Source organism: Scomber scombrus, chromosome 13, assembly GCF_963691925.1.
Source record: "Scomber scombrus chromosome 13, fScoSco1.1, whole genome shotgun sequence".
NCBI lineage: Eukaryota > Metazoa > Chordata > Actinopteri > Scombriformes > Scombridae > Scomber > Scomber scombrus.
Window position 1 is genome coordinate 26,712,025 of NC_084982.1, and position 63,664 is coordinate 26,775,688.

The 63,664-nt window shown below is 37.3% G+C and overlaps 1 protein-coding gene across 1 annotated transcript; it reads left to right on the top strand.

Annotated features, from left to right (window-relative positions):
• Nucleotides 1-4,166: 4,166 nt before the first annotated feature.
• On the top strand, nucleotides 4,167-60,747 carry LOC133992652 (inactive dipeptidyl peptidase 10-like). Its single transcript, XM_062431337.1, has 26 exons — nucleotides 4,167-4,235; nucleotides 12,216-12,327; nucleotides 14,376-14,471; nucleotides 19,478-19,572; nucleotides 20,019-20,093; nucleotides 37,808-37,860; nucleotides 38,222-38,303; nucleotides 39,787-39,907; nucleotides 40,628-40,782; nucleotides 43,811-43,908; nucleotides 44,004-44,127; nucleotides 44,605-44,643; nucleotides 45,677-45,784; nucleotides 46,263-46,354; nucleotides 46,988-47,035; nucleotides 48,903-49,024; nucleotides 50,226-50,273; nucleotides 50,910-51,008; nucleotides 53,488-53,557; nucleotides 55,357-55,551; nucleotides 56,039-56,093; nucleotides 56,176-56,275; nucleotides 56,553-56,611; nucleotides 58,690-58,762; nucleotides 59,245-59,318; nucleotides 60,598-60,747. The coding sequence occupies exons 1-26, from the start codon at nucleotides 4,167-4,169 to the stop codon at nucleotides 60,745-60,747; spliced, it is 2,412 nt and encodes an 803-aa protein (XP_062287321.1).
• The last annotated feature ends 2,917 nt before the right edge of the window (nucleotides 60,748-63,664 follow it).

Sequence of the window (63,664 nt, forward strand, 5' to 3'; positions counted from 1 at the left end):
CTTATGGTGTGTTCAGACAGCAATCAAAGAAAACGTTCTCCTCACATCATTACATGCAATCGTGCCCCCTCTTAAAAATGTGCTTTGCCTTCTGTCAGAACACATGATTAGATGTTGTGATGAACAAATCAAATATCGTTGGGCTTTGGATGTTAAACAGAGTAAGACACCCAAAGACATCATCATGGGTTGTGAGAAGCTACAACATGCATTCCTTACTACATGTTAACATCCTGTGGACCAAACCAATTGTAAAAGTAATCAGCAGAGTAATTGAGCATGAAAACATGTATTAGCTGCAACCCTAAACTTAATTATAAAGGTACTAACCATGCATCAATATAGATTTCATTTGATTTAATTTTGTGACATGGGTTTCCACTGGATGATTGGTTTATCCCTTAGTAAGTCCAAACTTCCACCTAGACTAAGACTGTTTGCCAGGTTTCACTATCAATATTTCTTTGTACCAATGTGAGTAAAATTGGGGATTTTTCTTTATTCTGCTGACCAAACAAACACAGTCTTACTTATACAACAAGTTTTGTCATCACATTGTAGCGTGCAGTGGTGAAATCCCAGCTTAAATACAACAGAAACATGAATTTTAAATTAAATTCAATATGGAAGATGGCACCAAGTATATTTCTTGACTTGAGCATTGTATTGACCCATTCCTCCTAATGCGATTAAACTCTAATATCCCTCTTCCACTGCCCAGTATGTTTTAAGTATTTCATTAATTTAACATTGGAAAATAAACTTTATTCTTGACTTTGGAAACAGCATTTGACAAAACAATCTTTACTCAAGGTCCATTTATTGTTTTGTGAAAAATAAACATCCATTCATACAGTTCTAGTCTAAAGTTAGGACACGTTCTCATTCACAAGCATTTGACTGGTACTGTGTATGTATTTATACATATGACCCATGAAGTCAATTTGTCTGTGATCATACTGTATGTCTGGGAGAATATATATGCAGTTTGAAGACAGGAACATTTGGTTACCTCATTGTTAATACTCACTGTCGATGTAGTTTAAAAAAATATGTTTTTGGTTGATTTGAGAAGAAATTTTCCATCAAATGTCCTCAAAAAAATCCTCCAAGGCCTAAACTGTTGAGTTCCTTAAGGTTATGATGACAGTTCAGCAGTTTGCAAGCTTGAAAAATTGATAATAATGAAATAGATTTTCAAAGTCAAGACCTGAATGTCTCTATGGTAATAACAACCCTTTGCAACATCTGGAGCAAGGACATGAACCAGGTTATGTTCTCAGAGGTTACTGGAACAGTTGGGAGACATTAGTAGTTTGACTCCAAAATGCTGAATTTTCACTGTAAAAAAAACACAAATAAAGATCTCAGCTCACGAGAAATAAATTCAATATGACAACAGACAAGGATTTTTATATATTGGGAGACAGTGTAAAATGAAATATAATAGCTCATGCTTCCTCATACAGTAAATAAACATTCTGGACTGTTTCCATTCAGATATTTCTTCGTGTGGTCTTATGGAGTGAGATACATCCAACACATTTTCCTGAAAACATTAAATACTGTGTCAGTGTTTCTCCCAATGAACAACATAAAGAAATAATTATGCATCACTTAGTTGTGACCACACATTACAGTGATAAAGACACTCCATGAGAGTTTAAGATCGCAGTTTAGTACTATTACCCGATTACATAGTATTATTGAGTTATCCTTATATTTATAACAGGTGCATTTGTTAAACATTTCCTGTTGTCTAAGAGAAATGGATATGGATTAACAGGCCAAATGATAATCAAACAATAGAGGAAAGCTTAAGATGATGAGCTAAAGGCTTAGTAACAGTGTGGACAAGTTGACTGAACAGAGTTTAGATGCTGTAATTGTCAGCATTACACCAGAATGAACAAATAACACCGGGTCATGGAAAAGGTTTAAAATGATCAATGCAAGGATCAATATGTATGTATCAAAATTAATTTGAACTTTCAGGTTTGGTTTAGGTTGATTTGGTTTGGTTTAGGTCCCTCAAGTTTATGTTGTACCCCACAAGGCATGTATTGACATAATACACATTGCAGCAGTAGCATTATCTCATAACACATTATTCATTTTGTTAAAGGGTAATTTTGGTTCTTTACAGCTATAGGAGCTCATTGTTGTGTGTTTGGCCAGCAGTACGGATAACAGTGCACTCACCAAAGTTAATGATAAGACAGCATCATCACTAAAGAAAAGTCAGATAGGGAAAGAAAGACGAGCAGTCGTAAAGTCGTAAACAGGCTACTAATTCACAGATAAGGATGTAAACAATAAAGCTTTGAAAAAATGTATTCAGCATGTTTCGAAGTGCTAAAGGAAGCACAGAAGGCATTTTGGTGGGAATCACTAGACGGAAAAATAACTATGTGTTTAAAAGGTAACTCCACAAGATACATTTAATAATTTGAAGCTAATTATGGCTCTGCTTACTGACAGAAAAAAAACAACCCAAATCTTGCAGAAACTTCTGGACTTATTTTAAAACTCATTATCCTGCAAGAGGAAGAATTCTAACATTTATCTGCCTCACTTTACCAAAGCTGTACAGAAACAGCAAAAAGAAATCTGCAAGCAATAAATTAATCCAACTGCCTGTCAAAATCCTCCTTACTGATAAAATGGCTGACCTTATTTTCATAAAACAAATTCTACTTAATTGTTAGTGCAGATAAATCAATTGATTGATTTTCATTAAAATGGCAGTCCTTTCCTGTCTCAGCAAGTATCCAGGATGGGAAGACTACCTTTAACTGACTTTTCTTTCTTTTAATTAAAAAGCTCATTGAAAGAAGATGAATTGGCTGATAACAACACTACCTTTTTCCTGACCTCAATTTGGCTCTGCTCACCTCTGCAAATGAGCCTGGAGAACCTGTCTGCGCATGAAAACTCACTTTGTTATAACCTGTCAGATTAATTCATTAAATCTGGCTGAGAGTTTTCCTTCCTTAATGGTCTGAATTATTCAAGGTGGAGCCTGGAGTGCACTGACAGTGGTCAGTGTAGGCTAATGGACATGGGCTTTGGTGAGTGATAAAAGTGATGAAAGCTGATATGTAAAAGCAGATATTACAGTTATGGACACTGAGGTGTTGCAGGTAAAGGTAGATACATAGTATTAATGTAAAAAAAATGATTTATGCTTTCTACATGCATTGTAATTTATAGGAGCACTTGAAATCCTTAATTTGTATTAGCACATTACAGCATGGATACAGAAATTGGCATTTTAATTGTAAACTGCAAAAACACAGGCTTTATGAATTTTTGGGTCATTTTCTACAAATTCTAAACACCACAAACACAAAATGCCAAATATGCAAATCTCTAGGAAAAGCAAGCACTGGATGCAATAAAATGACACACACATGCCATCATATGAATAGATTGTTCTACTAGCCAACACTGCATAGAGGTGCTCAACACAAAACACTATTACGAGTATCTTATCAGTATTTATCAGTAGGTTGTAAAATATTGTTATTTATTATTATTATTATTTTTTCCCAAATTGCAATATTTTGGAACACTTGTGTGTTGTTATGTAACAATTATATTCCTAATAGGAGAAAACCATGAAAAACAGTGGGTAAGATAAAGGGTTTTCTCTATACATATATATATAAAAATGTATAATGTAATAAATAAATAAATGTGGCTCCCTTTTTCAAAACTCTAAACACAAAAATAAATGCACATTTTTTAGAAAAAAGAAACTAGGCTGCCCTCTGCCTCCTATTTTGGTCCGGCCACAGTACCTCATCTACATCACAAGCGATGTTCACCCTAGTTAAACAGCGGGGAAAAGATTTAAACCGAAACCTTCACCTCAATGTCACCACATGCATTCTCCATTGCCTGGAAAAGACACATGCATTTGAGGAGATAGCGGTCATACACCTTCCATCACCATGCTGAAAACAAACAAACAAAAAAACCCTCTTTATTTGGATTTAGGAATCGGGAATATAAGGGGAGGCAAAGAACAATACATTGTGATTGGTCAAAGAATCATTTGTGGAGCAAGGACAATATATCTCGGCTACTTTAGTGCCCTCCTCTGCTCGGCTGGATTGTGATGTGATGAGAAGGTCTGTGTTATAGGGACTAAAGTTGGCATGATGATGGAGGACTCCTTGCTGGCTAAGAGCTTCACATATGGTTATATTCCCTCCACGTTGCCTGCCCAGGTACATTCACAACGGCACGGTGGCCAGTACATTAAAGAGTCCCTTAACACCCTCTACCATAGCAGAGGAAGAGCAGGAGTGTGGAAAATAGTCTTCACCCTTGCTGTATTACTGTGATGAACTTTAGCTCCTCGCCCTACTTCCCATATGGTCCTCCTCACACATACACTGCCCAACACTAACACCCACCAGCTTACAAAACAGGCAAACTGCACTTGCTCGATAACACACTCAAAAACATAGAAAGCAAGCAGCTCATTAACCGTGCTCCTAACTTTGAACTTGTTATCTAAACTGTAGAATACTTGGATCGAGTTTATTACTATAACAAAATGTTTTGGATACTATAAGAAAGGTGAAACAGGCTGAGGTTCCCACCTAAACATGATCCTGCAACCCCCAGTGTTTATCATGTACAGTAGCCTTCATAGATCTGTGATATGTTTTATAAAAATTCTACATTTTACTGTAGTTGCAGAGGCTCGTCACACTCAGCTAGGGAGGTTGATTGGGTTCATCCACTCAACAAGTCCAATGGCACTTAATTTTATTACAACGATAAATCACATAATAACTCACATTCTCTTCACCAGTTCTGACCGTTGCATTTCCACTACATACCAACAATAGTGAGGTGAAACAACACTGGATGCACTGGTTTGAATGAGCAAAAACAAACAAAAAACAAAAAATCTGGGATTTTATCCTTAGAGTATTAAAATCTGTCAATAAATCTAATAAAAAGACCAAAACCACTCGACTTATTTGGGAAAAGTTATGGGGACTATTTTCAGCTGTGGATTTAAACACATTATATGTATGTGTTTAAATTATACAGTAGGTGTGATATTGCATATTGACGACAGCAGAATGGTGCATTGCATGTGGATGCAGTACATGCATCCTTGTTGTTCAGTTTTTGATTTCTTTTTATTGATTGCTGGACAACAGTGGAGGTGTGAAACAGAGGAATACATTATATTAGGATGTGAGTACACAAGTACCTACTGCTCATGATGAGTTAGCAGGTACAGTAGCAATCAGTCTCTGCATTAGCCACAGCAGAACGCTGTGACTTGTTAGGGTCTCTGAAATCAGGCTACTACAGTATGTGACCTGGACAATTGTGATAATAATGTGGCAAGCTAGGGTTTGCAGGTAGGAAGCACTCAATGGGGAGCAGATTTCAACTTGAACATTGACTCTTTTCAGAACAGCTAAAGAACCGACTATGCATTTATATTTGGAAAAACGTCATCAGTCATAACAGTCGCAGTCTGACCACATTCATTGGGAACAACTAATTGTATAACAGTAATGGTGTTGTAGGAAGAGTAGAAACATAATGGAGCATAATGTAGGACACAATAAAGAACCAGCACATCATGGCATTTAGATTTAATAATTATAATACAACCGTGGACTTAGAACATTATGTTGCGTCTCTAAGTTTAAGCATGAGATCACCCTGTTCCTGTCTAAAAATGAATCTGTAACCTACAATGACCTATTGTTGTCCCATCTTTACCGACTGCTTAATCTCCCCTGATTTGTTTGCAAAGATTACAGTGCTCATAGAGAAACCTTACAAGCCTCTCCATGCAACCAAAGGACATCTCCCACTCCTGCTTCCTCTTAATATTCAGTGTCCTGAATAACCGCTGAAGCACAGCATTCCTCCCTGCTTTTATATGACAGAAATGTCAAGTGGTCCCGGCTCCACACTCAACGCTAGGTGATATATTATCTCTCAAATTCAGCCTTTGGGATATTTATTAGAATATTTCGGCCTGCCAATTCATCATATAAATGTTGTTCCTATCTGCCAAAGTCCTCAGTAAAATATTGAATTGAGGCAGAATATGAACTCCTTTTCTTGTCAGCAGAGCCAACAATGATCTCAATTTACTAACAAGTATTGTGTGTGTGTATTCAAAGTCTGATATATCAGACCTTTTTGTCCAAAAATGATTAAACCCATGTCAATGAGTCTGCACCAGGTGACAAGTTTCTCGTCCATGACGACAGTGATTACTGCAGTTTATTTAGAAATGGCTCCAAAGAGGCACAACCTCTTAACTTTGCACTGAACTCTCCGGAGATTGAAAATGTGATCAGTTATAACACTCTGGAGCTATTTAAGAACAACCTAACATGCCCAAACTCTTCATATTGAAGGAACATGTCATATAGCTTAAAAGCTTTAAGCCATTAATAGCTTTGAATGACAACAGAGGTCTACGGCATCGAGAAATAAGATATATCAGGCTTTGGATAAACACACAATACTTGTAAGTAGAATGTGTTCATTGTTAGTTTGGCTCTGCAAATGAAATGTATTTACAATGAGAAAAATAAAGAAAAATCGCCATCCACATACTTCAGGATTGGAAATCAAGCAGAGCTGGCCCCAGATTTTGACAGGATACATCAGACTCACATCGAATGGGTAGTAAATAGGGGGAAATAAATTTAACATGAGAGCAAACTCAGATTTCTCTTCAGAGCTCACATTGACTTGGACAACATAGTGAAAACATTTCAATGTCAATGCATCAATAATACATTTTTAATAAAGCACAACTTTCAGCCTCTCCTGAATGCACTTCATATATACGGTATACAACCTTATATTGTATACTTACAGTATTGCTCTGTCAATGCTGCCTGTATTCACCATTCCAGTTTCTACCTCTTACAATGCTGCCATGTGTCAAGTAGTAGCAAAAACATTTTCATAGTAACAAAGTCAGACTTTTTTTCTTCCCTGCTGCAAAGTGTGACTTTAGTTTTCATGGTTGTCACTATTTTATAACTGAAGAGGATGATTGTGTGTCTTACAATATGTCTTTCTTGTTGCTGGTTGGCCTGAGTTTGCATCATCAGGAGAAGGATATAATAGAGTCTTTTTAAGATACTGAGACACCAAAGTACAATGAAGTCAAGTCAAGTTATTTAAGTTCAGTACTTAAGATATTGTACTGTATAAGATATTGTGTAAGACAGGGATAACTTGAATTCTTCGAAGATGCACACAGTGTCAGCAAAAGGATGCACACTATATATTCTACAGCATATTAGTAGATATATACTCTATATACCACAGTGTACACTAGCAGAGTTGTCAATAAGAGTAGACTTTTTTTCACTTACCTCACAATTCTGGTCAGAAGACTGAATGCTCTCATTGAAGCATGCAGTATATAGCAGTGCTGCTTTTCTCAAACTCTGCACCATTGGAGATCAAAATATAATATGTTTCCGAAGCTCACACACAATCAATCAGTCAGCATCAGTCATGATGCATGCAGGGGAAGTTGTTGATATCTGGCTTGTAGTTCGCATTTGACTTTGAACTCCCCTGTACTCAGACAGTTTTCTTTTAAAGAAATCTGCAGACTTTTCCCCAGATGACTGGTGTCTGGTGCTTAGTAGGCTGTTTGGCAAGAAAACAGAGTGGATCAGCATCAGTTGAAGTAAATCCGAACATGATGTAATCCTCTTAATATTGCCTCTTGTTGCTCTCTGTCTTGGTTTTCTTCTTCAGAGTCTGTTTGACCAGATGGTAATTTGTTCAGTTTTAACCATTTCTCCAGATTGCTAATGCTATGGTGAAAAACTAATTTTAACCCATACAATAATCTTTTCTAAACATGGCTACGACTCAGAGGTAGAGTGGGTTGTCCGCTAATCAGAAATTTGTCAGTTCGATACCTTTGTCCACCAGTCCACATGTTGAAGTGTACCCCACTTCGAACCCCAAATTGTTCCGGATGAAGCAGTTGCATAGTATAGCTCTTTGAGTAGTCAGAAGAAATGCAGTCCATTTACCAAGTGTTTCTTGTGGATGTGGGTCATTTTGCATCTGTGTGTTTGTGTACCATAAAGTTGTATGTCTTAATTCATGTACTGACCCAAAAACACCATCTTCAAACCTCATTTAAGCCACAGAGGAATGCTGTTATTATATTGATGTGACTGGATCAGCTTTTTAGCTGCATTTGTTTTTCTTCCAATTATTTTCCATGCTAAATTGGCACCTTACAGTTCAGCCATGTGGCAAATTATTGTTTAGAGTAACCGTGAACAGTTACTCTAAACAACAAGAACAAGTCAACTGCACAATATATAAAAACTATGCAGGCAGGTCAAGAAGTGGCTTAATTGGGCATACAAGACCTTCACCAAATCACAGTGTAGAGTAGCAACAAAGGGACACTGAGTGCAGATAATTGTACTAACATTACAACTAAATGCACTGTTCCTCAAACTAGGACACAACTACTTCTCCACAATGGCCCCATGTGATGGGTTTATATGGCCAGGAAACCAGCAGGTTTTAAAGCTCAAACCCTAAAACCTGAAGGACTTGCATGAACTCACAATTACATAAACATGAATCCTGTTGGAAGTTTATTCAGTTTCAGTGCTTCTGTCTCCCAGCTGGTTTGGATCTTCTCTTGTTTTTCTATGAGTGTGTTATCCAGAGCATACTTTGTGAATATTCCTGCTGAATCCCACTGATCTGCCAACTGGACAGCATTGGACTGTCAGGATACTGTACACTGGTCCCACCCTTGAAGCATCCTAAGCAAACAGTGGGAATGGATTCTTCATTTCAAATAAAGATTCTGACAGAGATTAACTACTCCATAACACAGTACACTCTGCCACCTATTGCCCCCTTTTCTGTGCAGCTCAATTTTCTGCCACGGTATATCTTCAAAACAGCACCTGGCATGATGCTGCAGATAGTGGGGTGCATTTCACCAAGAGTAAAATCACATGGGTCACAAAAGAAGTGTCAGATATCATGTGCACTTCAGCTTCTGGGAAGTCGTAGACTTGTCTGACAGGTTAGCAGGTGAGATACAGTATCATTATGTTTGGTATCTGTTGTATTTATAGTGCTGCTTTGTAAGCCCGGTCGCATGGTGCTGACAAACAGAAAGACCAAGATTTCTGAAAGGCCAGCAGGAGTTGTCATTCCTCTAGTGTACCCAGAAAATCCCCTCTACATTTGGTCCTGGAGTACTGACAGGGGTGGATTTAGTGATTTGGGGCCTCAGGCATGGGGCCTCAGGCATGTCATGCTTTACTTTCAGTATTTCGAGATAAAGTATTTTTACTTAAAGGCACAATGAAATAAAAATATATTTCTCAGTTCTAATCCTTTGTCCCTGTGTTAACTGTTCTGTTACCTCTTGTTACTTGCAAAATATGTGTTTTTGAGTATTTATATATAAAAATGTTCTTTTTCTTTACAATGTTTTTATATGTTTGACGACTCATCTTGAACTCAGGTGTGTATTCAAAATGGTATCCAATCAAATGTGAATATGTGAATGCTCTGTTTACAACTTGTCCTGCTGACCCCAAGAGGTAAAAATCAGTTAATGCAACTTTGAAACCACCAAAGTAGCCTGTGTGTCAACTGAAAAATATGTCATTTGCCACTGTTTGGTTATGATATCAGAGGCGGCTGTTGGTCATGAGGTAGAGAGGGTTGTTGTTTCCCGGCTCTTCCAGTCCACATGTCAAAATATCCTCGGGCAAGATACCGAACCCCAAATTACTCCTGATGGCTGCGCCAGTGGTGTGTGAATGGTTAGTTCCTCCTGATGAGCAGTTTGGCCCCCTGCGCGTCAGCCTCTGCCATCAGCGTATTAATGTGTGTGTGAATTTGTGAGTGTGACTACTAGTATAAAAGCACTATGAGTGGTTAGTGATTTTTGGTCGATGGTTGTTGTTTTAGGTGTCTGGTGATCTCTGACTTCTCCTCTTTGAGGTTGGCAATTCTGCTTTTGGCATTTGTTTGATCTAGTGCACGTATCTGGTCAACATTTTAATTTGTCCATTATTCATTTGGTTCATCCCCAAATAAAATGCAAAATGAGTGAAGGTCCTATTGGCCTAGTGCTAATTAGCAACTGTTTTTATACTACATACTAGACCAAATTGGTAAATGTGATGAAAGTAATGCAGCATGGTAGGCTGTGGCTCAGGAGGTAGAGCGGTCATCCACCAATTGGAAGATTGGCGGTTCGATTCCCGGCTCCTCCAGTCCACATGTCGATGTGTCCTTGGGCAAGACACTTAACCCCAAATTGCTCCCGTTGCTGTGCCAACGGTGTATGAATGTGTATGAATGATTAGTTTCTGATGTGCAGGTTGGCACCCTGCGTGGTAGCTCCTGCCATCAGTGTATGAATGTGTGTGAATGGGGTGAATGAAATGTATTGTAAAGCGCTTTGAGTGGTCGAAAAGACTAGAAAGGCGCTATATAAGTACAGGCCATTTACCATTTACCATGGTAGCATTGTCATTGTGTTACCATGCTAGCATTTGCATTTAGCACAAAGACCAACCCTGCCTAAGTACAGTAACTCCTCCTAAAGGGCTGTACTAGGGAAATAAAAAAATGACTTGAATTGAATCAAAATGTTGTATCTTAAAATAAATAAATGTATCTTTAATATCCTCTATTGTTTTTTTAACAGATATTTTAATGCAGGATTCTTTCAAATGGATACATAGCGGTTTGAACAACTATTCGTAGCACATTTTCACAGCAGGAGATGAGATTCACTGAATTCCAGCAAATGAAAATGTTCACCATCAAGAAGATAACGGCCTGACGGCTCTGTGTATCATTGGAAGTCTATGAATAATGATATGATGGAGAAATCACAATGGCAAATAATTTCCCCTGACGTGTAATGAGGGTTGCTCCAGTTAATGAGGCTAAAGAAAACAGAGAAAAACAATGACAACACAAACAAAATGATGTTGAATCTAGACTGGAGGAAAAGTCTTTACTGTGGAAAATTACTTTTCTCTTGTGACTGATCCAGAATTTTAATATCCAGAAGCCACAGAGACTAACGCTAAAGCTGTAGAGACGAACTAGGAAGTTGGCAAGGCTCCAGGATATTTATCTTTGAATCATGCTCCCAATTAAAAGACTTGAAAAGCAAATAGATCCATAAATACGCAGACGGATTTTTAGATTGCTTGGGGCTCTGTGAGCGAGATAGATTTATTTATAACAGTGCTCTGTCATTGGAAATGAAATAAGGCTATATAATTGATGTCAGGAAGATAAAGAGTTTGAGATACATCTAAAAATGGGCCTGGTCTTCAGAGTATTGTTCTGTCTCGTTTACAGAGTGAAGCTTTCATCAAGTTCAACACAGTAATAGCAGCTCAACCCGTTGGGTTTGTTCCAAGAGGCGGATTTACTTAGGCTGGCATCACCAGACCAATTCGCAAATGCGATTTACTCTGGAACCTCTCTGTTTATTTTCGATTTCCAGGGGGCATTATCAATTTTTTTTTTTTTTCATCTGTCTGTTCATGTTCCAATTTTTACTAAGTTCCAGTTTACTTTGCAAAGGACTACAAATAATATAGCTTTTTGGAACAGTGAAGAGCATTTTCTAATCTGGTGTTCCTATCAGCAGTAATCAGCAGGACATTATTTATCTGTCCTTTCTGGAGGACAGTCTCTGTAAAACATAAAATAAATATTTTTCTCTTTGCATAAGGTAAACAAATCAATAAATATGTATCAATGCATGCTGTACATACCATATAAAACAAGATATTTCCTTATTTAGTGTTTCCTTTGTTTTCTAAGTTGCAGTGCATTGAGCTCTCTGTGAGTTATAGGGGCAAACACTGTTTTGCTATACCAACTTAAATTCAACATACCTACAAAGCACAGTTGATGCTTTTAGTTTTATATACATTATTAAACCCAAAATGGGACATTTCTCCTAGAGCCATCGCATTTATGCACAGGAGCAGCCAACTCCTGCAAAGCCTCCTGTGCACAAATGGCTCAAATATTCCATCTTGTTCAAGGTCACTTCAGCGAATTGCTGCTATGAGGGAAGACACTCACTGTGCATTGCTATCTTGGGATATTATTTACCTTATTCATACATATTTACATGATTTGTTTCCCTTGTGTTGTAGGACATAGGGCCTATTGGACCAGACAGGAACTGGAAGGGCATTGGCATCTCTATCCTGGTTATTGCACTGGTGCTTTCCCTGATTGGACTGTCAATTGTTCTTCTGTCAAAAGGTGAGACTCCCCACAGATCTACTTACAAAAATGACAAAATAACATATTTAGGTTTTAAGAAATGTCCATGCAACTTGCCATGACTTGCATTTTGTAAAATATTGCAGATCGCCGTCAGGAACGCCTCACTCGAATCATCTCAAAACCAGCTAACTATGCTTTCTTTTATTTGTGTGCATCACAGTTGCACATCTTATATATTAAATGATCCAATTAAACATGAGGGCACTCTATTTAACTGCCTGGAGCTGCTTCTTAGTTTAAACCTGCCGTTAATTCTCACAGCAACACTTACAAGTTAAGAGAAGCCCGAGGAAGTCTGACTATATGATTCATGTAAATGGACAAACTGGGAATTACTCTTTATTCTAGTTACATCATATCAAAAAAATATTATCTTAATTATCCAGAACAATTATCAAGAGATATTTGATGAGCCTCAAGATACATGCTGAAGACTCCTTCTATACTCCAAATGATTTTTACAGTATGAGCTACTGTGCTTCAGACGTGTTGCCATTCTCAGAATTTCAATTATGTTATTTTCTCTCTTATTCAATCTTCACATACCCATCCTGCATACACATACTGATGTAGGAACACAGTCATCTTGATAAATATTTGACTAGCATCTGAAACTCTTGGCACATAATGCATACAGTGCACAAACTTATCCACACACTCATCTTCTCCAGACTCGATTACTGTGACTCATTACTTGTAGAAATCCTCCAGTTATGATTTTCACACCTTCAATTGGTCCAAAATGTAGCAGCAAGGCTTTTAACAGGTTTTAACAGATGACATCACATAACCCTGGTTTTGGCATCACTCCACTGGCTTCTTGTCCATTTTAGAATTGATTTAAAAAAATGATTCATCACCCTTAAAGCTGTTCATGGGCCGGCCCCTTCATACATTGCAGACCTCCTGACTACTTACAAACTGGTGTGCAGCTTCAGATGATTTGACAGGCCTTTACTTACCTTTACAAAATCAGACGTGCCTTCTCGGTCAGGGCCCTAAAATGATGGAATAGACAGCCAGAGTTAAATAAAAGTATTATTATTCTTATTATTCTTATGTATTATTGTCACTGTTTGCCCTGAACAAACAGATGATGACAGTAATATGTTGACAATACCTTTACATGTGTATTACAAACTCTCCTTGGTTGGCACTGATAGTATGTAATCATGTAATCCTAGACAGTGTCTCAGGTGAAAGACAGGTTTTAATATATTATTATAGTGCAGTCTAAGAAAACATCTGGAAGGGATTACTGCAAAACATTTCACACAACAGACCTCCCAGTTGTCCATTTACCTGTGAAATACACAACTTCATGCAGATGTAATAGAGCTGTATATCATTTAATTGTTCCTTAAATCATTCCACCAATGTAGCCTTGCACTTGTACAACATAATTGGACTCACAATGGACAGTCAGACCAAAAGAAAAAAAGAGAAAATTGATGCAGCACAACCTGAGATATCACTTTTTTTATTCCATGCTATTGTTTTCCTTGTTGAAACCTGCATTACCCACAGTGCAACTCACTCAACTGCTGACAGTTTAGTTAAATATTTGGTTGTGTTATGCTCCTGTAGTAGTGGCTAATGTAGCCTGGAGCTAGCCTCCAGCAGGGATGAGGAGCGGGTTGCAGAGCTCTGGTAGCTCTGGACTTTTTTCTAACTCCACATAATTTATTTTTTTCTAATTTTCAAACTTGTAGTCTTCAGCTCCAAACAGTGCTGACTCAAAGTGAAATCATTTGAGTAATTTTTCAGATTTATCATACAGTAGCTCCCTCTGGTGCAACAAAGAGTTTTCTACTTTTTCACATGCAGCAGTCCTCCCGATATCTGTAAACATCAGACTTTGTTGTGTACAACTGGTTCATCTTTAAAAGTCTACGGTTTGGATTCATCCTGTGATTTTTCTTAAACTTTTTAAGAGTATAGAGGCTGTACTCTATAAAATGTGATATTAAATTGACATCTGATTGATGTTGGTATATTCAATTTATTTATGTTTCTCCCTTTAGATGATGGTGGTAAACACTCTGGTTCACAGCTGACAGTGGATGACCTCTTTCAAAGAGACTTTCAAATACACGATCCTGAAGCAAAGTGGATCAGTGGTATGTATATCAAAGGGTTAGGCTATTTCAATATCTTTAATGATGCAAAAAATGGTTTTGAAATGATATAATTTAAAAAGTTGTTGCTCTTTGCTCACATTTAAATATAAAGTATACAACCCTGATTACAAGATTACCCAATTTCCAATACCTGTTTTTGGAAAACACACACAATTGTCCTGTTGGGAAAGTTTTTCCTGAGAGACTATAATCTAAACAGAAGAGGGTCTTCATCCTTGAAGCTTTTTCTGCCTTTAAAAGTGAAATACATCCATCAAAGCAAAGCGTAAATCCTGCATTTGTGTATCATGTCTAGCTGTCACATACTCTCACATACACTCTACTGTCAGGCTCTTTAAAGGGGTCAAAATGATTTTCTGCAGCATTTAACACTGTCTTTTTGAGCTCCTCCTCATCGTTGACAGCAGTCAGTCGTTCCGTTACGGCTGTAAAGACATCAGAATTTGCTTTGGACTTGTTTTTGCTCATCATACCTCCATGACAGAAAGGAAAAAACATTACATAAGCCTTCAGAAACTCTTGCAGGTTAAACTGGGCTAAAAAAAAACATTTTAGGGATGACCAACTAAAATACTTTATACAGTAAAGGTATAAACAACCCATAATGCAACACTTTCTGTATTAGCCCGTGTTACAGCAATACTCTTGCCATTTAAAAATAATATCTGTTATGATGAACATATTTTCCAAAATAAAATATCTGCTTATCTTTGGACCAATATGGTACATTTTTTTCACAGAAAATTGTCCCATTTAGAATGGATCTGGTAATGGCCAGTATGAACAGAAGGAATCATTAAAGCAGCAAAAAATCTATGCCAGTGTTGTTTGGGCACCTGGAAATTTAAATCTATCTCTTAAGGGATGCTGGGACAGAAGTTTGTCTAACCATTAACTCTGTTTTATTTGTTTCTCTTTAACAACTCATTCAAGAGACTCTTTTCATGCAGAATCCACGAATAACACATCAAGTAGCTCCTCTCAGTAACACTCAGTTTTCCATTACTGAAAGCCCAACCTTTCAAATCTACCAACTCCTATCAAATCACCAAATAATCTTAGAAGAGTTGTCTAATTTCTTGGCATAGTTATCCTGCAAAAAAAAGGTTAGCTTTATCAAAAGTTGTAATTGAAATAAATGAAGGACACAGAAACTCTGAAAACAATTAGCACCAAAGAGTCACACAGCACTGTCCGCACCTTGTTATTTCTGTCATTATTGTAATTGGTGTGGGGATGGTTGTAGATTATCTTCACAGTGCAAATTCACCCTGCAGACTCATTCAATTTGTGTCTGGTGACTTAATTATCCTTTGATAATGCAGCAGATAATTAGCCAATTAGTGATCACGTTTGCCTTCTAGGCGTATTCCACAGGTGGTGTGGAATTTGTTTTAAGCACTAGCAAACAATTGCTAATTCATGCATCCAGCAGACACTGAGAAACATTAGCATTCATTAGGAGTTGTGTTTCTGGTCATCTGATGAATGCAGGTCCAACATTCACTTTTTAGCTATCATCTGCCAAATGGTCCATTATGTTCAGCCAAGTTTAAGCCCTCCAAATTAAATGAGAAAATACTACAAGCTAAATCTTCCACTGAGATGCATATTTTCATTATAACACCAATAATCTTGATAGATTGATGTATTTTAAAAAAAACTTCCTGGTGAGTATAGCGTCTGTTTCCAGTTACCTCACTCTTCTTAAATGATTACACGGACATTTTGTGCAGCAAGCTGCTTATTTAAAATCTCCTCTTTATGAGCCTGGGTGCCCTTAAAGTCCCTGCTTTGTCATTACCAGGTTTGTTTGGGGCACAAAGGTGCAACAAGTCAAACTTTTATTGCTCCAAAGCACAAATTGATCATATTGCATCTGCAAGGTGTTGACAGGGCTATTATTCAATACAGATGACTCAGCTTTACTTGGCCAGGGGCTTAGATTTTTGTCTTTGAGACCTTGCAGGGTTGCCACCAACATTCAACCAAGCAACTCGTACTTGTTCACAGTTTATGGCAGGCAGTGATACGAGTGTTGGGTATTATTGGCCCACTGTTTTTTAATTGTTATACACAGTATGAGATGCAATAATCACAGGGATATGGGATGAGAGCATTGCATCCATGCTATTACAGCTGGGGTGTTTTATAAAATCATAAACTAGGAGCTTTCATGGATCAATAGGATAACTTTTTAGGTTTATTCATGAGTCTGATGACCACAACTCCTAACTATTAAGTTATTGATGGGTCTCATGTACACTAACAACGGATAGTATTTCCTTTAAAAGCAATTGATTTTGGTCAAAAGCAGTAGAGGCAAAGATATCCTGACTTTTAGTCCTACTTAGTATGGGGCAAGTTAAAAAAACAACAACTCCAAACCCCTTGTTTGCAAGATATTGTCTTAAAAAATTTAACCTCCAAGCCCCTATAACCAAAATATAATAGATTTGTATGTGTAAAATAGGTGGTGAGCCCCTTTAAAGACCCCTTTAAGTACTTTTTTGACCAAAACGTTACAAGAACTACCAGAAGAACTGCACTTAGGAACTAAACTAGGAACTACTACTGTTTGTGTTCCCAACACATCTGTAGAGCTGTGACTGTTTGGCAAATTAGATCGATGACAGATTAAACAACTACACAGAGTCACAGAGTCGTCCTGTTGTTCTAGCTCACTGTGGAGACTGATTTCTGAGTGGATGTATTGATTGAATAAAAGGAGACATGCCGAGGTGAAAAGGACGGTGAAAACTCCAGAGTACCTGTCTCCAAAGCACACAAGCTGCTGAATGTTTGATGGTTATTTATATCTGATTTAAATGCGTTACCAAATTGTTTTATATATCTGATTGTCTCAGTTTCTTCCCTAATCACCACTCCCTCTCTCATTCTTGTTTCCCTGTGCTCTCATTTTTAACATAATAAACATCAAGAAATGTCCATCCCTCATACTAATATCGGCACAAGTTGCACCCAGTACATAAGTCAAAGCAGCTGCTGCATCTGTGTTTAATCATCATTTGCAGCCAAATCCGCCCCCATAATGTAGTTCCTGAACTATCAGAAAGTACTTCTCCCAGAACAGAGGTTGTTTTTACACTTGAAACTATCTAAATTAAGTACTTGGTTCCTCCGGTTCAAGCGCAGTAGTTTTAGTTACCCAAAAGCTTCTTGATCCTTTGGGAAAGTTCTTGTGTTAGACAGCAGCTATACAAGTATAATTGGGCTCAATTACCAGTCAGTTTCTGCTTTCCCCTCAAAAGTTTCCTCACCATGCATCCAAACAAGCAGTCAATCAAAGTCAGTGGGGTGCTTTCAAGTCACCAGATAGCTGGGACAGTTTTAATCACAGCTGAGATTGATTGTCACCTTTATCCTCTGAGTCTTTTTTTTGATGAAGCTGTTGTCAACTCAGGAGGATTGTAGCCCCATTTTCCAATTATTTTTTGCTGTAAAATATTTTCATATGATTGATTTTATGTAAGGCATATAAAATATGCAAAAACAACTGTGTATTATTTTACTTTGGCTATCTAAATGACAAGAGCCCTTTTGAGGATTTCCTTGTCACTTCAAAACAAGCAGTCCCTCTGTATTTCATATTTATTTTTCTGTCATTATACTCAAAAGTGTTTTGAGTATTTGTCAGTCCACAGCCCTTTTGCTAGAGATTGATGCCTCAGAGCTTAGTCATTGACATTTACATGAGATGGGGACCTGCAATGATTTAGATCTGCCAAATACATTAATGGGATTCAGATCTCCCTGGACTGTAATGTCGGTTTGGGATTAGACTGGAGTTATAGCAAGCTCGCCTGTCAATGTTTCCACTGTTAAAAGTGGAAGTGTAATCTCACTGAGCCCGAGTTTCCTTCGACAAATCATCCTAAATTACTCTTTGATGTTGTTGTTTTCTTCTCTCCCGTCAATTTTTGTCTCATCAGGTTTACCACTGGGATCCATCATTCACCTGATAAGTTGTTTGTTATAATGAGAGTGACTCTTAATACCAAAAGACTTAAATGTTGACCCTATTTAACCTCTTCCAAGTATCTAAGACTTATGCAGTGTTCACATAATTAGTGCAAAGTGGTTTTGTGCCAGCTTGACCTCGTGTTTTTAATGGTATCAATGATACCTGCTATCCTTAATGAATGATGAATAATGTTCATATCGGATGATCCTGCAGCCCACTGGTGCAGAAAGTTGTGTTCTGCTTCATGTAGTGAGGTATAGAGGTCAGAGTGGTGGAGTGTGCTTAGCATATCACACTTACAATACATTTGGTTGTATATCTTAATAATAGTTTATTCATCAACCACACCCAGCATCACTGATTTGTGTGGTTGAGGGTGATAAGAAGTGTGCAGTGTTGCAACCAACAGTGATGTCACAATGTGCTCAACCACCCTGGAAACACCAAAAATCTTAAAGCTGTAAAATCTATATGTACATTTAAATCTATAAGAAACTACACATGTGATTTATTTAATTTACACATAACATCAACTGTTCAGGTTAAACACATCATAGTTTATTCCGACATGTGTCTGCCATGGAGGTCCAGATGCTAGCAAAGGTCGAGCATTTCAATTATATGCAAATTAAGTGGCCACGTAAATAATGCAAACTTTGAACATCACACAACAACACCCATGTGGCAGAGGTTGCTATGGAAACACAACACGTGCACTGCTGTGTAAGTTAATGGAAGCGACTGTGGTCCAGTCTGCTCATCGTGTGTGTTCAATAAATCCAGCAAAAAATAATTACACTCTATTGGTTTAGAAATAAGAAAGGGAAATAAGCCCTGACATGATTATTTACTCATTTCCTTTCACAGTTTTCAAATTTCACAGTTTTTTTTTAATTTAAAAGAGGTAATACTGGGAAATTCTACATCACAATTGCTTCTTGGTTCAAAGCACCAATCATCAACTGATTTAATCCCCTTAAATGTATATTTTCTGTCCCAGAGGAGGAAATCATCTATCGGACCTGGGATGGAGATGTTTTGAAGATCAACATACAGAGCAACGAGACAGACCTCCTGCTGAAAAACACAACTTTTGTAAGTGCCTGGTTGTTTTTATGATTTCAATCATTTCCATTAGGGTTCACAAAGCTGTATGAAGTAAAAAATCAACATGCTAGTATCAACAAAATGACACCAGCTTCAAAAATTAAAATAGTTTAAGATATTGTATTGTAATTTTGATTTTTAATACAATAATATATGAATTGCAATAAGCCTTGGTAGATTCGATGAGCTAAGATTGAAATTTCTGCTTCCTTTTTTTTGTTTTTTTTGTTACTATGGTAACCAATTTTGCCATCGGCAGGTATTCTGACCCTGCTAAGGTTGACTCAAGTTTCACTGGAACTTTTGACACTGATCGCTATGTGAAAACACTTTTGGGGTTCGCATCTCGACAAAGATTGTTAGACAAGCATATCTCAGACACACTCGAAGCTTTAGTGAGTTTAATGAAAACATATTTCTTTCTCTTCCCACAGGCAACTTTTAAGGCTTCAAAGTTTGCAGTTTCTCCAGATCTGAACTTTGTTCTTCTGGGATATGATGTCAAGCAGGTGAGAACCTCTTAATATATTCAAGTTAAGTATATATTCTGATAGTGGTGTTTGACTTGGGGCTGTTAATACTGGAGTTTTGGAGTTCATGGACTAAAATGGAGACGTGACTAACATACAGAGTGAGTTTAAGTCAATAGTGATTTAGCAAGAGAATACAATAGCATACAGGTTTGAGGAATAAGGGATGAATTTAACAAACACTAAACAATCGCATACTCCGGGTTATGAAAATTTAAACTAAAGCTGAAAACTTTGCACTTGAACTGCTTTGACCGCCATTTGTCTAAGGAATATTGTAAGGTTAAGTCTCTTTGTTTAATTTATTTTACATTTATTCATTTGCAGACGTTTTTTGCCCTAAGCGACGGACAAATGAAGAACAATCTAACATACAGTAGATCAAGGAGAAACCTTTGAGAATAAATGCTTTCACCTGACAAAAGTGCCACAAGGCTTGCAGGTGCACGAAGAAACATAAGTGCCTTTTTTCCAGTCAAAAGGGACGTTTGAACTCTTAATAGCATTTCTATTGGAGAGTCTTTCCTCCCAGGAAGCACAGCACAATGGGTCGTAAAGTCAGTTGCCCAAAAATGACATGTAGTTAAGTTTGAGTGATGAATGCCACCTAGCAGTCATAATAATTATGACCAGGAGCAGTGGTGTAGTTCAGATGATGTACTGTATATAAAAGTGGACAATTTTCCACATATACAGGAGTTGGCTTGGAAGGAGGCATAAATCCAACAATGGGCCATTGTTCATTTCCCATTTCCAACCACAAGTTGAGACAAATTTTCTAAAAAACTTAACTACAATCATCCCCTACGCTTTACCCTGTGCTTATTATTGTAGCCATGGCAACAAAGGTCGCCTAACTTTAAGGACATAGTAACTTACACCTGCTTCTCTAACATTAATAAAGTCATCATTTTAATCCAAACTATGATCTTCGTTTTTTGTGCCTGAACCTAATCAGACCTTAACCACAGTGTCGTCACACCATAAACATAATTATATTTTAACAGTGTTTTGTAACAGCTTTGGAAAGCACAGGCAAATGATGTTCATGCCAAGTAATACAGATTAGAAGACATTTCTATGTGATGTTCTGGAGTCACATGGTCCTTCAAATTAAACACATTTGGTTGTTTAATTCGGAGGACTTATTGTATCAGACCATCACAGTGCTGGAGTTGCACAAGTAGCTATTTGTTCAGTCTGACACCCCATTATTATCATTTTTAGAAGTTCTACCATACGTTTAGCCCAGGGGTGAGCCTAAAGGGAAATCCACCTAGAGAGTGTTTTTGATGTCTGTCACTCATTCCTCTCATGGAACAAACACACTTCAATGTTAAACAAATGTAACAATCTTCACAGACTCAGAGACAATCACGTTTGAATGTCACCTACACTTCAAGTCAGTTTTGTCTAAACTGTAGTGTACTTTGTGTATATCGTTCCACATGCTGTGAACTTATACACGGTATAATGACTGATCAAGGCTTCCACTTTTGCTATAATAAACTCAATATAGTAAACGCTCCGGTTTCATGCCCACCACATAGGCAGGGAAGTAGCAGTACAGTTTTTGTACCTTTTTACATGGATTCACATGAAGAAATACTCTTTGAGGTGGATAGTGGTTACCGCCAATGGGGATGAAAATCAATCACTGGAGGTCCTGCAGTGACATCTCTATCTCACACAGAGCGCCATAATGAAAGGGAATAAGCAATGTGCTGACTTCACAGCAAAAATGGGTAGTATTTTTTGGGGAATCAGTTATTAAATGGAGTTAGTTTCCACCCACCACTTGTCTCATATTAGTTCCAGAGCCACAAAGATATAATGGTAAAAAATAAAGGAACTGCATGTATGTAACGCCTACAGTGTCGTTGCTGTGGTGTTTACATGTCTAAAAATAGAAGCACATCTCTGCACGCAACCTCACTTGATATTAGCATCATCTGGATCCGTCAACCTGGTAAATAATAACGTCACACTCCCTTAATAATGAACAAAAGAAATGAAAACTACACCAAATGTAAAAAAAGTGGCTACATGATCAGCTACATGATTCATTTGAACAGAATAATGTCTTGAAGGGGGCATATTATGTTTTCCCCTTTAAGACATTTTTTTTTTTTAAATGTCCTGTTATGTATATACTGCTATGATGCTGAATGTCCAAATGTCCCAATGAGATGATGTCGGGATGGATATAAATTTAGTGATATAAATGTTTAAATATCATGTAATGTGAAGAGATGAAGATTACAAGAAAGATCAAGAAAAAGAACTAGAAGGGATCGAGGTAACTCTGTGGTTTATCTGTGAAGTGTATGGAGTAATGTATCTCAGTGTATCTCCATAAACTATAATGAAAGCTGATGAGAAATGTGTTATGTGTACATTTTTGAACATAGATAGTGTTTGCGCTGTGTGTCTGCTTGTTCTGATTCATTTTGATGACTAAAAATGCCATTTTATTGTATTTATTTATTTATATTTTAAACAAAGGGGTGAATCTGAATAAGCTTATTAAGCTTCTTTCCTTTCCTCCACTGTAATTAGTGTCACTATTTGTATCCTCATTATTGTGCAAGTTAGCTAAACTTTTTCTTTGGCTTGCTTTCATTTCATCAACAAGCAGCCTCTCAAATTAAAACACAAATCTGTTCTGCTTGATGATTTCAGTGAAGCACACTGAGCAGAATCAAAAGCAAAGCTATAGGGAGCGGGCGTGCTAGTGCATTTCATTTCCGAAGGTGAATGCTTGAAAAGAGTGTTTATATGCCCACACAATTATACTTCATTCCCACAATGAAGAATAAAATCAACAGCGAAAGGAGAAACCTAATGGCCATGGTTTTTGAGAGCTCCACATTATTTAACCATGAATGCAAAACACTTGCGAGTAAGTGAAAACACTTTTTTATTAATTTGAGATGAGAGAAATGAGAGTCTTTCAGTCATTGGAGAGCATTGAATTTTTCACAGTGAGAGAAAATAATTCTCAATAGAATATAGCACAATGGGAGATGGCACAGGGGTGAATGTAACATTTGTACAATTCAAAGCAATTCAATAAGAAGCCAAAATTATGACACTTTTGTCAGATGTTCTTCTCTCCCCTCAATATTTTTATCAAGTTCTTAGATAAAGTTGCTGTGTGAAAAATACTGTATTAAATGAGATCTTGTGCTGTAGATAGAAATACATCTTTCTAGGAATTGTGGATGCCAACCAGCTGAGTACTGAGTTGCAACTGGGAATGTATGCATTAAAATGTTGAACTCTACTCTCACAATCACTAATACTATGTTTATAAGTTGTAGCATTCAGTTTAATGGTGGGAAAACAGGAGTACGTTTAATGCTCTTCATCTGGTTATGAGGTTTATTTATGAGATCTGAGTACCAACTTTTGGATATTTTGTATTAAAGATGGCCATTTCTGCCATTGTTTCTTTTATATTTCAAGCTTAAAGCATTTGGCTAACTAGTGATAAACTGACTGTGATCCTTGTGTTTCCAGTCAGTCACAATACAAACTATGTGAGATTATATTCATAAAACAGATTACTCAGATGTCTCAGGATTTTGGGAATACAACTATTTTCAAATCCCCTTACTTTTAAATATAATATTTATTATTTTTCTTATTATTATCAGTGTTTTTTCCTGTATTTTGGTGTGGTCTGATTCTATGTCCAATCCTACTCTATATATCATTTGTCACCTAAAAAATTAAGAGCTTTAACCAGATTGACTCAGTTGAATAACCCTAACCCTGGTTTATTGAAGACATCATGTTAATGCATTAACAATTACACAGCGGTCAAACAGGCCAATGGTTTAAGGAGCGTTTTGGTTGTAATTTGGCATAGTTTAATATACAAAAGGATAAAATGAGACAACGCATTTGTTGGCTTGATCATGATGATCACTAACCCAATGCAAAAGGATTTATATTGTATATTACATCACAACCCACAGTCTGCCTGAGCTGGTGTCGACGCCATCTAGTGGCTGTAGTAATTGTGACCTGGAGAAGTGATACAGTTAATGGGTCTGTCCCAGTCTGGCTCGGTGTCCCTCCACCAGCCCACCAGATGCCTTTGGACCTTTTCCCTGTTTGTTGAACTGGACTGAGTGGCAGTAGGCCGTTGAAGGTGAAGGACCTACTTCACACTACTCGCTAAATGTGACCAAGGATTTCAACACTTCTAGTTAAAGATCAAATGGCGCTTTTCCACTACACAGTTTCAGCACGACTCGCCTCGGCTCGCCTCGACTCGGCACGGTTCCTTTTCCATTACAAAAAAGTACTTACTCAACGTTGGCGGGGTTGTCATAGCACGGCTCCGTGAAACTGCCGTGACTTCGTTTTATACGCGACACAAAACACATAAACAATGGAGGACATTGAGGCAGTGGTGTTATTGCTGCTGTTTGTGGCTTTTTGTCTCACACAAAGCAAGAAAATTGAGCCGTATGGCTGTAACTATGGTTGTAACGCTGCTGCCGGTATTTAAAAATGCCGGGTTTGATTCTTGTGTGGGACGGCTCATGACGCTTCCAGCGACAACTATCAATCAGCGGCCAGCAGTGTGTTGACGTCACATTTTAGTACCGGCTTGGCTCGCTTGGAACCTCACCAGAGCAGGTACTAAAAAAGGACCAGGTACCAGGTACTTTCCCAAGTGGAAACGCAAAAAGAACCGAGGCGAGGCGAGGCGAGGCGAGTCGTGCTGGAACGGTGTAGTGGAAAAGCGCAAAAAGATGCATCGATTTATACACCAGGCACTTCATTTCACACGTCTTCTGTGTTTACATTTAGCAGACGTTCTTATCCAGAGACTGACAGCTGTTTGTTCAATGGCTGAACTCTCCTTAACTCAACCTCAATATGTCATGAAAAAATGAGTTTGATAATATTTGTTTATGTAAATCTGAATAATTTGCATGTACAGCCTCTGTGTGCCGTGTGAGAAGAACTGCATCATGAAATTGTAAATACGAGTTTCCAGGTTATAGTGTACTTGTGTATTTAAATATATGTATCTATATTCTTAGATGGGCTTATTGGTTATATAAGGGGATTGTGTTTTTGGTTGTCTGTTTGCTCATAGTTTTTCCTCCAGTGTCCCCTGCCTGCTTTTCCATCTTCACCTGCCCTGCATCAGTCTCGTTAACCCTGCCCTGCTCCCTGTGTCTTCCCCAGCCAATCAGCTCCTAGCCTGCCCTTGTGTCTTGTTTTTCCATTAATTGAGTTTTTATTTAAGTCCTGTTTTTCAGTTCAGTCTGGTTGAGTCCTTTGTTCTGTGTTGTTCTGCTCTGTTTGTTCAGTTGTAGTTTAGCTCTGCTGCCTGCACTCAAGCTTAAATACACAGGTTATTCTTCAGCCTTGCTCTGCCTTTGGCCTCCTGCACTTAGGTCCACCTGCTCCGCTTCACTTAATAGCAGTTCTTTTGACAACTATACAATATATCAAAGACGGCTGGTTGGGTTGCCAGTTAGATCATAACTTGCACAAAGTGGATCTAAATGCAGGAGACCACTGTTGGCTTCCTGTTTCCAACCACAAGTGTTACATTTCCAATCACGAATATTTGAAAACTCTAGCTACGATTATTGTGGTGTTTACTGTTGCCATGACAATGAAGGTTGCCTAACTTTGAGGAAGTGGTGACTTTACCCACATCACTTTTTTAGGGGATCATTTTAACCCAAACCATTATTTTTTTTCCTAACACACACCAAGTGTTTTTAATTTATTTATTGGAGCCTAAATCTAACCAGACCTTAACACAGAGTTATCACACCATAAAACATAATTATATTTTAACAGTAGTCATTTGGAAAGCACAGACAAATTATGTTTTTCTTGCCAATTATTGCTGATAGAGACACCGGATTAAGGTCTCATTGGGTCGTTTTGTTGTTTTTTAAATTTGGAGCATTTGTTGGTTATTAATTCTGTAAATGCAAAATACAAACACAGAGTGAAGAAAAACATGTTTTCATCTGAAACGATCTTGTTAAAATATATAACACACCCACATGAATATATTGTAAAAAAAAAAAAAAAAAAAATTATACAAATAGTCCAACAATTTATACATTTACACCGTTTTTTCTGCTCTGCTAACTTGTTAAATGCTGCCACTGCACAACTGCTATTGGTGCAGGTTGTTTCTTTCTGGTTATCCTTGAAGAAACTTTTAGCTTTTATCCTCCCTGCTGCTATACACAGCTGCAACCCCAGACTACCAGCACAACACTCTTGAACTGGTCCTTCAAGCCAGCCGAGTCTCGTGGGTGAGGTTCGGCTGGCTTGTGATACGAGTTGGCAATAGAATAAAAATGACTGCATCACTGCACCCAAGTGTCTTGGATTGGGTTGGCTGCTACTCTTGACTCCCTGCAGCCAAAGCCAAGAGCCCACTAGACAACAGACACCTAATTTAGCCATACCACATTTACTTTCAGAATCTGCTCATTGGCAGATCATCATGGGTCCTCATCACTCCCTGCTGCCCCCTATTGCTCCTGACCTTCTCTAACCCTGTCAAGCTTTCAGTTCTAGCACTGAACAGATGTAGGTTACAATAATAACGGTGGAATATTTCCCCACTCGAAACGTTTGGTAATATTTGGATCAGCGGCTGACAAATGTTGTTTTTTTTTTGCCAGCTGACATGATGACTGTCACCAACACATCGGCTATAGCCAACAAGCTAATTAATACATGCCTTGGCTGAAAGCTCCATCTCTAGCTGAGTCATGTTAAAATGAGGACTCTGCAAAGGATTTTTAAATATGTACTCAATGGATACATACATGATATAATGCTAAAATATTGAGGCTAAGGTTGCATGTCCGCAGCTGATGACCCATGTGGAAGATGTAGATGTAGCATGATAGCTAGTTAGCCCAGGTATTATAAATCATGATGTAATTAAAATGTCACCTAATTCCAACACAACCTCTTTTGCATGCTTACTACTGAAAAGCACTTTTTTAATTCACTGATTTTATGTGTTTGAGTTGTTCATAACACTGTCTCACTCAGTACTAACAGATGCATATGATGCTAACCAGTTTGGCTTGTTAGCAGAGTTTAGCTTGAATGTACACAGACTTACTACTGTTAGCCTAAAATGTGATGTAGATTTTTTTTAAACTAACCTTTAAAAGCACTATAAAATGTTTTAAACCTCAAGGCTACAGGCTTTGGTCGTGATACTGCGTTACTACTATAGCTACTGTACACATGCGTATGTTTGCGGCTTGCATTAGAGCAGCCAAATGCACAGTTCAATCCATTACTTTTACTTTTGCTCTTGTGTTTTCTTACAACAGCCCCCTGCACACTGCTTCAGCATATGAAGAAATCCTAAGGTTGACAGGCCTGTTGTGCCTAGTTGTAGTTGCTCAGCTGGGATTAAATAATCATTGTTCAGAGGAGGAGTTTAGTGAATGGTACATTTCTGGTTACATTCCCACATCCGGAAACAATTATGTTAATATATATTGTCTATTATAATGTGTATAATGATGATAAAAAAATATATCTATGTAGCCCATTTAGGACATCTCCATGGTGGCCTAGCTTGGGATTTGCACTCCGAGCCCCCAACAGTCCCAGCACGTTTTACTATATAATGACGATATCAGGAAACAAACACTGAGCTTTGTGTTGTGGTCCAGCCGCTACACAATAGCTTCACCATTTAAATGGTGTTTACAGAGTGTTGACGACGGGATGGGTGATTGTTTGTGTGTGTTGAGGGAGTGCGCTCAACCATGATTATCAGAGCGATCAGCTCTATATAAGCTGGTGCTCAACTGCTGATCCACAGCACTTTACATTTACACTATTTCAGCTTTTCTGTTGTTGTGAGAAGATTCAGCCTGTGGAATAATTTTGTTCTTTGTCTGTTTTTCAATATCGCTGCCTAAAATATATCTATGTGGGAACCAATTCCAATATGAACATTTGAAAAGTATAATACAAATGCGTAATGATTTTACTCCTCATATTCTTCTGGTTTATTCACAGAGACAATATTTGAATTAATAATGTATCAGCATTCATCACACATTTGACATCTCCTGTGCGTACAATTTCCTTTGCTTAATTATTCCAGGTGCTTTTTTTATTTAGCAATTTCTTTTATGCACAACACATAATATTCAGTGATTCAATTTAGGACTGTGACAGCTCATAATTAGGGAAATGCAATTTAGCTAATATTCACTAATTTATTTTGTTGAAGAAAAACAATTTTCTAGTTTGAAGTAAAATAGTTGTTTACTCCTGTAATAATCATATCTGCTATTTTAAGTTTCTCTAACTCAATATTGTTGTTGCTGCTTGAATGATGTGTGTGAACTACTGAACCCTACTAACAATTTTGTTATAGCTCTTATGACATTGACAGAAAGCAGGAGTTAACAAGATAAGACACATACGACACATTTGAAGTAAATGTTAAGTTAACAATGGCTGGTTCAAGCTCCGATGATGATTGAAAGCTTGTTTTCATAGCTGTGACCTTTTTTTGTATATACTTGAATTGACTATTCATGTACTTCATACAGCCTTTAAATACAAAAAATTAAATTAAAATTAATCACAAAGCAAAACCCACTGGTTGTTTCTGTATTCAAGACCAAGGCCGTAGCCAGGATTTTTCAAATACCGAGGTCAAAAACAAGACCACAATTTATATTACTGTTTAGTTTAATCCATGATGTATTTATACTGCTTTCTTGCTGTGCATTTCTCAGTCATAGTCATTCTTGTGGTCCAGTTATTTCTTATCATTTCCAATTTTGCAACTTAAATCAACTCTTATTTCAGTATTCTACAACTTCCATGGTTGTATATTTAAAAATTATAACTGCAATATATTATTTTTCTTTGTTTGTTCTTAAAATGTGGAATGGAGCACGGCCTGCTGGGAAAGGGAGAAAAGGGCTCATCCAATGAATGAACAGTTTGCAAAATCGGGTCAAGTCAAATTCATAAATGTAGACAACATATTTTTAGCGATTTCAAGGCGTCACTCCACCGCTGGCTATAGCCGGATTCTTTCGTTTTGACATGGCAGCGGAATCTTCAAGTACGTGTCACATGACAGTCTGTTGATGCAAGGATAATTGTCTCGTCGGCTATTTTCACTTCACAATTAAACGAAACTTCAAGAAAAAAAATACCGAGGACATGACCTCAGTGTCCTAAATGGTAGCTACGGCCATGTTCAAGACTAATGTGTAAACACATCAGTACATTTTACATATACAATTGAACTTTTTGTGGAAGTCTTCCATCCAATTAATGCATACTGCAGCCAGATCTAAAAATATCCACTATTTTATAACCTATACTGTATCAAGCCTATCGCTAACTCTTTCTGTCCTTTGTGTTAATCTCATCACAGTTGAAATATGTGATCCAGCCACAGAGCGCAGATAAGGGACTGTGGCCTGTAAGGTGTGGATCTAAAGATAGAAACAGGCGGTGCACACAATCCTGGAAAACTCATTAACACTGCAGAATAGAGAGGGCATTTGTCAGCTACCATCTGTAAAGTGGAGTGTGATCATTTGTTAAATTTAGGCTACAAAAGCACTTTGGTTAAGAGAGAGTGAGATTTTAATTAAATATTGAAAATGTAAACTGGTGCTCTCTTGAGATTCAAGTCACAATTGATTCTTTCAATATTTAAGAAAGAGAACTGTCTTTCTCTAACCGTAAACAAGTGGTTTTAATAAATGTGCTCAAATTAATCGAATAGTCATTTTTATAATTGTTTAAAGCAAAACTACATTTGTTGGTTAAAGCTTCTCAAATGTAAGAATTTGATGCTTTTGTTTGTTATTCATGATAGTAAATGAAATATATTTGTGTTGTAGATTGGACAATAATAGATATTCAAAGGCGTCACCTCATGCTGTGGGAAATTATAACAGCAATTTTTCAGTATATGAACAAAACAACTCATCAACTAATTAAGGAAAAAAACCTGCAGATTAGATGAAAATGAAATGAGTCGTCACTTGTAACCATATATTTGAGTTTTCTCAACATAACAATAAAAATGTGAATTATTTTAGAGAAAACAAATTAAATAAATTGCCAGTGTACATTTCACAGATACATTCAGGATTAACTTTGCAGAATTTCATAAAAAAACTGACATAACAATTCGATATTAAGCAACAGTATGTGCTTGGAAGAGAAAGTATGGAGGACATAGCATCAAAAAATGAAGTGGAAAGGTAGATTAGGCTCCAGTCCCAAAGTGAGTCTGTTGTTATTCATTGTTTGAATAAGGTGGACTGTCCATATTGCTACCACCTACTACTAACAACCTAAAAACTGGGTTACTCAAATAATCAGGTTAACAACATTCCTGGAGACTAAGCCAGCAGCAACTTAATAATTGAGGAACTTCCTGCATCAGTGGAGTTCTGAATCAGCTTTAAATAATGTATTCTGCACAGTCCCACCGAGCATTTAGGGTGATGACATATACTGTAGACCTAATTAATCATCACTTTATTTTAATGCGATCTCAGCTCTTGGGCTTCCTCAATATCTTCTGTAGGAAATACAGAAACCTTGCTACAGTTCACTTAGTCAGTCAGCTCTGCAAATTAGCACCAAACTTTGTAACATTTTGTGTGTGTATGTATACATTTAAGCAATGATTATATAGCTATGATTTAAAGAAAAATAACAGATGGTGCATTGATTTGGCAATATCAATATTTCTGTGTGTAATATAATTGGGACAGCATGTGCGAAATAATACACCCAGAGGTGCATTCTGTGATAATCCTCTTAATGAGCAAATTAATGCAGATGGATGAATGCATTAATGTGCTTCAAGGAGGATTATCAGAGTTTAAAATCACAATTACATTAAAATAATAGACAATCTCTGCTTAATTGATGATTTTTGTAGTAATTAGCTTCCCTATGTTATCTATTAGAGACAACTTCAGCCCTGGAGGTCTATAGTATGCTGACTTCATACTTGTAGAAACAAGAGCATGATGCAGTAAATAATATTTAGTGTTGGTCACATAAGTGTACATTCATCCCATGAGCCCTGTTCTCCACAACTCCCCACTGGTTTTGTGAAAAAAGAGACTATCAGCTGTGACTTTGTTGTTCAGAGAAAAAACTGCATGAGGCCTTTTATGCTTCATGCAAGTAGTTATAACAGGGAATGTAACACTGTTCATTTATCACACTAGAAACCCATTTGCTGCTCTTGTGTCCCATATCACAGACATTTCTTTTTGCAGAGCACGCTACACGTCTTCCCCGCTGGTACGTTTTATAATTTCGTTGCCGCGGGAACCTGTGGGTGCCAGTGAACTAAGCGGGTTTGATAATAAGCTCTGTGATGGGATTGAGACAGCAGACTTTGGAGGTGCTATCTCCTCCCTAGATGGACAGAGCAGATGTGTTCATCATCAAAGTGACAACCTGAATCTATGGAGAGTAATGGCCTGCCCCTGCACCACTGTCTCACGTTGTCTTATGAATTTATCATAATCATACTGCCTCTGCGTCAAAGGTTTCCACAGGTCTTATTCTGGGTTTTTTTGTACAGTTGGTATAGCCATCTCTGCAGATCTCAAAGTGAGCTGCTGATTATTGCAGCTGAATTCACATTTTTCTTGCTTTGAAATTATTTTATGGTCAATTAAAGACTCTCAAACATCTCAGGACTTTACAAAACGATTGATGAATAAATGCGGTGGCGATGAACCATGAAGCAACAAAGTCTTGCTCTCAGATTTGTTTACATTCGCACTTCTTTATTACTAGCATGCTGCCATGGAGAAAAGCATCACACGGACGATCAGGTCAGGGTGACATCTTTTCTGCCTAACAGAAAGACTCTGTCTACTTTCATATCAAAGACTGGCATTGGGGAAGCTTGAAAGTGGCTCCCATCTCTTTTCAAAAAGCTAATGCTCAAAACCAAGGACAAGGTTTGTTCATTCCATGTTATATAAATCTTAAATAGACCTCATAGGCATAACATCACTAAACACACTGTATGGTAGCACAAGTAAATTCCCCCACGCTGATCAAGATCTGTCACAATGTTAAAGCTGTGTTGTGCTCGTTGGTGTAAAATCTAAAAGAGCTTTCTGTTTAAATTCTTAAATAACATAAACTAACTGCCACACAATGCATTTATTTTATTTTTTTGTCAAAGTAAGTGTAAAATAAGTGAGTGAGGAGTGAGTAAGTGTAAGTAAGTGAAAAAGGTTAAATTGCACAAGGAACTCAATAACATTAAGAGTCAGCTTTTCTTCCTTTTTTTTTAGATGGAAATGAACAGGAATTGTGGGGAAAGTGGAAAGGTGGTGAAATAAAAATCCTGTGACTGGTTGACACTTCACTGCATCACTGGAGCGCTAACAAAAAAGGTTGAGGCCACCTCAAATTTGATTTGTAGCGCATCACACAGTGGCAAGTGTTGGGTGTCAGCTCGTAGCTTCATGTCACCGTCTCCCATCGAAAATGACTTATAGACTGTTGCTTTGTGACCGCTAGTCTGAACACACATTAAAAACATAGATACAGAATCTCAGGTGAAGTTTGAAGATAGCAGCATATTACCTACATGTCACTATACATGTATTGTCTTGTAACATTCATTGTAAAAATCTATTGTCAATTTTTAAATGTACGTTTTTGTCTCAATCTCTCATAATGAAATTAAATGTAAATATCAGTTTAAAGTCAGAGAAAATTGTGATGCAAGTCCTGTTTTAGACAAGTTATATTAGCAAATTCATAGTCAATATAGTTGGTTTTTTGTTTGTGTTTTGAATAGTCAAGCTGCTGCAGTATATGTGTATATGTATGTGTGTATATGAAAAAGAAAAGAGAGAAAAGCAGATAATGCACATGCATAGTGTTTATTTATGGCCAGCTGACAGAAAATGTCCCTACCAAAGTTAAAATGAAACCCTTAACATCAGATCTCTTGTTGAGGTAATATTCAGGCCAGTCGTATTTAAAAGACAGAAAACAGCCTTACCTTGATCCATATTTTTCCATCTATGGTATCGAACCCAAAAAAAGCTTCTACGCAGTACTTTTCAGATTTAGTTCATGATTACACATTTAAGGAACAGTATTTTCCTTCAACTTGTGTTTAAAACAACAACTGTCTGGTTTACTGAGGGCAACAGACAAATAATTGGAACAAATTTAGACTGAGTGCATTTTAGGAGTGCTTGGCCTGAGCCTCTTTGCCTTTTTTTTTTCTGTAACAAACAAACTGTCTGAAAATGGTTCTGTGCACTGGAGGGTTCAAGTTTCCAGGTGAATACCGGGTCATGATTGGCTCCAAACTAAAACTTTCTTCTTTTAGTAGATGAATGTGAAACAAACTCAGCACATGCTTCATTCTGCTCAGTGATGCTAAAATATCAAAACCAATTTTTGAAGGGTTTTAATTTGTTTTTCTACAGTTCGAATAATACTTGAAATTTCTAATAAACAGTATGTTTGTTTCTTAAAGCTCCTTCCAAGATTCAATGCCTAAAATATTAAGGGAAATGTCACTGCACTCCTCTATAGTTTGTGACATTTAGAACATAATCCATGTGTGTTTTTTTCATTTCCGTAGACATATATTTCATTGTTTTTACTCGCGTCTTCCAACACCATGTTTGAACCACATTCACAGATTCTTAGTATTTGTTTTAACTGTCATGTGATAAGTGAGGTTAACAGCATAAGCACCAAGCATCATGTATTTAAATTTAAATGCCACCTGGTACCATTGTGAGAATGTGGCAAATACCACCCATTTGGTATTTTAAAATGGATAAAACAAAATTGAGGGATTATTTATAAGTGCTGTGTAACGCAGTGTGCTGAGAATGCCACAATCAAGCACACCCCTGCTGTTTTAAAACAGTCTGTTACTCTCTCCACATCACCAAACACCCTCCCTTCAAATGTGTCACCCATCACTGACAGCTTTATCAAGGAGTCATCACGAAGCTGTCACCTGTGAGTGGTGTCTGCTGAATACTATTGACATATTTTTTGAAGGGGTGGAAGTAGAGGAGTCAGGTCACTATTTCATTTCATTGTTTCCTTGCTGGAGAATTTTCCATTGTGTGGTGAAGAGGAAAGTCCAAATTAGGAGTGAAGGCAGCGTGCAGAGTACATCAGCCAGGCAGTGCATATCATGCACAATTGATCTTTTGTTTAGAGGACTGAAGTGGCCCTGCAGTGTTTATCTGGAGTGAGCTTACTGTAATATTGTTATGCTAATACGCCAGCTGTTTGGCATGCAGAGACACTCAGGTATTGAACCATAATCTCAATGAATCATACAACAGAAGCTTTGTGAGTGGATATTATGTGATCATTGCATCACATTTCCAGCAAAGGAAATTATTGGAAGCTCAAAAGTGGGGAAGTAGTAGTTTATTATGTAGCACCGCAGAGTGCAAATTGTTAACATTTCATTTTAACACGACGATGCACTTGTTTGTTGCTCTCTTCATCATCAACACCGTCATAAAGTTTGCGGATGACATCGCCATCGTCAGTGATGAGTCGGCCTACAGAGTGGAGATAAGAACTTTGACATCATAGTATCTTCCTTCTGAACATCTACAAGACCTAGTAGATGGTGTTAGATTTCAGGAGGCTACAGGACGCACCATCTTAATCCTGTGGTGAACAGCTTTATCATAATCATACTGTCAACAGATTCGAGTTCCTCAGGGTCCGAATCAGAGTACCTGAAGTCTTCAACTCATACTAAATCAGTGGTGAGGATGCAAAGTCTTCTTCGTAGACTGAAGAGGTTCGACATGGACAGGAGGATACTCTTGCTTTTACAGATTCACTATCCTCTCTGGCTGCATCACGGCCTGGTATCGTAGCAGCTCCAAGGAAGTCCACAACAAGAGGAGAGGAGCATGAGGGAAAACTGAAAGAATCATCGAGGATTGCAACCCAGCTACAGACTCTCTTCTTCAGCAGCAGCGCCAGATCCAACAGGTTCTGAGAAATCTTCTATCTGCCAGCCATCAGAACTCTGGGACTTTATGAACACACACACACACACAAATGAACGTCTCAGATTATGTTTTACAACGTCTCAGGCCTTAATCAGCTCATTATTCCTGAGGCATGTCAACAATTGTCATTAGAGGAGTCAGCTAGTGCCAATTTCAAAGCTTTACAAATACTCTGACTCTTCAATCCTTGTACGAACACTCAGCAACCATGGGTTCCTCTAAGACTCTGAAAATCAAAGTTATTGATGCCCCCAATGCATAGGAAAGCTACAAGATGACAGACAAGCGTCGTCATCTTGCAGTTTCCACGCTGTGAAATGTAATTAAGAGATGGCCGTTTAGGGCACCTGTGGAGGTCTGGAGGATCAAGAAAACTCTCAGAACTGCTCCAATGCTGATCAGAAAGGCAAATCAAAAACCTCATTTAACTACAAAAAATGTGCAGGAAGATTTATTAGACTCATGAGTCATGGCGCACCATTACACAAAAGACCTCATGGAAGAGTCAGTAGAAGAAAACCTTACCCGTGTCCTCATCATAAAATCCAACGTCTAAAGTCTGCAACAAAACATCTACAGAAGCCTGATGTGTTGAGGAAATAAACATTGTGGACTGATGAATTTAAAAGAGAACTCTTTGGCAAAGGTATGTTTGAAGAAAAAAAAGAATTGAGCAGCATTTTATGAACAGAGCACCTTGCCAACTTTAAAGCATGTGGGTGGATCTATTATTCTTTGGGATTGTGTTGCAGCCAGTGACACGGGCAACACTGCATTGGTGAAGGGAAGAATGGATTCAACTGAATACCAGCAAATTCTGGAGGCAAACAATATGCCATCTGTAAAAAAGCTGAAGCAGAAAAGATGATGGCTTCTCCAAGGGGATAATGATTCTTAGCATACCTCAAAATCCACCATAGACTACCTCAAGAGACACAAGCTGAAGGTTTTGAAATGTCCCTCACGGTCCTCCAGACTTAAACATAATTGAACATCTGTGGGAAGATCCTAAACGAGCTATGCATGCAACACGACCCAAGAATATTGCAGAACTAGAAGCCGTTTGCCAGGAATGATGGGTGAAAATCTCAAATACAAGAACCGGAAGACTTTTAGCTGGCTACAAAAAGTGTTTGCAAGCTGTGATATGTGCCTGAGGGGATGTTACTAAGCACTGACTAGGTGTATGTTTATATTCTTGTCTCAGAATGATAAAAACTTTATGGATCTCTGAGGGGAAATTGGGTCAAATAACAGTTGCTCACACTCCAGAATATAAATACACAGGCTTATAAGAATATAAGTATAGAAACTTTAAAAGAAAAATGATACATATGTAAAAATATGTGCATTATTCCACAATATATAAATGTTTGAATGTTGAGTAGTAACAAAGGAATGAATCAAGAACTAACTCATTCATTCCTCATTTGTTCCCTGGCAAGTGTTGTATATCTTTTTGTAAAATATTACCTATAATTGCAATAGAAACATAAGGAAAATAATATTGATATGTAAAATATGTGCATCATACTGTATAACACTAACAATAGCAATGATAAAAATAACAATTATTATCATTGTTATTATGAGAAATGGGATCTATAAATGGTAAAATGCAAGAATAGTGTAAATAAGAAATATTAGTTTAAATATACAGTATAAATATTATTAATAGAATATAAATATACACCCAAGTATTGCACAATGAATTATTGCACACATTATTGTACTGTTAAGTCATTATCACACAATTGAAAATATAAATTATAATACATTATTGAGTTATGAAGCCGCAAAGTTTGATGGCCACAGGCAGGAATGACTTCCTGTGGTGCATCTTAGTAGAATGAGTCTTGCATTGAATTTACTGCGGTGCTTGACATTGTCTAAGATGACATTTATAACTTGGACAGCATCCTCTTCTCTGACAGTAACACCATAGAGTCCAGTTCCTCCCCCACAATGTCACTGACCTCGGAGGTTAAGTTTGTTGACCTGTTGGCGTTCGCTACCCTCAACCTGCTGCTCCAGCACATAATATAGCATAATATTATAATTTTAAATGTACAATGCTTACAGCAGTCTCAGGACTAGAATACTTATGAAATATGAGTTTTCTTTAAATACTCTTCATAGTATTTATGCATATATGAAGCCATTAACTTCACTATGAAAGTAGAACTTTTGATATACTGCAAATCTTACCTTCATGTGCACTGCTCTCCACACAACATGTTTCCATTGCTACACATGTTAAATACACACATAGTATTATAATATGGAAATAACAGTAATTTCTAAATACATTGAACTAAATACGCCCAGAGCTACAGAGCTAGCTTTGTAATGTGAACAGATGAAACTGAATGCTCTTCTAACTCATGCAAGATGCCAAAGTATTTATTCATTCATTGATGAGAGTCAATTTGCACTTTTACTTCATTTGTGATCAAATTGTATCTTTTTTATCTGACATAAATCACAAAATATAATCACTAAAAAACTCTAAGAATGTTTGATTTGTACGTTTTGCGTATTGTACAAACACTGATAATTAATGTATTTATTAAAGGTTAACTTGATCTTGTTTTCCTTGTGTTTTGCTTTTTTTAGGTCTACCAGCACTCTTTCTTGGCATCATACCTGATCTACAACTTGTACACAAGGTGAGTAAACAAAAAGAAAAATTGATTTAAAAAAAAAAAAAAAAAACCTTTCCTGATGAAACAGCTTCTTTTTTTAATTTCATGGTCCTGTAACCAGATCTGTGACATGCAACTTGAACAAAATATTTTAAGATTTGCATGATATCTATTACACCACCATGCCATTATATATAAAAGATGTCAAAGAGTTCACAGCATGTTAGTAGTTACAGGCCCTTAAGATGCTAACTAAGAATTACTTGTTATTGCCATACTTACTTACTTACTTATTTACAGTTTTTGTGTCTGTTCTGAGATTTGAAAGTTAATGTAAAAGCTTGCTGGTCTGATGCGTTTTACTTTTTCAATGTTCTTGCACCAGAGAGGTCCGAGAGCTGAATCCTCCAGAGGTGTCAGATTCAGTCCTGCAGTTTGCTTCATGGGGCGTTCATGGTCAGCAGCTGGTAAGAACAGCAGAGGGTTGGGATGAATTTTCCTTCATTTACTTTATTAAACAGTTGTGAATAATTTAACACTGGAATAAAATGTTGTATTGTGTTATGACTGAGTTGATTTAAATATTTTCTCTTAATTACCAAAGCAAGCCAGTAAACAACAACATAATGACTTGAATACAACTTACCACAGTGTATTACCTACTGAGTCTTTATTATATTCACAGTCTGCAGTGGGCGATTCCACCGAGAAAATCAACAATACTAATACAGTATGCATCTCTTCATCAACGGATGAAATAAACATCTTGGAAATAATTCTTGACTCAATAAATATTAGATTTTCTACAGCACTGAGTTGAAAAAAAGGTGCTTTATATATAATATACTGTCTGTGTATGGGCACAGTTTCAAATAATGAAAATGCACAATCAATCAAAAGAAATGCTTAATATCTTATAAAAGATTATCCTCAGTTTTAAAGGTCTTTCAGTCACATCACAGATTTCAAAACTTTGATTCACATTTGCATACATGCAGGAAATATTTATAATGGTTCAGTTTGTTCAGTTTGTTGGTTGATTAAAAAAAAAAAATTGCAAAAACATTTAATAATTAGCCCAGCTGTGCTTTTCTCTGTTGCACATAACTGTAAATGAACATCTGCAGATTTTGGGCTGTTGTTTGTTGGGGGTTGACATTTTATAGACTGAAAAAAAAAAAAAGAAAAAAAGAATGAATAGAAAGCAGATTATCAGATCAATAAAAATAATTGCAGCCCTAATCAACTGCAGCTTAAATTCAATTATGAGTCTTGTCATTTACAATGGAGAGGACCTGCTGCATGCAGAAAGGTGAAAATCAATATTTAATTTAATATCATTATGTTATGTATAATTCATTGAATTCATAGCATCCTCTCTGAATAATTGCTCTGAATAATTAGTCCATTATTTCCTGCAGTGTAGACACTGAAAGTAATTAACCATTTGATAGCATATTTATCTCATTTCCTCAGTATTTATATGTTTCCTCAGAGGAACCTGTTCTCCCAGAAGCCCTACAGCAGTGTTTCACACCATTACTGACAGTAGCAGTGTTCATTACTCATGAGCACTCTCTGCATATGAGGAGCCACTCCACAGTATGTTTTATCAACTATCATGTTAGCATGTGCAACCTGTTGGCAAGGATTTCTCAATTTGTATAACCTCAGTCATTTAATAATAATACTAGTGCTGTCATTTCAAGAGCAGTGTGACAAGTCTTGTAGGTTGCAGAAAATGCAAATGTCTATATGCAATGTTTAAATGCACCTGCACTTATAATACAAGTGGAAATGTGAGAACATGCTAATATTATCTATCAGTGTTGCTTTGTAGTGTGTAGACGTGAACATGTTCTTATGGAAGTAACTGCATACGCTCTAATACTTATTACGATTGGTGGCTTTATTTTAAAATCAAAGCTTCTATTTTCTTTCACATCACAGATATACATATTTGAAAACAACATTTACTACCAAACGGATGTTCAGAGCAGCTCATGGAGGCTCACGTCTTCTGGACAGGAGGGAATCATTTTCAATGGCATCGCAGATTGGCTGTATGAGGGTAAGAAAAAGCTCACAGAATGAATGCGGTTGAAAAGAAGTATTCAGTATCTGACATTCTGTAAAGAAACAAAGCATTTGACATTTTGCTCACATGTATTCTACAAGCTAAATGTATGTTTACTTGACAAGGACATCTAGCGGCCCTGGCTTTGACTATTACCTGCCTGTGAGCTTTACCAAGTAGTTTGAGTTTGCTTGACCTAAGCAAACATTAACTGAGGAGGTGGTAGGTCATGAAACACATTTAACAGTCTTTGGAAGAAACGCTCTACTTGTGCCAATTCATATCAGACCTGACAACGTATCATTTTAAAAGGCAGTGTCCTTGCTCTGCTGTGAGTCTTGTCTGTATGAAACTTATGTGTAATACAAATTACACTATTATATGTTCATACCAGCTCTTGTAATGTATCATTTAAAAGTGTATTTTGTGATGGTTGCTGTATGTTAGGTTCATTATGGGTCATGTTTTCACTTCACACATTGTGCACATCACATTCTGAGCAGTACATATTATTTTCATAAATCAATCAACCAGCTAAACATCCAACAACCCATCCATCCATTATTCACTTAACCGGCCATTACTTTACATATTGACTCTTCATATGTCCTAACTACAAACTGAAATGAATTTGAGAATAAAAATGTAAATTAAATATTGCAATTAATGAGCTTGAGTCCATATTTTGTGATTTGTTCTCTCTTGGTTTTCCAGAGGAGGTGTTGCACACTCAAGTGGCTCACTGGTGGTCACCTGACAGCTCCAGACTTGCCTACCTCACCATCAATGACTCCCTGGTCCCTAACATGTTCCTGCCCCGCTTCACAGGCTCTCTATACCCCAGGGGGACGGAGTACCCTTATCCAAAGGTGGGATTTAGTGATTTTAATTATCAACTTTTTTAGTAAATTGACTGATTTTCTTCTTTTTTTTAGATCGGTCTTTTATTGAGACTGTTATGACGTTCTGCTTCTTCTGTTGGCATGATGATGATTAAAGTGCCCCGAGGTGTTGTGAATTTTGCCAGCGAAATAAAAGGTGCTAAGAAAGATAATCTTAGTGACATCTACAAAACACGTGCCCTCTCAAAAATTGAAAACCTTCAGACACTCTTATCGAGGTAACGTCTCTGGGTTGCGGTTGCAAAAGTAACAGAGCAAGAAATTCCTTTATCCTGTCAGCCATTGCACTCTCTAACGCAGACACACACACACACACACACACACACACACACACACACACACACACACACACACACACACACACACACACACACACACACACACACACACACACACACACACACACACACGATGCAGCACAACTTTGAATCTTTTTATATCATAAGCATTGCAGTATGGTGCTGTGTAGTTTGTGTCTATCATCATGTTGTTTCTCTTTCTTTCTGTGTGTTTTTGTTTTTATTGTGTATTTTTTTGCACAATTTCCCTCTTGGATATAAATAATCTTAATCTTAATCTTAATATTGCACTTTGAACCCTAAATCATAACCCAGAAATCTTCCGGTCAGCCTTGATCGATCACTGATCCCATTAAAAGCTGTCTCACTATAACAGTAACAAAAAATTACGTTCTCCTGTTGTAATAAGTCTATTCCTAACATGCATCTTGATACTACTTCCTACTACCTGAATCTATTGTAACCTGCAATGGGATGCACCTCCCTTTATTGCGCCTTCATTATATCAAACCAGTGCTCTGAATAATACATCTGCAGCTGTAGCTTAACCAGGAAGGTTAGTCAATCTTTTTCTTGTTTAATTCATGTTAACGCTGACTTGCTCCATTTTGAAGAAGGGTAGTTGTAAAGATCTGTGGCACTGGGAGGGAGAAGGAATGTGACATGCTTTAGTTCCCATCCATTGGTGTGGAATAGTTACAGCATCAAATACCTAGAAGATGGAAGATGGGTTTGTATAAAAATGAGTAATAGGAGGGTCATTTGTTGGTTCAGACTTATATATGGGGGAGGGGGGGTTGGGGCTTCATAGGAAATAATCAAATTAATGAAGCACTGTGCTTGATCGTAGCCTTGCCTACACAGCGTATAAAAAAATCTACACACACACACACACACACACACACACACACACACACACACACACACACACACACACACACACACACACACACACACACACACACACACACAGACACTGTATATCACTGATTGGGGTCACTGCTGTAACACTACAACCTCTGAATGAAGCAGGGATTTAATTGCCTTATGAGATACATATTGGGTGTCATGGGGATAAATTTGAGTGGATGTGTCATCTGTGAGTCAATACGCAGTAAAGAGAATACCCTAGACAATACACACTACTGTACGTTTTACCATCACTGCAATATCCAGATTGACAGGGAGAAACTGTGCTAATATTAAAGCTTCTGCAGGATCTACAGCTCTGTGAGGTTAAAGTTTACTACTTTATACCATCTTAGTTTAGCAATCTGCTAATTAGCATGAAACCTAAAGTACAGCTGAAGCTGGTAGTAATGAGGACATTAGTTTTGACCTGATGAGGGGATCACCGAACATTATTACAATTCATCCTTAGGAAAAATGAATATCTGCAAGCCAAACCAGCCGATAATTGTTGAGACATCAAATCAAACTGGCTGATTTTTACATAAACACATGAACTAAGAAAGTATTTTGGGGGAAATGTCTCTCAAATTCAAGGAGGCAGCAGTATTTCAGAGATATTTTGAACAGTAAATAGAATACTCTTTCATTTAGAAATGTAATTATAGATAATAGCCTATAAATTATAAGTTTAATTAAAAAGAATGAGAGAACTGCAATTTTCTGCACTGACTGTTTTTGCATACAGTATAACATAATATGTATGTCAGCACTGTACTGTATGTGATGAACCAGAATCTTCTTGGTACATTATTGCAATTGACTCATTAACCAGAAAATGTATTCTAAGGTTTATTATTTCTATCATAATCCATCTGAAATCACCCATAGGTGAAAAATCTGATTTATTTAACAGATTTTTTATCAGATTAATCAGTGAATCCTTATTATGAATGTATGTTCTTGCTTGATTTCTACAAATCTTATCTAATTTTGGTTAGAAACATGAAACATTTTTCTGATACATTCTTGTATTTATTTGTAAAAGCTGGGTTTTTTTTTGTGGTAGTCGATCAACAGTCATTTTTTTAAGGGATGTTTGATACAGTTTGGCTGCTGTATTGTTGCAGTGCAGCTTGTACATAAGTAGGATTGTGGCATATTATTAATTACCAATTGCTGAATATGTAATCATCATCAAGGAAATGATGAGGCTCTACAGAACTGTCACCAATTATTACATGTACTGTATATTATTAATCATTTTTATAGATACATAAACAGAAAGCAAGAAAAAACTAATTGACTAGCCCCTTATTTGGCGTTATTATTGGCAAGTTTCATGTAATTACCATTTATTGCTCCTGTCATGTAAGATGCAGTATTGAGTTTTTCTAATAAGCTATTTTACCTTCAAAAGATCAGAAAATGAAGTATTTGAGAAGGCAGCCATAATATATATATTTTTTTAAATAAGCGAGCATAAGTGCAGAATAGATACTGTCATCTCTGTGATAGGTTTTGTTGTATTTTGGAGATTTCCGCTGTCATGAAGACTAATGAGCTGTATTTCTGAGGTAAGGCTTAAGCGAAGGAAAGTGACTGACTTGCCCCGGGGCTGCAGCATAGTTTGCTCTCTGCTTCTTTTATATTCTCATTATATTCTCTGTTTAAGTCTTATTATCATTGTTCAGGATGACGGCATTATATATAAAAATAGAAAACAAGTGTAGCATGTTTAGTTGTAATATGAATTTAATTGATTATCTACATTGTCTTTGATCCAGATGGGTCAAATCAACCCCACCGTCAGACTCCATGTCGTCACTCTGGATGGCAGCTCTCAAACGACTGAACTGAGACCTCCTGATAGTTTTGAAAAGAGGTAAAATTTAAAGTAATTTTGGATAATAATAATAAAATCATATTGATCCAGGCTGCTTGTTATTGGTTAATTGCTCTATTCTTTGGTTTCCCTAGTGAGTATTACATCACTTTGGTGAAATGGGTGACTCAGGAGAAGCTGACTGTGCGTTGGGTGAATCGAGCTCAAAATATGTCGATTCTTTCACTGTGTGACGTCACCACGGATAGCTGCACAAAGGTAAGAAACTTATCGTCATGGTAACATATTGCATTCACTTGAAAAATGTTTTAAAAAGCTCTGTTTTTCTGAATTAATGAGTTCATTTCTCTTGTTTTTGAGTCACCATGTAGCCAGCCTGACTGCATTTCATATGCAAACATCTTGTATCTGGGGAGCATGCCATATCTGTCCGACTAGTCCTGAAGGAACATCATGTCCAGCAGATCTGAATGGGCTTTCCGAGTATCTCCCAGTGTCTCAAACCCAAAACAAAGTAAAACTGGATTAAACTAAACAAGCGGGCCACGTTTGCTCCCATTAAATCAAGCTCTCAAGAAAGGGAAAGAAAGTGTCTGTTGTTTTAATTTTAAAAAAATTCAGGAAAAAGAGGGACATTTTTTCAAGTGAATGCAATACGCCTTTGTATAATGTTGATAATTGTATTAATTTAAATATGCAGAAGTTTTGTGGACTGACTCGCTCTCTCCAATTTAGAAACATGTGATGACATCAGAGAAGTGGCTTGATCGTCAGGTGAGTGCCTCAGTCCAACAAGGCTTCATTATGTCTGAAAGGCCAATGTGTTTATAATATTCATATAAAAGCTGCTAATGACATAATAATCCAATCATGAAGAATAGCCACATGAGCAAAGAGAAGCCATTTACTAATAAAGGGCAGCCAAAAAACATTAATTGGGTGGAATTACCTGCTGCTCAAAAGGTTCACACAGGAAATTCAGCAGCATGTATATTTCAAAAGCACTACACCTATTAATGCAAAATACAACAGAATCAGTCACTAATCTGCAGCTCTGACTTTCTCTCTCTAACCTCTAATCACTTCCACTTTGACTTGTTTTATTTTGATCACTGCTATGCTACCGTCAATGAAACCCAACACTTCCTGCTAATGTTTTTTAATTAAAAGCATAAAAAAAGAAGAAAAGGGTGGATTATAGGCTACTCTTTGAGCTACTAGAAGGCTTTGATTGTGAAACATCAATGCAGGAAGAGTTTTTAATTTCATTCATTCTCGCCCAACAAAAAAAAACGTAGCAAAGTAGAAGTGATAGGAAGTGATTAATGAATAAAAAAAACTCAAACAACAGCCACCGCCTGCAAAGTGGTGAGTATGACATGAGTATTGTTGTACTGTTTGAATCAGTGCTTTTGAATTACACATTATACTCAATTCATTATTTTAAAAAAAACTAGTTAATATGGATGAAGCTGAGTTTCCTTTAACAGTAGACGACATCAGTAGCAATTTAAAGCTGGACTAGATCAGAAAACAGTGAAGCTTATTGTTAAATAATATACTTTATTTATGAAAGAAGGGGAATTTGAAATGAAGGCTTGTCTCTAATAGAAAATGTAAGGTACATTAAAATACCTAAAATACTTTTGCATTGGAAACTATTAGAATAATGCCTCAGATCCAATGCAAATAACTTTATTTGATGTACTTCTACTACTTTATTCTAAGCACGTGGTGTTCTAGATGGCAAACAATTTTTATGGTAGTGTGAAAACAACCTTTCTGTTTGTGTTTTTTTTTTTCCTAGAATGAAGAACCAGTGTTTTCCAAGGATTGCGCAACATTGTTCATCACTATGCCCTTACAACAAGGCGGCCGCGGGACATTCAACCACATCACCATGATCTCCAACCAAGTAAAACTATTACAGACTTTTATCGAAGTTCTTCTGGTGTGTGTGTGTGTGTGTGTGTGTGTGTGTGTGTGTGTGTGTGTGTGTGTGTGTGTGTGTGTGTGTGTGTGTGTGTGTGTGTGTGTGTGTGTGTGTCTTTTAGTTAGTCTTTTCGTTTCATCTGTCCTGCCTTCAATAGATGGCTTCCAATTATTCACACTGCTCATGCGATTCCATTTTAAAATCTCATCATTTTGAGTTATACCCTTACTCCATTCCCTAAAACACTGGAGAATTAAGAATACATTGAATAAATTAAGGAGCGTAAAGTGTTGTATAGTATCCGATTAATTCCATTTCTGCAGAGATAATAAGTTGAACAAAAGTTTAAAAGCAAAAGTTAGGATGGTTAAGTTTGTAAAACCCCTTTTAAGAAACTGTAGGTGCATGTGAGGTCATGGTTGCATGCTTTCTCTGCTATGTTGTGTCTCGTGCTTCTCAGTCCGACGGTCAAGAGGTCAACCTCCGCCACCTGACCTCAGGAAGCTGGGAGGTTTCTCAAATTCTGGCATATGATGAGAGCACAAACTCAATGTAAGTTTGATTTTGTTTAACCCTCCTGTTGTCCTCGAGTCAAGGAAGAAAGGGAGGAAGAAGGAAGGAAGGGAGGGAGGTAGGGAGGATGGAAGGGAGGAGGGAAGAAGGAAGGAAAGGAGGGAGTAAGGAAGGAGGGAGGGAAGGAAAGGAAAGAAGGAAGGACGGACGGACAGAGGAAAGCAGGAAGGAAGGAAGGTAGGCGGGAGGGAGGAAAGAAGGAAGGATGGAGGGAGGGAGAAAGGAAAAGAGGAAAGGAGGAAGAAAGGAAAGAAGGAAGGGAGGAAGGTAGGGGGGAGGAAAAAAGAGAGAAGGAGGGAGGGAGGAAAGAAGGAAGGGAAGGAAGGAGGGAGGGAAGGAAAGAAGGAGGGAGGGAAGGAGGAAGGAAGGAGGGAGGGAAGGAAGAAAGGGGGATGGAGAAAGGAAATAAGGAAGGGAAGAAAGAGAGAGGAAGGACAGACAGAAGGAAGGGAGGAAAGAAGGAACAGTCAAAACAGACGGGGTCACTTCGACCCGGGAGGACGACACAAAGGTTAAAGTATTGACACCGTACAATATGATAGAATTAAAAAAAATAGCTCTGGAATAACTAATAATAATAATAATAATAATAAATAATTTTATGTTTTCCAGTTATTTCCTGAGCACAGAGGATGGTGCAACACAACGGCAACTGTACAGGTAACGTGTGGAAAGAAAGCTTCGTCATTTATCAAAGGGATTGTTTTAAGAGAATGTGTAATACGATACGTAATAGTAATCATTATTATTATATATGAAGTGGATAGTCTATAAAATATCATAAAAGTAGATAATGGTGAAAAATGACTTGTCTTCAAATGATTTGTTTTGTTAGTTTTTTTCAGTCTAAAAGATATTTAATTTACAACAAGGAAAAAAACTGAGCAGCAAATCATCACATTTCAGAAGCCAGAACCAGAAAATGTTTTGCATTTTTGCTGAGAAAATAACTAAAAGGATTTATAGATAATCAGCTGTTAATTTTCCAATTAGCTAAGCGTTTCAGGCTGAAGGACAGAGGAGTAAATAGTGATTTCCTAGAGTCTCCACTAGTTGCCTGGCAACAGTCCAGCACATAACCCTTTGTGTTAAAACCGTGACATCTCATTTTCACACTTTTGTTTTTATATGCATTAAACAAACTAGATGTAATGTGTCAATAAATTAGCATTAGAGGTGATGGTAGGTAGATTTGTTTCACTCCTGTTTCTCCTCAGCAGAGCATTTAATTAGCTAAACTAACTTTCTGCTGGCTGTAAGCATCATATTCACTCTACAGACATCAGGATGGTTTCAATCTTCTCATCTAAGTGTCAGCAAGAAAGTAAACAAGTGTATTTTTTAACCCTTACATACTGTTCATATTCTCATTTATAATTAGTCTCTACACTGATTCACATTCATTAATTCCCCGTCAGTCATTATTGAATGTTTGATTAATCCTTAATGAAGAGTGTATTATATTTATTTATGGGAAAAAGACATTCACAATCACTATTTTATGGTCCAGGAGAACATTTTATAGAATATTAAGAATAAAGCAATTGTGGTGATTTTTGAATTTTGTTATGAATACAGATCAAATTCAGAGCTTTCCATATAGAAAAATGTGTATCAGTACAGTACAGTATGTAAGGGTTAAAATCATAGACTGTATATAAAATGGACTTAACATCCGTGATGTCACCCATTGGTTTGTGGACTGCTGCTTGGAAGCAAATAGTTTCGGATCTGAGCAGCGCCATCTTGAAAATTTCAGATGCATGCCGGGTAAAAAAACAAACACGGATTCTACTTATATGGGCATCAGGAGGAGCAAGAGGTGCCCTTCTGAACCTGTGAACCAATCAACCTGTCAATCACGACGTAGCCACGCCCTAATGCATACCCTGCTTTATCGTCAAATATAAAATCAGGGAGGCCAAAATGTCCCAAATGAACATCATACTGCATTGAAGAAGGCTTTAAACTAGCGATTGAGACCATAAACACATTTTGAAAACGTTTACTGAGGTTAGAAATCAAGTGAGAAGTTGGTGAATTCTCCATTGACTTGTATAAAGACAGAAGTCCTTTTGACACCAAAACGGTCGCCCCCTGGTGGCCTTTTGATAGAATGCAGTTTTAAGTTACTTCTGCGTTGGCCTCATTTCAGAGGACCGGAACTCCCCGCCTTGTTAAAATTGACAAACCAGTCTTTGAAAAGTCATCTGTATGATTAAAAAAAAAAAATGTAAATATATCTTTTATGTCTGTATTAGGGTAGAGAATGTTTTATTCATGCCATATTGACATTGTGTATTGATAACATAATGATAACATCAATATAACAAATGACCAAATATATTGTAAGCAAACCAGAGTTAGTCTTGTTGATACTTATTATTTTAATACATTGTATTTTGGCACATTTTTTGTTTTTTTCTATTGCCTGCAGGCTGGAAACAGATTGTATCTCAAATATTGGAAATCATCTCAAAGCAATTTCTGTAGTCTTGAGACACCTTTTGTTGTTCTCCTCACACAGGGTCTCGACTGTGGATCCATTTCTCAAAGAATGCCTCACCTGCTCCCTCTTCAAATCACAGTGCAGCTACTATGACGCTATGCTCAGCCCTAACTATCAACATGTCCTTCTCAACTGCAGAGGTAACATCTCATTATGACCCAAGACAGCAGCATCATGACTGAGTCCTTCATGGCAGGGCTTCCTAAAAAATGTTGTGATCAGTCTGACCCAGCAGTAACACAAAATGTTGAGGAGCTGCGAGAGTTCAATTGCCTTCACACCCTTTTTCACAGCTCTATTTTTAAATCATATCGTCTCTAAAAAGCTATTAGAAATATAATTGTAGTATTTAATAACCTTTGTATCGTAATGATTTTTCCTTTGAGAGGTTTCAATCTTGATCTTCTATGTTTGATGAGTCGAGTCATAGTATTGAATGTGAAAAACAACGGCTGCTACACACTGAAATATTTATTTTTCAGAATACGAGTCTAGTATACAGTGTATGTAACTCACATGGGAAAGATCTGACAGGAAAAACAGAAGGAGAAGAAAACTCAGAAATCAGACTATAGTTGCCAGTCTATTATAACATTAACTGTAACAAGAATGAGATAATGTGTGTATACGATTTACGATACTAATCCCTAGACTTTTTTCGATAAGCTTTTCTTTAAGCTTTAAAAAAGGTCACACAGCTGGTGCAATCAGGCATTTATTACTTTAACCCTCCTGTTGTCCTCAGGTCAAGGAAGGACGGGTAGGAAGGAAGGAAGGAAGGAAGGAAGGAAGGAAGGAAGGAAGGAAGGAAGGAAGGAAGGAAGGAAGGAAGGAAGGAAGGAAGGAAGGAAAGGAGTAAGGAGGAAAAGAGGAAGGAAGTAAGGAGAGAAGGAAGGAAAGAAAGGAAAGGAGGAGGGAGGGAGGGAGGGAGGGAGGGAGGGAGGGAGGAAGGAAGGAAGGAAGGAAGGGAGGAAGGAAGGAAGGAAGGAAGGGAGTAAAGAGGGAGGGAGGAAGGAAGGAAGCAAGGAAGGAAGGATGGAAGGAAGTGAGGAAATAAATATGGAAGGAGGAGGGAGCAAAGAAAGAGGTAAGGAGGAGAAGAACAAAGGAAAAAATAAAGAAAGAGGGAGGAAGGAAGGAAAGAAGGAACAGTCAAACAGGAGGGTTAATAAAGGATACAAATATCCACTGTGTTTGCCACTACACATTTTATTATTCCACCTTTTATATAATTGTATTTTTTGCACCTTTTCTTTTTTCTTCTTTACCATCTTCAGGTGCGATGTCTCTTGAGTTTCCCTGTGTATAAAATGTGCTATATATACTTTTTTTTTTTGCCAGGTCCTGGAATACCCAAAACTACTCTTCACAAACTAAATGATTTGAATAGTAAGTACTTAAGCACAGACAAATAAATGTACTTTTTATACCTCTTCGCCCAACTGCATCAGGTATGTGTTATTATCATTTAGGTAGAAGTTCAATTTTCTGCAGTGTGACTGTGCCCTCAGTGCATGAAAAGTCAATGAAAAGTGCACTAATGTTTGGAGATTGAGTCAGTATAATTAAATCAGGTAAAATTCAGAGCTTTACTTAAGACTGTAATACGCTGAACCTGAGGATACAATTAAGGTTAAAGCTTTAAGTGCTCAACATGTTGTTGAGTGTGCATCAGAGGCACTTAGAGCAGAGTCTGGGGACGCTGCAGTAGGTAAATGATCATATTCTCTTCTCCCCGAGGCCTGCAGACTGGTGTGTGCTGATTAATCCACTCTTACATTTTTACTCATCATACAATTTGATCTTGATTTGGCAAAACATCTAAGTGCACTTATGGTCTATTGACTTGTGTCACTTTAAATGTGACTATTGTTAATTTTGATAAATGCTCAGTGGTTAATACATGTCAGTACATTGACATGTATTAGCTATGCATGATTTTATGAAGTTTATGTGATGTGTATTTGTTGCTAGTGGGAATTTTGCTCTTATTCGAGTAATTGTTCTTCTCCTGTCATCAAACAGACTACAAGACCCTGGAAAAGAACACAGTATTAAGACATGCTCTGATTGCCAGGAAAATACCCAAGTGGGAAAAAAGGACTATGCAAATCAACAACTTTGGTATGACATTGAAATCATCTCTATTAATATGCAAAATATTTAGTTATGTTTTGTGATGATCTTTTTCTAATTCTACATTAATTGACCAGTTTTTGTCCTTGAAGTTAAAATCCTTAACATTTAAGTCCTGCTTAATTTGGCGACACCTGTAATTACTTGTGGAAACACACAAGGTTTAAGATCACGTTCATGTCACAATGGAGTTGTCGTAATTATGAGTTTCCAACTTGTAAATGGCATTCGTGAAAGTTCAGATCAGACTTGGTGCTTAATAATATGGAAGTGCCTGAAAACCGAGCAAAGATGGACGCTTCACATCAGACAAAGTGCATCGTCCAATGTAATTTAACCCAAATATAATCAATATAATTCAACTCCATCTATGAATATACCATCATACGACCAACTCAGTTATCATACAACCTTCCTGACTAGTCAGACATGAACATTTACGAGTCCTTCCCATCCATCAGACATAGTGTGAACACAGTCCATTGTTGCAGCAGGAGTGCAGCATTGGCCAATCAAACGTGAACGTTGTATTTTTACTGTTTACACTACGATTGTTGTGAAAAAAATTAAAATTAAAAAAAGCTGGCGTTATAACTTTTTAGAATCATAAAAAAGACTTTAAATGCATTAATCTGTTACTCCAATTTTCAACATCCCTCTTCAACATTTTAACACCTTGAGGATAAAATATAAAACACTAAGGCTGGATTACATGCTGCATATAGAAACTACCACAGGAATGGTGGACTCCACCACTAAGAAATTACTTTATATATTTAAATATACCGAATGGCTTTTGATCAAAAATGTAGACCACAAACAGTACCATAAATCCTGAAAAATCCTGTGTTATAACTGTTATAAGAAATTTATGATTTACCCATAATAAAGGATTCAAAATATCAAAGTTTAAGTTGAATTTATTTAGCTTGTACAAGCGGAGCGTTTACCACTGCAACAGACAGATTTACAAAATGAAAAGGCTCCCTGTCTAGTGTTGTCAGAGAGGTTTTATGCTGTTCTCTACCTGGGCTGCCTCAGTCGCCTCCCATAACTGACAGATATTTCCATAGACAGCATCACAACGGTCTCTCAACAGTTCGCATACATATTCCCTTAATCAGTAGGCAAACAGAAGTTCAAAAAGTGACTCCCCCATCACACATAGAGTTGAACTCTCTTTCTGCCAGTCTCAGCAAACCGTTGAGACAGAAAGTATTCAAACAGTTATGTAAAACAGGAACACACACACACACACACACACACATTGTATGAATTAAAACATCTGAAGTACAGTATTATCCTAATTTTTTATAACAATAACTTTAAGATTGGTCTTTATCTTCATCATCACCAATATCTCCATATTGACTTCATTGTTCACCACTTATTCCAACTCATTGTCTCTTTGCTTAGTTAATGAGTACCAGTCAGGGAGTTGATGGTTAACATTCAGTTAACAACCTTCTACATAAAACATCTGCAGCATTATATATGCATGTGAACGGGACAATCAAGCGTGCTAAAAACCAGACTTTGAAATTCAGCATGAACACAACTGAGTGAACAGGTGCAGAGCTTTTTGAGGTGAAAGCCCTGGAATCAGAAATGCAGCGGTATGTCCGTTTTCAATTAGAGGGGATGGCTCAACATATAACTTCCCTACTGTGATCTGTGTTCAATCTTAGAGACAATGTGATACATATTTAAGGCCTTTTGAGCAAGGACAAAGTCAAATTTGATCCAAAGTTAAACATAAATGAAATTGCAGGCTTAATTTTCACATAAAACTCCACGTTTACTTCACTATTTTCATGGAAGCTGCCTTTTTTTCGGGTTATATTACAAATGTAGTCGTAGTCAAGGGCAACTGGACTTGCATTGTAGCCTTAAAGACATTCTGACACTCATTTTAAAGGTTTCATCTTCACTTCTCATACTCTTTATCGGGTCTGATAAGTGATACTTTCACTTATCCTCTAATGACAGTGCTTTCCTGACGTCTTTGCCCCGCTGGTTCACATCAGTTAACACCTCTCACAATGACCCATCACTGCCTCATCATTTCAGGAAAAAAAGAAGAAAAAAACACCCAGAACTAGGGCTTCTTAGGGGAATCCTCAAAAACACTTTTTCCAAGACTGCACAGCAAGTCCAGTTGTCTTTGGCTCTCTACTGAGATATATGAAAGCATTTAAAGATCAAAAGCAAAGCAAAAGTATTATAACCAGTAACTAAAAAAATAGCAGTTCTCTGTGTTACCTCTCCAGTCTGTTTGATATGACTCATTAACCCAGCCATTTGTTTTTTATGAAGCTGCTGTGCTGCACTGTTGGGCTTTGATGTAGTCAGAAGGATAGATGTACATGCTGTCTGTGAACTGAATGTTAAAGTGGGAGTTACTGTGGAAACAAAAGTAGCAGGAAATGTATTACTGACTACAGATTCTGTTGACTTGTTTTTGCAGAACTTCATCTGGAATTAACTGTGCCAATAGATTTTGATGAAACCAAGGAGTACCCACTTTTACTGATCCTGTATGTATATTGAAATGCATTTTCTGTTTAAAGGAGCACTTCTTAATGCATGTTATGTTGTTTCATTAAAAATATTAAAGCTACAATATGCAAATTCTGTAACATTCGACTCAAAAGCAAACCATTATGAGAGCTAATTCTAGTTTCGAGGTTTGGTACAAGTTGAATACTGTAGTATGTTAGAAGTGCTTGTATATACTGATTGACAGCTGTGAGATCACACCACTGACTTTGACCTCCCCTGATTAGTTAGAAGTGTGATAATTGCATAAAAATAAGGATAGAAATATATCTGTACTGCAGGCTGTTTAATGTGCCTGGGTCACAGAGGCCTTATACATAATATACGCTTTGGAGCATATTTCAATTAAAGATATATATATATATATATCTTTAATTGAAATATGCTATATATATATATATATATATATATATATGAATATGAAAGAAACCTGCATACTGTAGCTTTAAACAATGCAGAATGATTTCCAGTATGTGTGTGTATGCTTGAGATCTCCGCATGTGTGTTTTTTTATTTATTGTGTTTTTTAAAGGATTTTTTCTTATTGCAATGTTCTTGTTGCAGCAGTTCCTTTTGTCCAAGAACATTTTTCTCCTGAAAGAAACAGTAAAAGTGACCTTAACCTTGATTCAACAATTTATTAAATGAAAACAGCTAAGAGACTATTTCTTAGGAATGAAACTGAATATTTGTGCCTTAGGCTATGTTTACACGGAAATGATCTGAACAGAAAACGCAAAAGTGGCGTTGCATTCTCACTTTTTATTCCGCGTTTAGACAAGTGTTTTTTTGGCGGAAATCTGCGTGCATACGGTGACGCAAAAGTTTGTGGAATTCAATGTTGTATGCACACAACACCACAAAGTCCGCGCGCCTGTGTAGAACCTTCCCTCTAGTTCTCTCCCTAGTAGCGCGAAATGGAAAACCAAAACCAAAACATGGCTAAGAAGCGAACAAAAACTGACCATTTTGTCTGGACAGAGGAGGAGGTGGAGTTATTGCTCGTTGAGAGCAGCTTAGCTTCGTTTTTGTGTTGCAGAGTCTAAGCATCGGAACGTGTAATTGTTCTCTGCAGACTTGATTAGAAACAGCAGAAACTTGTCAAGATACGGCCATGGCAATTCACGAGATGAACTCTGACTACACTTCTCTCCCCTCTCCTCTGTCATCGTCGGCCCCGCTGCAGCAGACAGGTATCAGCAGAAGGATAGGTACGTGACGTCACATGGAAGAGCGTCTGTCACCTATGTTACAGCTTCAGACCGCAGCAAAAACTCTGCTGCATTTAATGCAGACTTTTGCGTTTTTACCCTTTAGACGGGAACACGACGGTGGAGCGTTTTTAAGATGACGCTGTCACCATCTAAACGAAAGGCACATCCGATACAATATTTTGTCGTTTTCACCCATGAGCGTTGTCGTGTAAACAGGGCCTTACACCAGTGGTTCCTGTCTTTAGCTAGGAACCTCTACAATGGACCCCGCGATAGATAGCGGTCATAAAACAAAAATATGTTTATGCTTTTTTTTATGACTCCTGTTTGATCTTTACTTTTGGTTTTGTATTACACAAAGAAATAATCAGTTAGTAGTTGTTGTAGCTAATAATTGGTTGATAAGGACCTATGTTTGGTTTTAAGAGGGTTAGGGTTAGGGTTAGAGTCAGGGGTTAGCCTAACCCTAACCCTAACCCTAAATTGTGTTTTGTGTGTGTGTGAATTTTCCTGGAAACCTTGGTTTTCTAAATAGACTAAACTCATTGTAATTTTTTTTATAGTGACAGCACCCCTGGTGGTCAGATTGTGAATGACTGCTTTGCTCTCACCTGGGACTCTGTGCTGGTCAGTGCTGACAGCGTCATCGTTGCTCGTCTGGACGGCCGAGGCAGCGGCTTTCAGGGCCAGACGATCCTGCAAGATGTTCATCAGAGACTGGGGACTGTTGATGTTCAGGACCAGATCACAGTTCTGGAGTAGGTTTTGGTTTCTGAAAATGATTGAGTTTATTGTATCATACCAGGGTTAAAAACTGTGTACAGTACAGTGTGGGTCACCAAGGAGGGCATTTCTGTACTGTATTCCTGTGACTTTACTCATTTTTGTTGTTGTTATTGATTGTATCTATATTGGTGTATGACTTTGTTGTGCCAAAATCCTTCATGTTTTTGTTAGCTGCCAAGCCAGCCACCGGTAAGCCTCATGTGAGGATGGGATTTCTGAAGTGCTGCTCAGGGTCTTAACTAGCTCTGTGGCCTGTAAACCCCTTCAAACTTTAGGCCTGCTGCTTGTTGTTGGAGGGCAAGTTGGCAAAGCATTTGTTGGACTTGGTCTGAGTACAAAATGATGTGTAACAATGTCACAAATTACTTTTTACTCTTGACAAATTGGCAATTTTTAGAGTAATTAGCAATGAACTAGATTGTCACATAACTTGTCAAGTAAGTCACTCTAATGTTTCAGGCACCTGATCAGGCTACCTTATATCGATGTCAACAGAATTGGAGTTTATGGAAAGGTAAGTTAGGATTTGTATCTAATACAGAAATAACCAGATGCATTGTCTACAAACATTATTTTAAAGCATTTTTTCCCCTTAGGCATATGGAGGCTTCCTCACCTCACTCCTAGTCCTGTCCTACAGCTCTGTTTTCAAATGTGGCGTCGCTGTTGCTCCTATAACAAACTGGAGACTATATGGTAAGATACCAAGAATCACACAGCAATGAAATATCATACATGACTACGATATAATGACTATGATATAACAGTGTTGTGAAGTTGTAGCTCATTAAGAACATGACAAGGACATTCTGACAGCTGGTTAATCCAACAACGCAAACCTAAGAAGGCAACAAACTATATCTATTTGTCACAATATGCCATCTTAATTGAAGGAGTAATGTTAAAAGGCAGTGGCACTTTTACCATGAACAATATGTCACCATTAACTGTTTTCTTTTCATCTTTCATAAAGGGTCTGCCTTCAGTGAGAAATACTTTGGCTCTCCAGTGAAGGAGGATCGAAAATATCAAGTAGGACTTGACATCAGTGGTTTATTATAAGGTTTCTGGGGTCAATTTAGAATAAAAACTCTTTGAACATGCCTTTATCTTCACATTATCTATTCATATAAAGACACCAGTTACTGTACAGTCTCATTACTCTGTCTGTTTGATCTCAAAATGTTTCTGAAAGTGTCATCCAGTTTATACTCCTGACCTGACACATTAACAACGCAAACTGGTAAAACAGTTTATTATGACATTCAACATGTAAATGAGATAAAGTGGGCATATTTTATTGACAGTGCGAAGATCAGTACAAAGTATTAGGTAGTGCATAAATTGGGAGTTTCAATCTTTATATGGACCCTTTGTTTCCATGTTCAAAAAGGCTGCATGATGTGGAATCTAAATTAGAAAAATGGCCTCCTACCTCTGAAACAGCTATGCCAATTGCAGTTGGACATGTAAAAAAAAACTATCCAAAATCTCTTCCAGACAATAATAGACTATTGTCATCTGAATGGTGCCTTTTGGCAAGATGTGAACACACAAACACACACAAACACACACACACACACACACACACACACACACACACACACACACACACACACACACACACACACACACACACACACACACACACACACACACACACACACACACACACACACACACACACACAAATCTGCAGTTAGAGGCAGATGGTTTCTTTTATGGTTTATGTTTGCAGAGATATTGAAAGTTCAGTCATGTCATTCCCCAATATTGCTGATTTTATGCTGCAGCACAACAATCTGAATACATAACTGTCACATGCTGTTGCTCACTGTTAGAATAGAATATAAACTGAATAGAATAAAAATAGAAATACATAGTAAAATCATGAATAGTTTGTAAAAATGTTAGTTTATATGACTGCATTAATCTGACATACACTCACATACCTATTGTCACAGTATATGTCTGTTCTTCGTGATGCACAGTATGAATAATCTTGGATAATCATGAATGTCCTATATAAGATAAAGTTTATAGAAACCAGATGACATATTCAGATTATGAGTCAATTTCAGACAAACTTATATGATGTTTAGTCCCCAACAAACATTTTTCACAGCAAGTATTTTGACGTGTCACAGCAAGAAAAGCAGAGTTGTTAATTATGATATTAATGATGGCTGCATTGTATTTAGGTTTGCCTGCTCCAGGGCCCAAGTTGTGACATATACATAATTGTTGATATGATTAATTATACCTTTGCCTTTTCTGGTATAACAAGTTATTGCCATGACAATGCATTTTGAATGTACTACAGCTCACATCACATTCTCACAAGCTTACTCTTTATAAGAAAAAAGCTGAGGCTCATGGCTGTTGATGTATTTGGAGCCAAAATTATGGTCATAACATATACCTATAAAACTGTTACAGAAGACTTTGACATGTCAATGTTAATGGGACTTTACAATGGATATATACAATACCTCTAAAATCAGTCGGTCCTCTTTTACAATGCTCTATACATTTGTCAGAATAATTACTTTTAGATTTTAGTTAGCACTTGAAAGAATTACCAAAGTGCTATGCTAACCCTAACCCTAACCCTAACCCATCAGAAACTCACTTTGTGCTGCCTTATTTGAAATTAAAAAGTTCCACATATTTACACATTTCTTCCCACCTGTGCATGGTGTGTTCAGTGTTGTATACAAATAATAAAACAGAAAGGCAAAATACATTTTAAAGTCATGAAAATACCCAAAAGCCATAACTATGCAAGAAAAACAGAGCCTGTAATGTTTCTACTATGTCCACACAAATCACCTCATTTTTACTACTTACTACACAGCACATTAGTACTAACTGCACTTACTGTACTGTCACGTAATCCCCTCTTTGGCTATAACTGAAAATAACTACTATAAGAACCCATAGGAAATTATCTTGTTACGAAAAAAAATGTGATTTTCTATTTTTCAGCTTGAATTTCTCTGTTCATCCCCATGAACATAAGAGCTCACAGTATTTAAGTATGTGTGTAAAGGTGATATTAAATGTGCTACTGTTTCTCTCTATGGAGGGTAATTGTTTAATGTCTCCAGATTTCCAGCCTGCTCCGTAACATCTCAGGACCATCTCCGCTGAAATTTCTTATTATCCACGGCACAGCTGATGGTGAGTATAGGTACAGACAGTAAGGCAGATATGTTGGTGTGTAATTGGGTTTATTTGCAAACTAAACACTAAAAACATATAACAGGACTTCACTTTGAATGGTCTGAAGCACTAAATTGTAACTTGTAATCTATGTGCATTAAAAAAGCTGTTATCTGTATAGAATTGCTGCTATTCTTCATCACTTTGCCAATGTATAGTAAAGGATTTACTGCATTAATAGGATTCTGTACTCAGTATTTTCAGTACTATTTGAAGGTGGCATTTTAAATCTTCACTTGGTCTTGACTCTCGTCTTCGTTGTACTATATTACAGGCCACAATATTACATCTTGCTAAATATCAATGTCCCGGTACTGTTGGTAATAATTGGTACCAATTAAGTTTCATTGAATTTACAACTGTGTGAGTGTAATGGACTGAGTAGCTTTTGTGTTAATTAAGGTGTGATGAATCCAATTTAATTATCTGTTCTTTTTCAGCCACTGTTCACTTCCAGCACTCTGCTGAGTTGGTCAAACTGCTGTCCGCATCAAATGTTAACTACACTCTCCAGGTGACTGCTGCCATTTCTTCTCTGAAAGCGCATTCGTTTAACCTTCCTGATAAGAGGAGAGACCTTGGTGTTGTGTTTATGCTGTAGCTGAAACAGACACCCTCCTTACCCTTTTGGCTTAAATAATTAAAAAGCACAGAGCTGAAAAGCATCCTTTCACTGACTTTTTCCTTTGTTGAAGGTTTCAAGTTTGCTGCATGTCTGAGAACACCAAGCATCACTGATGCATGGTCAAACATTTGCCATGTAGCACCACTACATAGTCTTACTGTAGCTATGAAGTCAGGATCGACAACTATTGTACATTAATGCAGCAAAGTGAAAAACTTAAACCACTGAAAGTCATTGAAAACAAGAATTCCACCTTAACCCCTGACAACCCTAACAGATGTAAAGCTGTATTCAGAGTGTCTTATCTTACCACAAAGAGTCCTCCTAATGGCACTAAACATTCCTAACCAAGAATTGCCTCTTAAGACCTTTTCACAAAGCTGGGTCTGAAGAGCACTTTTTGATTAACTGGATCATTTTGTTCACAAATGTTTCAGAGTTTTAATGCATTTCTCCATTATTAAGTAGTGAAAAGTAAAAACTTTAATACAGTGTTATTAGATAGTTTGAGTTTGTTGAGGAGGTCATGATTGTATGCCTTCTACTGTAGGCGTACCACCATCATGAATGAGTCAATACCATTATTGTTGTATTTTTCTAAAGACTATATAGTAGCAATGTGCATTACTTGTAGCTGTCATCCATTCTTGGGTCTTGCTACCATTCCCCTATTCCGAAATTCGTGTAGCTGAATGCCAAAATCCCTCTGAGTTGATTGAGGGATTATTCAGATCACCTGTTGCGCAGGGTTTGGGGACTGGCTCCTGAGTAGTTATTAAGAGCAGCTGGGTGCATTCTCCTCTTGGCCAATCAAGGTGTGATGGTTCCCTTTTTGTGGGGTTTAAGAGAGGTGGAAAACTTCACACTCAGGACAGTCTGGTCCTTCTTTGACTTGCTGCAGATCTAATTTGAAGAAATATTGTGAGCCAGAAACTCTAGTCTGTTTAGATAAGAGGGGTTCAAAGAGACCAGAGCTAAGACTGTCTGTTTCAGACTGAGGCTGAACTGCATGCAGGGCTAGTATAGGATAAATAAGGAGCTTTTTGTAAATCATGCATATATACATAACAGTGGAGTTCCAAATCTTGAACATAGACCTTCAAATATACGTGGTACATCCCCTTTTAATGTGCCATTGCAACTTTGTTTTATATTTTCCGTTGCCTAGATTTTCCCAGATGAAGGACACAACATTGCTTCTGTCAAGAGCCAACGCTACATGCTAAACTCATTGATCACCTTCTTCAAGCTCTGTTTCGAGGAGGAGATGGTTGTCGATCCAAAGGCATCTGAAGAAGACGACGACGACGACGACTAGCCTGCATAACTTCCTGCAGTGAGACCGGTTTTGTAAAGAGTGTAGCAACTGCTGTCATGAGCCAACAAAGAGAGGCTTTCCTCAAAGGCTGATATTTGTAAGAGCACCCCAAGAGCATTAGTGAAAATCTACAGTATGTAAGATAAGTAGCACTACATCTGCTTGGAATTACAAGTAATCATGATGGTTTCAAGATTGTGACGATTGAGATGTCAAATTGAAAAGATGGTAGTATTGTTGTTGTAATCTAATGCTTCAGATTATAATTGTTTGTAATGTTTGTATCATGAACAGAGTACAACTGTCAGGGAATCAAAGAGACTTGTATTTTTCCATTTTTAGAGTATAATTTTTGCTGATGGCTGTAATCTACTGTGAAATATTCTATTTACTTGCAAGCAAAACAAATTCGCCCAAATAGCAAATTTTTGGGGATCGTATCACAAAACATTTTTTTGCACGTGCCTTTACCTCATAACAGTCGTCATTATATTCCAAATGAAGAGCCAACATATAGTGTCCATAACATTGTCAAAATGCCAAAAGAGATGATGATGATGACGAAGAGCATTGTCAGGACTGAATGCATGTGAATCTTCTATAATGGTTGAGTGAGTCCTCATCTTACACAGACATTAAAAAAAAAAATTAAAAAAAAAGACCAATTGGTGATCAAACTCACATTCAGGTTAGGAAATCTATTAATGTGAACCTTTTTTGGTGTAAGAAAAAAAATACATTGGGGGGTATTAATGTGGAATAAACAACTTGTATTTTTCTTTTCTTTGTGTTTGCTGTGATTAGGGGCTCTTTTGTGAGCTCTAATAACTGCAACTACCCTGTTTGGGGCACAAATATACACTGTATGCTGGATTGAATAATATTTTTATGATTACAAAATATTACACTTCAGTCAACAAAAGTTATTGTGTAATTGTTTCAGAGCAATATAACGATACCTTTCTAAAACTTTGAATACTGAATGATGTACTTCGTGATTAGTTGAATGCATTTTTCACAGATTTGTTCTTTTAAATGTTTTATGACCAAACAGATTCGTAACTGTTTAGTGTAGCATTGTAATAACCCAACCTGGAGACACAAACTTTGTATTATTTACAGTCTTTGCTGTACAGTGTGCTTTGTTCATAACCAGACTCCTGTAATAGCTACTGTTTAATCACAAAACCCTTTCTTGAATAAGCTGTACAGTAACAACCGTAACATTCTGCTTACACTTCTGCACTGGCTTGATTCTGTCAAAATGTAACTGATTCGGTCACATACATAAATAATATACATTGTCCGTTATATCCTCAGTAGATGACATTTGTATATTTATTAAATTTGTAAGCTGAAATAAATTATTGAACAAGACCACCTTAAATTTGTGTTGTGCATTGTTTGGTGTTATTAGAAAGTGAAGCAATAAAATGAATTCATTTGGAAACACATACATTTAGATTTGGACATGCTGATGGTGCACCGTTTAGACGAAGCAGCAGTGACGGACAGCACATTCAAAAAAGTATCATCTTGTAATTTCTGTCACGTCGAAGCTGTAAACTGCTGCAACATTTATTTTGATCCTTTTATTTATTCAAGGGGAAATTTACTGAGAGCAATGTTCTCTTTTAGAGGCCTGATCATATTCACACATTCACATCTGGAAGCTGCCCAGTACATCCACAGTCTGATCTGCCGGGCACTGAGCAGCTCCACTGGAGCAGGTGGGGTTAAGGGCTTTGCTGAAGGGCATCTCAGTGGTGGTAATGATGGACGGGCACGTACCGCTTCCTCACTTTACCCAACCCGGTTCATCCTGCCAGTCTGGGGGATTGAACTGGCGACCCTCCAGTCACAAGCTTGCTCCTCCAACCTTTAAGCCACTTCTGCCACATGTTAGTCAGATGAAGCTCTTTTGGATAATTCAGACATACACTTAAAGGAGTTTTAAATGTGCTTATTTGCTGTGGTTAACCACATGCACATGCCCTATACATAGATCCCAATGCACCAAAAGAAGACATCAATGAGTTTTATGTCTTTCGTACTACAGGGCCAACTTTGAAACAATAAACATTTTTAAAAAATAAACAGATATGGCAAAAATAACTGAGAATTTTCAGTTTGGACAACACCACTGTGATGACAATACTAAAAGAAGCTATGCTCAACACATCCTGACTCCAGCTCCATACTCCATACAATTATACTAAATTATATTGAACTACTCAACTCACTCAATCAAAACAAATAGGCTAGGCATATTTCCCAAAATGTTGATCTATTCCTTTAAGTGCCACAGCAGTAAAGCTACACTGCTGTGTGTCAGAAAGCTGCATACAAATGTGGAATTGTGGAGAGAGAGCGAGTGGAGGAGTGAAAATGATTAGTTGACGCTTCATTGCATCATTGGTGCGCTGAAGTTGAGTTGAAGTTGAGGCCAGCTGAGCTTTGATTTGTAGTGTGTCACATAGCGACAAGTCTTGAGCATCACTTTGTAGCTCGATGTCGCCAGCTTTCACTGAAAATGACTTGTAGCCTGTTGCTTCGTTTCCAGTCACTCAATACACAGAGTAATCCTAACCTGCATTTGCACTTAATTGCATCAAATTTTGTACCACAGCCTTATAAACGGGATGAAGACGGGGTTAGCAAACTAAACTTTAGAATTCTTATGCCTCATTTAATCACTGCATTTATCACTTTCAGGTATTTCAATACACACTATAAACATCATTTGTAATTAATCTATTTATTGACACCATACTTGGAAATGGACGTGTTTATTTTTCATATTTCAGCTTTAGTTTGTTTACACTAAATTTGATAATTTGAGTTAACCGCAGCACCCTCTAGTGGCAAAAAAAACATTTTGCATACTTCCACAGGGAGATTATTCATTAGATTATTA

Coding starts and splice junctions, on each gene's coding strand:
- LOC133992652 (XM_062431337.1), top strand. CDS start 4,167: ATGATGGAGGACTCCTTGCTGGCTAAGAGCTTCACATATGGTTATATT. Junction 19,573..20,018: donor TGCTGAAAAACACAACTTTT/GTAAGTGCCTGG, acceptor CTCTTCCCACAG/GCAACTTTTAAGGCTTCAAA. Junction 40,783..43,810: donor CGGAGTACCCTTATCCAAAG/GTGGGATTTAGT, acceptor TCTTTGATCCAG/ATGGGTCAAATCAACCCCAC.